Source organism: Lissotriton helveticus, chromosome 4_1 (genome assembly GCF_964261635.1).
Source record: "Lissotriton helveticus chromosome 4_1, aLisHel1.1, whole genome shotgun sequence".
Classification (NCBI taxonomy): Eukaryota; Metazoa; Chordata; class Amphibia; order Caudata; family Salamandridae; genus Lissotriton; species Lissotriton helveticus.
In genome coordinates, this window is record NC_136063.1 from 411,531,876 (window position 1) to 411,603,964 (window position 72,089).

Genomic DNA, 72,089 nt, shown 5'->3' on the forward strand with positions numbered 1-72,089 from the left:
GCCGACAATGCTTGCCCCCTGATTACTGTCTTAAATGCTTCCCAGAGAGTCATGGAAGAACCGACGACCCTTCATTTTCCTGAAAGTAGTGGTTGAGAGCTCTTGTGAGTGTGGTTGTAGCTGTGGGATTGTGGAGATACCAAGGGTTAAGGGGTGCTACACTACCCACTCTCTTGTTGCTCAGTGCCAAGTGTGTCCATATCGGGAAGTGATCCGAAATTCCTCTTGCCATGTGCCTTATTTCACGTACTGTCGTTGTCTTTGACTCAGGCATGAGCATGTAGTCTATTCTGGAGAAGGTGCGGTGTGATCCCGAGTAGAACATGTATTGCGTGCATTCTGGGTGTTGTGCTCTCTAGAGGCCTAATGCTTTTAGAAAGTTTGTGAGCCAGCTGCTCGCAGTGCCAATGTCTCGGGCGGATATTGGTCTAGGTGGCCTGAGACAACTAAATTTTGAAGTCCCCTCCCACCATCAAGTGGCGAGAGCATGAAAGTCCCCAGTTCCTTAAAGGTCTGGTTCTGTAGACCCAGTGGTACATATACTTCTATCACCGTAAGGGTGCGTCCCTCCCATTGCCCGAGACCGCCGAGAAATGCCCCAGTGCGTCAGCCCAAGTGTGTTGTATGCTGAGCTGGAAGGATTGCCTGAGGAGAATGCCAACCCCTCTAGATCCTGAAGTGAAACCAGAGTGTGCCACGAGTTTGTACCCCCATCTCTTCAAAGCCTTACAGGTGTTTCCAACTAGGTGTGTCTCTTGGAGTATCGCTATGTCTGGAGCATGCCATTTTATGTACTGGAGCACAATACTCCGCTTTACCTTGTCCCCTAGCCCATTGACATTCCAACTAAGGAGCTTAAGGCTCTTGTCCCAGTGCATACTCATTTGTAGGAAGGAGGTATGTGCTAAGCGCTCACGATGTGCAACTCAATCCTAACATTTGAAAGCGAGTGAGACGTGACCATTGATTACCATCCCAATAACCCCCTTCTAGAATCCCAATGAAAAAGAAACTAGAATCGTCAATGAAACTTCCCTGTAAAACATCCCCCTCCTCCCTGCTACCATTCTGCGTAGGTTTGAAACTACCTACATCCCCAACTAGCAGAGCGCCTGTCGCCCAGTGAACTAATCAACAATTACGGGAGGTGTAGGGTGACACTGCCTCTGGCCACCCGGGGCCCAACCCCAGCATGCATCAGGAGAGTGTCATTGTGATGCGCCAACAGTCCCGCAAAGCCAACCCCTTGCAGCGGATACTGTCCCCTTGTCACAGTACCAAACATTATGCGTTACTGATGTATCAGTGCATCAGTGCCATGAAGAATTAAATGCAGCCCTCTCCCACGACTGTACAAAAGCTAGCAATACCAGGAGTCCAGTGTCATTCATATACCAAGCCATGGAGAGGAGTTCAGTCCATCATTTCGTTGGGTGTCTCGCTTCACTCATGGGGCTCCTGGATCGGGAACCTCTGGATCTGGAGTTCGATCTCGCCCCTCCCTGGCGTTGGTCTGGGGATTCAAGATTGCGGTAAGGACTCCCATGCCAATTCGTCACCTCCCTCCGCTGATGGGCATGGGGAGGACCGCCGTCCAACCACTGTTTGACCTCTGCAGGCGAAATGAAGATCCAAGATTTGTCGCCCTCTATGACCTTGAGCTTCGCTGGGAAGAACATTATATACTTTCTCCCTTTCTCCCTGAGGGCCCATTTGACCCCATCGAATGTGCACCTCTCCTGTTGCACTTCCAAGGTGAAGTCCGGGAAGAACCGCACTGTTGCATTTTCGTATGGAAGGTAGCCCTTCACTCAGGCAGTTTGCAAAATGGCGTCCAGGTCACGAAAGTTCAGTATGTGCACAATAATCGTGCACGGGGGGTCCCCGGTTTCGGCTTTGGGATCGGGGCTCTGTGCACCCTTTCAACGGAGAACAGAGGGGACAACGTCTTTAGCTTGAGGTGATTCATGATGAGGTCTTCAGTGAAGAGGTCCATGCTGGGCCCCTCCGCTCCCTCGGGCACTCCCACCACACGGATGTTACTGCGGCGGGCCCTCCCTTCTTGGTCATCCAGCTGCAGAGCCATGAGTTTATATTGTTGGGTCAATTTCTGCACGCGTTCCTCCAGTTTGCGCATCGCAGATTGGAGCTCCCTGATGCTCTACTCGGTCGCTGTAACCCTTTCAGAGGTTTTACGCATATCCACCCTCATCAGGTTCATTTCTATTGTGACCTTATCAATTTTAGTTTCCAAGTTCGTGCCCACAGATTGGATCGCTGCCATAATGGAGCTAACTGAGGGTTCCACTCCGGTCAGTGCGTCTACGGGCGCCCCCTCCTCGGAATGCTGGTGCCGCGGGACAGTATATTTGTCCAATTTGTTCGATTGCAATACAGCCTAGGCCCGTTTTGGTTTCGTCATGGCGTCCCCTCCTGCAGACGTGGCCGGCACCCAGTCCCCAACACGGCACCACCCCTGTCCGGCTCTATCTGCCAGGGACCACGGGCCCAAAGACTGAGGTTGGGGTCCCTCACAAGCAGGCTGCAGCTCTCCCGGTCCAGGTGTCGCAGCGGGCGCACCAACTGAGTCCACCTACTCCGAACAGCCACTACAAGGAGCCAATACTGCTGTCTGGCCTATACAGGGTCTAAGGCGCCCCCATCAGGGAGTATCACGGCAAGTCTCTGGCAAGGCTGTAACTGGTATGGGGAATCACAGAGCATGCCTCCGCAGTCCAAGTCTACATTGGCCCCCCCGGTATCCATGCTATGGTCTGCCCTGGCAGCCATGTGTCGTTGATAGCGTGGTGCACATGCTTCACACCTCCAGGCAACAGCGTCCCAGGCCAGGTGGCCCGCAGCCACCTCCAGGCCGTACTCAAGAGCCCAGGGGCCCCCGCAGTTCAGGTCCAATGTCTAATATACAGGCCGGGTGAGACGGACCAGCAGCACCTGATCCCTCCACAGCAGTAGGGAGGGAGGGATGCCCGCAACCTTTGCCCCCTAGTACCTCACTGGACTGGCACCATCTGTCCGGTGACTTTGTCACAGGTCCACCAAAACCTTTGCGAGAGGGAGAGCCACTGCCTCCAGGCCTCCAAGCCTCCGAGGCGCATCGGGAACAGGATCTGGGCAGCGCCGCACCTTCGTCCCTCGGAGACCGCAGGCACAGGCCGCAGACACCGAAGCACGAGTCGCGTGGCTCCCAGGCACCGTGACCTGCGTGCCGGTCAGCAAACAACACGACGCCGCCCCCTATTCAGCCGAGGCACGTCGCTCGGATCGGGGAAAGTCCTGCTCCCTCATAGTCAGGATTCCTCACAAACGTGGGCACAAGACGCCTCCTCAGACTCCGGGGAGGCAGCGCCGGTCAAGTCCGCCCCACAACTGCAGGCTAATGGTTGGATATTGCGGGCTTTATCGCAGGCCCAGGTGGAGCAGCAAAGTTACGCCGCCATCACAGCCGATGCCAAGCCACGACCCCAATTTTTGGATTTTTGACCATTTTTTTCAAAATTCCTAATAGTCTTGTTAGGGCCTTGTGTTAACTACCTGTAGCCTTTTCCTATTTTTTTTGAAAAAGTAAAAGTCACTGACATTAGGGGGAAGTATCTAGAACTGTAGGTCTTCTAAAGAGCACCCCACTTTAGAAATATAATGAGCAACCCAGGGAATATGACTAAGGCGCTCGACCTCGCCCCTTACTCCAACCTACAGGTTAGAGAAATAAGGCTTTTCTGTAAGGCTAAACAAATAAGAACTGGGTCCATCCCTACCAGAATAAGACTCAAGGAGTTCCTGGCAGGGTATGCAAGGGACCACTTCACGGAGGAAGGTGAATACCTTCAGGAGAATGGGGAAAGTATTGAGGATGATGAAGTCTTAGACCAACCACCTCAACTATATAGGGAGGAAGGGAACTTTGTGTCCACCTGCCAGCCACACACGAGGTACAGGGTCTGGCTCCTACAGAGGTACAGCCAACTCCATACCAAACAGTGAGGACAACTTCACTGAGGAGGAACTCCTTTTAGCAAAGAAGACCAAAAGACTACACCTAGAGACTAGGCTCCTAGCTCTAGAGAAAAAAGAGCAGAGATGTGCCTAGGACCCATCAATGGGGGCAGCAATTTAAAAAGTCAAGAAAAGGAAGGATCCTATGATCCTAAAATCCCCAAGGTCGTGTCCCTAAATTTGAGGGTGGTGATGACATCACCAAGTGGTTCACAGCCTTTGAGAGGCCATGTGAGGCCAGAAAAGTGAGGAAGTCTCAGTGGGGGGGCACTCCTCTGGGAACTGTTCCCTGGTAAGTTCAGGGACAGACTTCTGACCCTTAGTGGTGCAGAAGCAGAGTCCTATGAACTCATGAAGGGCACCGTGATTGAGGGATTTGGACTCACTACTAAGGAGTTTAGAATTATATTCATGGGGGCTCGAGATCCCAGAGTCAGTCCTGCGTAGAATTTGTAGACTACTCAGTAAAGACACTAGGTGGCTGGTAAATTGGAAGTAAAGTGCAGAATTAAGAAGGACTTTATTTGTTTATGAAGGAACACATTTTGAGTAACTGAATCAATGAAAAGTTGCATCAGTATCTGGTAGACCTAGGTCGAATTTCTCCCCATGAATTGGGAAAGAAGGCGGACCACTGGGTCAAGACAACCACTGGGGTTGACCAAAAGAAAGGGGTCACAAAGGCTCCCCAGGGGAAAGAGGGTGAGAAACCCAAAGATAAAATACAAGAGTCTTCTAAAGGCCTCCAAAATCCTGGACAGGAGGGTAGGCCCAAGAACTCTTGTTATTGTTATTGATATTGATATTTCTAGAGCACGCTGTCACCCAACGGTGTCCTGTCGCTACCTGAAATCCAACAAAGGCCTAACACAGAAGGGGTAATGTTAAAGATACCCAGTAAAAAGCCAAGTTTTCAAGGCCTTCCTAAAGGCAAGTAGATTCATCGGGCATCTAAGATGCATCAGGGGGCCAATCCATGCCGGGGCTGCCCCAGCCACAAAACTTCTGCCATCCCAGTTTGCTTTCTTTACAAAGGGCACAGATACCAGTTTTGCTTCTGAGGAGCGCAGTGATCTTTTTGGTACATACCAATGGAATTGCCGTTTTAGGTAATTAGGCCCAGTCCCTTGAAGGGCTTTGTAAACCATGCACAGAGCTTTAAACTGGACACGTTTTTTAACAGGCAGGCAGTAAAACCTTCTAATCTCAGCTGAGATTGAGGCGTTTTTTGGTATGCCAGTAAGCAGTCTGGCGGCTGTATTCTGCAGAAGTTGAAGTTTGTACATGAGCCCTTCCTGGATATTGATATAAAGGCTATTACAATAGTCTAGTCTGGACATGGCTAATGCAATGATAACTATTTGTTGGGCAGGAATGGAAAAATTTTCTTGTGGGATGTCAAGATATATGATGCAGATGAGACCACCGCATTCACTTCTACCAGCCCACTAGTGAGTACAAGGGGAAAATTGATCCTGCAAAGTTGTGGTGTTTCCATTGTAACAAGCAGGGACACCAAACTGTAGATGCCGCCTGCCCCAACAAACCAGCCCCTAGTCCCTCGTCAGTTTCTACTGGTATGGCTGTTATGTGGCCCTTGGGGTCATTCTCAACATTGCTAAGTTAGCATGAGCTTTGCTGCCATGATGCTGCTTTTGCGCACGCTACTCCGTTACTTTATTGTGCAAGACTCAGTTTGTGTCTTTCACATGAGAACTGTCTGCTTTCTGCGTTCTCTGCTGTTCCTGTAGTTTAGTCTGAACACAATGTGCAAGGTCAAGTCTCTTGTTATTCTGTTCTGGTCAGTCCCTGTTACCTAGACAAAACATGCTTCACACAGCTGCACTGCTAGAGAGCTCGTGCTTTGATATTACGGAGTTGCAAGGTGTTTACACACACTTGGAGGGAATCCTTTCCTTGGAGAAGAGCTATGCTGTTCCTATGATGTAAAGCTACCATCTAGGCTCTAAGCTATGGGGTCTGCTGACAAAGCCCAGAGATCTTCCTTTATATAATAAACTTCAACTTACCAAGGGTGAGGGTGGTCAGGCCTTATAGTCCTTTTTCCACTGTCTATATATAATGACATTCCCCCTATATTCTACGGTATTGTACCAATGCTAACTGTGCTAGGTTTATGCATTTTGCTGCTGGTAGTGGCTTGTATACTGCATTATAGAGCACAATAGTTAAAATAAACATTTTGAACTATACAGTGACTGACTATCCTTAATGTGGACAAGTACGAGTGCGTGAGCGAAATAGTATGTCTTGCTAACGTGATTCCTGAGAGATTCGGGTATGTTGTGTTCTGAGTTGTCTAATCATTTGTAGCTTTGTGATTTTGTCGGAGAACAAATGAGACACTATAGCTAGTCGGTTCTGGTATTTTGGGCGCTAAGCTGGTAGGAAGGTAAAACCCCTAAACACCGAAGTCCTGTTTTCCTGCGCATATTTCTGTGTATGTGCAGAATCCCCAGACATGGTGCCGCCAATGTTTGGTCTGGTTCTTATCTGCGAGACTCTTGAGTAGTGCTTGTGCTTGTCCACAAACCCCTCCTTTCTGTTTCCAGAGACAGCTGTGATGTGTAAGCTCCTATATTGTTTTATTGGTTCTTTCAACCTTGAAGTTTTAAAAGGTTTCTTCTTTGTTTTAACCCATTATTGCGCTGCCACAGTTTAGGTTGTAGTTCATTATGTCAGTCGCAATTACTCCGCCTAATCGGGCTGCAGTCATGGCTTATTTGACTCAAAATGGAGTCCCTAATGCTGGTGTTGCGCTCATATTTGTAGTGGAGGCGGATGCAGCTTACCGCTTCAAAGAGTTTTATTCATGGGTTGCCTTTCCGGTGGTGGATGGAGCGGATAATTTGTTTAATGAATATATTGCCACTGCCCTTCCTCAAGCTTATCAGCCTTATAGGGCTCTTGAGGTTCCACTCACAGCTTGGCAACACCAAATTTGGTTTAATAGCACCCTTCCTCACCCAATAACGCTGGTCCGTGTAGGGCCTTTATCAATAGATGGCGCAAAGTGGCCCGTTTTGGCTGGGTATACCCCGCACCCGCGTTATCTAGCAACTGCAACGCTTGCAGAACTCCGCGTATTACATACTTCTTTGATACGCATTCATAGAGCTGTCATGCAGTTCATGTCGCGCAACTTTCAGGTGGGACCACCTGATGTTGATGCGCAACCTACGGGTCCTGGTGGTGTGACCATCTGTCCCCTTATGGTTAATTCAGTGATGGGCAAGTGTCCAGAGAATAAGGATGAGTTCCCTTATTGGCTTGCTAGTTGGACACCTAGAGGCTGTTTTTCCAAACACGCCTCCTGTGGAGAAACACGGTATCTTAACTATAAGTTTGCCTAAAGACTTAATTCCGGAAGTAGCTGATTGTGACACCTGGGGCAAAGTGTTTGCGGCAGTGTATTCGAAGCTTTTCGGCACTCCCTCCATGACCGTACTCCCCTCCGTGATAAAACGTGTTCAAGATGAACACCGAGCCGGAGCGGCTGTAGAGTTGGGAATGAAACTGGTGGGGGTGTTCGACGTGGTTGCTGACATGATCCTTGCTAATGTCAAGGGTGATGCTGTGAGCTTTCAAGTGGCAAGCCGCTTGGAGACTGCGCAGATGCAGACAAGCCAATCAAATTGTCAAAGATTATTGCCAAGGCTTATAAAACCATCGGCCACAATAGTCTGGGAGTTGAGCCTTTTACTCAAACGCAATCTCATCAGCTAAAGGCACAAGCTGATAAAGACAGTCGCCCATTCTTTAATAAAAAGAACTGGGAAAATAAGAAACAGAGGCAGCAACAACAGAAGCAAGGTTGGCGTGCTGGTTCACTGACACCCGAGTCTTCTAAGCATACTTATGACTTGCGCGACTGCGTGAAAATTAAGTCACCTGATAGATTTCAAGTTCCTGATCAGCGCTGTACTCTTTCTTTACAGGACACATCGGGCTGTTAAGCTGGTGGAGGAGAACGCCAAGATCGTGGCAAAGGTCCGACCACACAACAGGGATGAGGCCAACCTCAACAGTATGATGTTAAAACCAAACAAGAGGACCTGCCTCGCTTTTGACCACCGTATCAGAAGAAAAAGGTTGCCGCTTTAACAGCGAGATATGCTTCAGACGGTGAGAACGCTACTCCTTGACTGGACATGGGCAGTGACTCTGCTCGACAGTGCAGCAGAGGTTACCATAGTGCGGGAGGCACTGCGTTCCTGTCTGGAGGCGACAGCAACTGATACATTAATTACAGTACAGCAGATAACCGGGTTGCCCCCCGGATAGACTCTAAGAAATAGTCTTCCAAATTGAGGGTGATATAGAGCGTACAATCACAGCGTTTTTTGGGGGAGAATCTAACCTCTTCATACAACGTTTTGTTAGCAGAGGCAGATTGGCCACCACCTTTTGTGCTAGCTGCTCCCAAAGGGGAAGACGTGATACTTCTGAGTTTTTCGCGTCAAGTCCCTGAGGAACATGCACAGGCTTTCACAGCTGAGTGGGCTTTGGCCCTTGCTCTGGCGGTGTACCGTAATCAGGTGGGCTGGGATAGAGGTTCACCAGCACATAAGATCCCTTTACGATCTATGCCACAGACGCAATATCCAATCAAACGAGAAGCTAATGCTCCTGTTTGTGATAGTCTAACCCAGTTGGAGTATCAGGGTGTGATTGAATCCTGTGTATCCCCAATGAATAATCCTCTTTTTCCTGTGTCAAAACCTGACGGATTGTATCGCATTATCTTAGATTATCGAAATTTGAATAGTCACTGTCGTACATTTGCTGTGCAAAATACGCACAGCTCTGCGTTAGTGAACACACAAATCCATAAAAAATACAAAACCACACTGAATATATCAAATGGTTTCTATAGTCACAGCTTGGCTCCTGAGAGCCGTGACTGGACAGCCTTCACCGCTGTCAGAAATCTGAAAAAATGTACACGTTTGCCTCAGGGGTATAAGAATAGCCCTGTGGCGTTTGTAGCACGTGTTGTGTCTTTGCTACATAGAAAGACCCTGATGCATTCTCGTACTTTGATTACATTTATTTGACGGATGAGGAACTAATGCCACATCTTGTCCAAGTCGACCGCATTATTTTGTTGTCTGCCGACTATGGATACCAGTTCAATTTCACAAAATCACACATTGCACATTTTGCGGTTCTCTTTTTGTGCACAATAGCGACCACCTTCTACGCTGAAAAAACTTCAGTCTTTGCTGGGATTTTTTAATTTCAGGTGGACATACATTCCTGATTATGCCCAGTGTATCAAACCGCTATATGCATTGATACAACCTAAATTTTCTTTGGCCAGCTGGCTTCCGGAACATACCACAATTCTGCAGTCTTTGCAAACACACCTGCTTGCTACTAACTACTTGTTGACGCGTGACAATGCTACGAACCGGGTGATACGTAGCATACCGGGGACGGTGGGTTTCACATACTTGACGTTCAATGAGGGAGACACAGTACCTATGGCTTACAAATCACATTTCTACACATCGGCTGAAATGCGTTTTTTCCAATATTGAAAATGTTTTGACAGCGGTACAAATGATGATTCTGAAAGAACACTCTCTGGCGCAAGGTAAATGTATTCTTATGGTCAGGCTTCTCCCTGCTTTAGAAGCAATGACTAAGGCGAGTGTACCAAACTCTAAGGCTTTACTCCCTTGTTGGATACAATGAGCTGCATCTTTGACATCGGCTGATATCATGTTTATTTTGTATCCTTCTCTTCAGACACAGGAGTTCTTACAGTATGAACATGTTCATCCTCCTGTGCTGGAAACGTTTTGTTATCCTGAAATACCCTTCCTAGATCCTGTTCCAGCACCCTGTGCTGGAACAGGATCTAGGAAGGGTATTCCAGGATAACAATTGAGGACATTGTCCACCTGATTTTGGACCCTTGTAAACAAAAAAGTTTCCAGCACAGTCAAACAAGCAGGTCAGCAAGAAAAGAAGCTAATGGCCGCTTGTTTGTTTTTATGTTATCAGGACTGGTGCCCCATGAATTGAATGTTTAGAGGCATCTTCTCCTTCCCTTGTTTGTATATGGTGTTCCCATGCATGTTTTCATTTATGTCTTGCATTTATGTTTGTAAAATGTTTTTTGCGTAAGATGGTGTTTTATGTGAATTTTGCTATTTGAGTATCTTGATATTTGGACATATGCAAATGTTCTTCAACATTTTGCAAAAAAAGTAAAAATCACTAAATGACAAGTGTGCCCGCTTAAGACTCTTTGGTTAAGTGTGGTGTGAGTATATTTGAATAAACTAGCTGGCCATCTTTTTTTGTTGTTTAAAATTAGAGTGGTCTAGGCCAGGTAGTACATAGACCCAAGCCTGTTTTGATCCCATAGTGCATACACAGGCACTTGGGGACTGTACAGTACAATTGGCGGAGCTGCATGCTCTTGTTCTCGCTAATCTTGTGATTACTCTTATTGTTTGCGATTCTTACTACTGTGTCCAGTCTTTTAATGACAACTTGTTCTTAGGGTCACAAAATTACTATAGAGACTCTAAAGGCAGCACAATAAAGCATAAAGGGCCCGATGTAGGTAAAACGCATTTTCCGATTTTAAAATACCGATCCGTACCGAATCGGTATTTCAAAATCGGAAAATGATATGTAGGAAAAATTAGTCGGAAAAATACCGAATCGGTAGCAATCGGTATCGTGAGTCGGTACGTACCGATTCGACAAGTACCGATTCGGTATAGGCCGGATCGGACACGTCCGAATCGGTAAATAAAAATGCGGATCCTACCGAATCGGTAAACGCCGATTCGGAAATAGAAATACGCCCCATGGGCTGAAAGGCCAATAGGAACGCATAATACATTCCGAATCGGTATTTTCCGAACAAATTCGGTAAATTCCGAATCGGAAAATACCGATTCGGAGAATGCCGATTCGTCGAGCAGGTTAACTGACACTGAAGACATCAGCCAATGAGCTGGAAGCACCCTCCCCCACAGGGAGTGGCAGCCCAGGCAGGTGCAACTCATCAGAACTTTCTGGAAAGCTGCCTGAGCTGAGCAAACACAGTGAGCAGCAGTGTTAGCAGGATCCCTGTGAGACATGGCAACCAGCACTGAGAGCCAGAAGGCAGCGCGTAAGAGGAATCCAAAATTCAGCACCATGGAGCTGCAAACTTTGGTGGAGGAGGTGGTGAGGGTGCACACGCAGCTTTATGGAAGGCTGTCCTTCACTGTTCCGGAGAGCACCAAGAGGAGGCTGTGGATCGACATCGGGGAGAAAGTCAACGCTGTTGGTGTCACCCACAGGAGCCTAGACGACCTCAAGAAGAGGTTTTATGATATCCGTGGCGTGACAAAGCGAAAACTGGCTGACCTGCACAAGCAGGCTGGACTTACTGGAGGAGGAACAAACCGGGCGCCACCCCTCACTCAGCTGGAGGAACTAGTGCCGACCACCATCGAGAGGGCCAGTGTCGTAGGAATTGGGGACCTGGATAGCTCATTCCGAGCTACAGCTACAGGTAAGAAGCATGCGCAACTTGACACACCATACCAGACACCTCCCCTATAGACCCAATGCACAGCCAAACCCCAGGCCAGTACTGCTAGCAACAGACATGAGCAATGCATCTTGCTAAATGTAGTCAGCAAAAGTACCCAAAAATGCCACAGCAGAAGCATAAGAAAAATAACAGTAATACAGCATCAACGTGTTTGTAATGAGATGTGCAATGCTTTAATAGTAGTGACTGGAACACATTAGCACCCAGTTGACAAATGCTTCTTTATACCTAGGGGCACCATCAGGCGGGGGAGCAGCATCAGCTCCAGCACCAACAGCCAGTGCGGTGGCGGTGGCAAGCACCAGTGCAGCAGCACAGGAGGAGGACAACAGCTGTGCCCTGGGCAATGAGGAGGACTCTGGACATTCCCTCACACATCCACACTCCCCCCGACTGTCTCAGTCTCAGTCGCCCACATTGCTATTCTCCCCGGAGAACACACCACCACAGAGCCACCCTGCACCTGCCACATCCCCGGCCCGGAGGAGAATTGTTGCTCCATTAGTCATCATGGAGGGGGCAGCGGGTCAGGCTCCTGCACAAGACCCTGTGACACCAGCGTCACCCCAGCACACACAGCAGGGCAGCAGAAATCCACTGAGGCCACGTGCAACCAGCAGCCCAATACAAGCTCCGGGAGGCAGCGTCTTCGCAGGGCTGGAGACCAGTATGGTTACGATACAGAGGATGCAGGCAAAATCCATCCTGGCCTGCCATCGCCAGTTGCGCCTGCACAACCTGCAGATGGGTGAAATGACACAGGGCTTCAAGACCTTTGTTGACAGCAACAAGGAGATAGCTACATCTATTGGCCGAATGACCACTGCCATCACCCAGCTCTGCAACAGATTGGATGACCATGAGCTATGTCGTCGCAGGGATGCACGAATACAGAACAGGTCACTCAACCGCCTTGCAGCTGCGACTGCCCAGCTATGCCAACGTGGGGCAAACATGGAGGCCAGCCTCACACAGAACATGTCCGAGGTCACTAGGGGCATGGGCCGTATTACCACCGCCATGGAGACACTACTGATCTCCAACACCGTAGTGAATCCCGTCCTGGGCGAGGTTGGGGACAGCAGCAGCCGCAGCAGCCCGGCCAGCGCAGTGTCAGAGCCGCGCCGGAGCAGCAGGCGCTCAGCTGAGGCTGCAGGGCATTCAGAAGGGGGTGAGGCTCATCCTAGTGGGCCTGCTAAGCGCAGCAAAAAATAAGACTGCCAGTGCGGGTGAGGCAACCCGGACAATGGACATTTCTACCCCTTCTTGTTTAACTTTTCTTTTGTTGCACATCAGTGCAGTAACGTTGATGCAACATTATTAAATTTAATTTCTGAAAACATACATTGACCTGTTTGTGCATCTGTACTCACTCAGAAATAGTTGTCTGTTATCTCCTGACGCCTGTATCTGCCGTCAGTTGGTGCAGGGAGTCCAGCAGGTTGTGGTAGTGGCACAGCATTGTCATCATCAGGGTCCTCGTAGTCGGATAACTCAACCTCAGTGCCTTTCCTGACTGCAAGATTGTGCAACATTGCACAGACAGCAATAATCTTGCAGCAGGTGATGGGGGTATATTGCCTTGCACCTCCGCTCTTGTGCAGACATCTGAACCTGCTCTTCCAGATGCCAAAGGTCCTTTCCACCACATTCCTCGTGCTTTTGTGGGCACGGTTGTACCTCCTTTGGCTAGGTGTTGAGGGGTTGAGGTAGGGGGTGAGAATGAACGAGCGTAGGGCATATGCACTGTCGCCTACAAGGAAAAGGGGTAACATTACTCAAATGCATACATGTACTTCACAATGAAATTTTGGTTATGGGGGTCTGACACTGTGTCTTACCTAGGAGGTATCCTTCACCAAATTCCCCTGCCATCAGCCGTGCATAAATGCCGCTACTCTGGAAGATATAGGAGTCGTGGGTACTCCCCGGAAACTTTGCAACCAGGTCAGTGATGACACACTTAGCATTGCATATCACCTGCACATTTATGGTGTGCCGTGACTTCCGATTGCGGAATACGTATTCCGTGTCAGCAGGGGGGCAAATCGGAATGTGTGTGCCATCTATGCAGCCAATGATGTGGGGGAATCTTGCCATCTGATAGAATTCAGCTTTTGTCTGTGCCAGTTCTGCATGGGTGGAAGGGAAGGAAATGTAGTGGTCCATCCTCTGGATCATGGCATCAAGGAACTTGTGGAAGAACCTTGACAGGCTGCTCTGGGTCACCCCTCCTGCCACTGCAACTACACTTTGATAGCTGCCAGACGCCAGCAGGTGTAGGCAGCATAGCACCTGCACCTGCACAGGGATTGCGTGTGCCCTTGGGGTGGGGTGCTGCAACAGGGGTTGGAGGTCCCTAATGAGGTCTCTGATGGTCTCTGGGTCCAGCCTGTACCTCTGTAGGATCTCTGGATCTGTCAGCATGCACAGGGTGATCCGCTGTCTGTACACCTGCTCCTGTCTCAGCCATTCCCTCTCTCCTTCCTGCTGTAGCCGTAGCCGTCTTGCTATGACATAGAAAGCTGCCATGTTGCAAGTAGAACTGCATTTTGGGTCCTTTTTTATAGGTTGCACCTGGTTACCACCTGATTCCAATCCATGATAATTTCCGACTCTGAAATACCGAATTTGAAGCAAATTCGGTATTTCAGTGCTTACCTACATCTCAATCTTCAGCTTTTCGCATCGAATCGGATTTTCACCGATTCGCAATTTATACCAAATCGGCGATTTTATTGAATCGGAAAGTCACCGAGTCGGTAGAATTCCGATTCGGAAAAAAGTAGGAATCGGAAAAATCTCCGATTAGGTATTCTACCGAATCGGAGATTTTTCCGATTCCTACTTTTTTCCGAATCGGAATTCTACCGACTCGGTGACTTTCCGATTCGGTAAAATCGCCGATTTCGCCGGATTTCGGCCTCCTACATCCCGTTGTCTCTATTCCGATCGGTAACGGCCGAAAATACCGATTTTCGGCCGTTACCGACCGACCTACATCGGGCCCAAAGTGCTTTGGTTTCCAGTGGCGGAATTTAAAAATGGTCTCCCACTCACACTGGTTATCCATACCCTTGGCCATCAGAGTGTGGGAGCACATGCTGTTGGTAATTCTTTGGCTGTTGAGGCGGCCAAGTCTGCAGTAGCCACATGTTCTGTTGCAGCAGTTACAAGGTCCATGACTTAAATTGATAATGACATTTTGGCAGCTATTGCTGCTATGAAGGATGGAGCTCCTCCTCCGCAGGGCTTCCCTTCAAAGTATTCTGATCATTTATCTCCCGAACAAGTTCCTTATGCTACTGTTCTGAATGTTGGAGATCGGTTGATTCCGAACATGGACCGCAGACCTGCTTTGATTGTTTCCCCGAATGAGGGCATGGCTTCTGCACATGCTGGAGTGTCTGCGACAGTTTCTATTCTACAGCAACGTTACTGGTGGCGTGGTTTATATAAATAGATATCTAAATATGTACTTTTGTGTGACATTTGTCAACAAATTAAGCCTTCTACCGGCTCACGGCGACAACAAACACAGCTGTGTATATCCAATCAACCATTCATCTGTGTGTATCTTGATCACTTCGGTCCGTTCTCTTCTGATACCGCATATAAATACATTTTGGTTGCAGTTGATTCGTGCACTAGATTCCTTCTGGTTTGGCCATAACGCAGTGCTGACGCTTGAAATGTCACTAGAGATTTGCGCGTATTTGTCGGGATGTTTGCCTGTGGCACTTTCCACTCTGAACAAGGTCCAGCGTTCACCTCTAAGGCGTACAAGGACGCAATGATGTCATTGGGGGTGAAGGTACAGTTTTCATCTCCATATATGCCTGAGGGCAATTCCATAGTGGAGCGAATGAACCGTGACTTAAAGAAATATTTGACAGCTAGCGTCTTAGGTACTGTCAGGAACTGGCTCGCCCACTTGAATGGGATTCAACGTGCACTTAATCTCTTTAGAAGATCTTTGGGTGGGCGGACCCCATACAAATGCTCTTTGGCATTAGGATGTTTGTGCCAGACCTGGATGGTTTCAGACGTTGTGGCGGCTGCTGCAACCTTTGACGTAGATAATCATTCTCCTTTGTTACAGGACCTACAAAAGACCAGGGACAGCTACGCAACTGAACATTTGCCCTCTTCCAATGATGCAGCACTGCTGATTCCGTTAGGCGGCTGGCTTCCAAAGATTAGAGATCTGGTATGAGAAAAGCTGGAGAACAAAAAAGATAGTTCTCCCTCTTATCATGCACTGGTTCCAGTGCTTGGACTAAAGGGTACTTATACAGTCATTTTACCACCTTTACCTGGTCGCAAAGACAACAGATACATCTCAGTGGACAATGTCAAGTTACACCACATGGCCAATTCTGAATAGTGTCACGCTTGCTGTTTCGTGCAACGCAATTTCATTGAATCCGCTGACTTTATCCTCTTCCACTAATGCTCATGTGGGTGAGGACGTTATGGACACTGTTATTGACCTTTCATAGGATAGAGGATTGCCTCTATCCTCCAATACAGACATCGAGTATACATATCCTACCAATGAGTACACTAGTGAGGTGCCGGTCGGTCCTTCACAACATCACGCTGACCCAGCACTGCCATCCTTAATTAACAGAACTGCAAGCGGTTACTTTGGAGATCATGCCAACTTCTCTCCTGACTCATCCTCATCGTCTTCCAATCTGACCGTTCCACCGACAAAGTTGTGCATTTCTATCTCTTGGTTCAAAAAGACTTACCTGTTCCCACCCTGGACCTACATATGGTTGGTGCTTATCCTGATTTTCCTCTTCATGCCGATTGGATTTGTGACTGTGTTTTTCTTACTGGTCAATGGTCATTATTTGCCAGAACGCTCTGCTGTGAACTTGGTCGACGGAGTTCTTCCAACTCATACATCACCCCTGTGAGAAAGTGCCCTCTTTCTTGCATGGTATGCCCCCACTTTTTGCGGAATTGCTGATGTTCTTTGACAACCGATCTAGATATTTACATGAATTACTGAAACCCAAAATTACTGATGCCAAACAGACAAACAAAGGTATGAGAAAATGCCACAATTGTGGCAAGTGCACCAACATGATTCCAGGTGATGTGTTTATGCATCCGCACACTGGCAAGCAAATGAAATTAAAACACACGTCTGATTGCAATACGGAGACAGTTATCTATGCCATTACATGCCCCTGCGGCTTGGTTTATGTAGGGAGGACGAGCAGCAAAATTAAAACACGGATAATAGAACATAAAAGCCGAATTCGCAATCAAAACACGACCTCTCCCCTTGCTTCACATTGGTTACAAGCTTCACACACCATACCACAATTACGATTTACCATCCTTGAACAAATCAAGATCAATTCAGGCACAGACATTAACACAGCTCTAGCCCGCAGAGAAACATATTGGATCAAAACGCCTGGAACTGTGACCCCAGGTGGGCTTAATGATCACTATGAAATGTTATGTTTTCTGTAAATATAAACTGTTACACAATCTTTGAATTTGTAAAGAATTTGCACTCTTCTTTCCTTCTCTCTCCTATTATTGTGCACCATCTCAGTGTAAACTCCATTAGACACATTTATCACATTGTAGGTCTGTGGGTACATTGGAGTATTACTCTCTGCTATAACATGCCAGATACATGTTACTCTGAATCGGTTACTTTTTAGTGTTTACCCACGTTTTTTCAGGTCCATGCTCCTTTCATTTTGGAGGTGCAGACTTCTGTATACAAGTTTAGTCCTATTATGTGGAGGTACTCGCATTGCCTTTAATACTCATTGGAGCCTTTATACGAGTGTTACACGCTGGTATAAGTATATTGGCGGTCTCATTGTGTTCATCGACAATGGGATTTTCTTTTTAATTGAATAGGCATGATTAGTGGAAAATTATTTTTACACAACCTAGTCTGGATGTTATTTTTGATTTCAGCGCGACTAATAAAGTTAAAGACATCGCATCACGTGGATGCATTGCTAGTAGCGTTTCAGTATGGTGGGCCCTTTAAATTTGCACAGCATGACCGGTAATGTGTGCGAACTCTGGGAAGTAGCATTCAGCCGGAGGCAGTTTGAAACAAGGTGGCATTTTTAGATTTTGGCTCCACACGGTGAGAACCCACGAGTCAGCAGTTCTCTGTGTCGTCTCCTTCAGAGTCTCAAGCGTTTTCATAACGCGGCGTTTCCATTACTTTTACTTTGCAGAACACGGACCAACTCGTAATTGCATAGACGTTCGGTGGCAACTTCGGATTGGGTTGTGATACATCATATGTTCACGGTGAGGATCTTGCCTTCATCGATTTACAAAACAAACGTTTATTACAACTGATATTCTTCATAGTTGGCTATTATATACATTTCTGCATGCAGGATAAACGGCACGTCAATAGCAGCTTAAGGCACAATATAGAAGCAGTCTTTTGGCTTCTCAGCAACGGGTAAGAGATACATCGACTCTTATTCTTATCTAACTCAGCACGCAATGGCAGTTAGGGATTCAGGTTTTCATATTATTTGTTTACAGTGTCATACCTGACATTTCGGTGAGGTGTCTATTTTCATTTGTCATTTTTTTCACGTTTTGCACATCCGGGAGGTTTCGGTGGTTCACAAAGCCCCAGTGGATGCTTTCCAGGGATTTTACAAATATATAATATAGGGGCGAGCTTGCGGCTTTGCAGTTTCACACTGTGGTTATCAATCTCATGTTTGAAACTCATTTTCACACATTGGCGCTCCACCCTCTGGCACAAATTTCTCCACACTTGCCTGCACACTTTCTTATTTTTTAGAGTGCAAATTCTACTACATTGAATTGTAAACAGCGTTATGCTCGTGACATTGATACTTATTGTATTGTAGGTTTCCTGCGGAATACGCAGTTGTACTACACATGCTACAACGGGCCTATCATATCTATCCCCTGATGAAGGGTTCATATTCGAACCCGAAATGCATTGGGAGTGTTTTTCTATAATCTGTTGAATATATTCAATTATTCATGTGGAGTTGATGCTGAATATGAAATTATTTTGTAAAGTTTAAATATGCATTGCAATTAAGTGCACATCTTCAGAAAATGTTGATTTATTGTGAATGTTAAAATATGATTGTTCATGGCATAATACAAAAATATATGCCTTAGAGCACAAGGGTCTTTCTGATTAATCTTGTTAGCTTACTGGGACAACTATTGTCTGTTGCTGTGCTCCACTCAGGCTGTGGGTATTCCACAGCCCTCCTTGGCTTTGACAGAGTGTGCCCTGGTCTCCGGCTAATCAGGTACCCAGGGCCTATGTTCCTTCCCTAAAACTGCATTGAAGCCTAAACCCAAATGGCATCTCTGGCCACATGTCAGCCCCTGGTAAATGGTACCACAGGTACCCAGGGCACTGTGACCAGAGAAGGCCTCTTAGGGCTGCTGCACTTATTGTGCCACCCTTAGAGGCCCTGTACTCTGACACTCACACACTGCCATTCCAGGCTGCGTGTTTTGGTGCAGAACAAAGCGAAGAGTCGCCATGGCACACATCCCTGTGTGCCATGCCCACAAACCACTGCCCTGGCATACATCAGCCATCCCTCTAGCTGTGTGCCCTATGCCAGTGGTGAGGGTACTGGTGCATGAGCCCTGTACCCTACAGTGCCCAAGTCCATTCCTGGGCACTGTAAGTGCAATGCTGCTATTAAAAGTATATGGTGCAGGGAGTTTGTCATTACGAACTCCACAACACCATAATGGTTACACTGAAGACTGGGAAGTTTGGTATCAAACTTCTCAGCACATTAAACTCACACTGATGCCAGTGTGGGATTTAATGTAAAATGCACAACAGAGCACCCCTGAAACTCAACCAACTTCTAGTGACCTGACTGAGTGGCTGCCTAAGGCTGTCACCACCAGACACGTTTCTGGACCCCTGGGTCGAGAGCTGCTGCACTCGGGGGCCTGAAACAATGCACATCCTGGGACGAGGTGCCAAGCTTCCTCCTCCAGGATGGGCAGGGTTCACAAAGGAGAAGCTTCAAAGACATGCCGCCTTTGTGAGCCTCTCCAGACCATTTGCTGCTTTCAGCAACTGGCACCCACTGGTTCTACCCCCCCACTTTGGGCGGGAGAACCGGCGTGAAAATCAAGTTAGGAAGAGAGGTGTGTCCACCTCTGCCAACTCCTTCCCTAATGTGGGGGAGGCGAGGTGAAGCACAACCTTGAGTCCCCGTCATATTCAGGATGGGGGGGGCCCAGCCAACCAGGGACAGGCTCCTGCCCCCTCCCACTGGAGATTGGCAGAATAGGGATGTACCCACCCCAGGGAAGGGACCCATTGGTCCATGCCCCTTACCTACCTGTAACACCCCTAAATTTAGTGTTTAGGGGGCACCCTGAACCTTCCTTAGTCAGATCCAGAAACCACAAGGAAAGAAGATAAGAAGAAAAGCCGTACAGAGCTAACAAGAGGACGACGCCCACTGACTGGCCCCAGCCCTATAGGCCTGTCTCCCCTCGAACCTACTCCTGTGAAATCCCGGTGTATCCTGCAGCCAGCAACCTCAAAAACCCCAGAGGACCTGCCTGCTTTCACTTCAAAGACTGAATCTCCCATGAACACAGGACTTGTTCGAACTGCAGCTTCTGGTGCCAGCCAGAAACTGCAAATCCAGCCCACTCTGCACCTGCTGAACCGGGCTCGAGCTCGAGTGGAAAAATACCACAAGGAGGTCCCCCCGGCGATCCTGACCCGAGATCCGGTGACCCCTGACCTGACTCAAGCCTCCAGACGATGCCTTCAGCCTCAATCCAGAGGACCCCCCTACTGTGACCAGAGTGGGTAAGAAAATCCGACTTCCCAAGGCACCCCTGCACTTGACGCCCCTTGGCCTTGTGTGCCCAAACCAACGGTGCCTAACCAACCTTCAACATCCTAACTTACCCCTCAAAGTGGTGGCCGCACCTGGAAGATCCTCGTCCCGAGTCTGCAGTGTTTCTTTGTCCCCGAGGTTCTCCATTGGAAACAACAGGGCACCCGACCTCAAAACAGCACCCTGCATCCAGCCACCCTAGTGCCACTGAGGGTGCACCTTTGGTGCTACTTTGGTCCCCAACTTGCCCTGAGCTAAACACTAGGAGCTTTGCTCCCACAACTTCGTGGCCTGCTTGCCAGCAGCCACCAACCGCAGACCCCCTATCCTCCTTAGGATAACATTGGGCCTCAACACTCTGCATCTGGCCATCGTAGTGCCACTGAGGGTGCAATTCGAGTGCATCACTGACCCTGGGAGACCCTGAGTCTAACCCCAGAACCTTGACTCCCACAGTCGTTTACTTACCTGCAAACCGATAACCTGTTTTTCCTCCATAGGATAACATTGACAATTTTCCCTCCAAAAAACGACTAAGTGTGGAGTTTTAAAAACTAAAGATATTCTTTAAAAATCGTACAAATAACCAAAAGGTGTTTTCTCACCTGTTTGCAGGACATGTCCCAGTGCTGAATCTAGGCATCCAGCCCTGATTTAGAAAAAGTAACGTAAAAGTAACTTACCTTTAATTTGTTGAAAACGCCTATTCATTCCAATGTACTGTATTTGCTAAGTGTTGCATACTACTGCTCCCCTGTAAATCAAACAAAGTACAATTCCTATTGCATTTTCAAACTTCTATATCCAGTAACTTATTACTGAAAAGTATTTAATGCTTACCTGTACCAGGCTTGCTTGGTTCTAAAAATAAACAACAGTATATTTTTTATACAAAAAACAATTGGCCTAGAGTTCAGTTCTTGAGTGTGTGAATTCATTAGCTGACCGAGTGTGTACATCAAATTCTTAACACTGTCCTCTGATACTGCCTTACTGCTCAACCAAGCTACCACTATTAGAGAGTAAGGTTCTATCTAACTTTAACCTCTGCCTACCTCTGGGGACACTTGGACTCTATACACACTATAACTCCTTTTGGTGTAGTATATATAGAGCCAGTTTCTTACATTGGTGGAACAGCTGTGGGATACACAACTTGCATTTGTTGGACTACATGGTTACCACCTGATCACACGACAGAACTCTTAAATTGCCTTTAGAATTCCTATTTTTACAAATTGGCAATTTTCTTTTCTCCAAACTACTGAAAGTCTTGTTAGGGCCTTGCTTAAGTCCCTTTAGAATTTTAGAAAATAGAAAGTCACTATAGTCCAGGGTAGAGGGGTTAGAACCTTTTTGTTAGAATGTCTCAAAAACAGAACCCAACTATTAGTGAAGATAACAATGATAACATACAGGACATGGTTGAGGAGGTCGACCTCGCCCCTTACCTTCACCTGTCTTTTCAGGAATTAAGGTCCTTATGTAAAATTAAAAACATAGTCATGGGCCCACATCCAACCAAACAAAAGCTCCAGAAGCTGTTGGCTGAGTATGCTAAGGCCCACCCTTCTGAGAACGGCAATGACCATGCAGAAGAGGAAGGATGGGAGGAGGATAGAGATAGGTACTCACCTCCATCACTTCCTAGGGAAGAAAGGGTCCCTGTACCCTTGACTCCAAGAGTTAACTTCTGGGGACCTAGAGGCCACAGAGGTGGTCCAGGTTCTGGTGAGGGCATTGAGGACAGCCTCAATAAGGAGGACAGCCTTTTAGCAAGGCTGGGCAAAAGATTAGATCTAGAGTCCAGACTCCTGCCTCTAGAAAAAGAAAGAAAGGGGATGGGTTTAGTACCCATCAATGGTGGCAGCAATCCAAATAATAAGGACAAAGAGCAATCTTATGATCCTAAAATCCCCAAAGGGATTGTCCCTAAATTGATTCACAGCCTTTGAGAGGGCTTGTGACACGAGAAAGGTGAAGAATCCTCTCTGGGGGGGACTCCTGTGGGGACTGTTCTCTGGTAACTGCAGAGTCAGACTCCTGACCCTCTATGGGCAGATGCTGGGTCTTATGACCTCATGAAGAGAACTCTGATTGAGGGATTTGGACTCACAACTGAGGAGCACCGAATTTGATTTAGGGGGAGGGGCTCCCAAAATCAATCCTAGATTGATTTCGTAGACTACTTAGTAAATACACTAGATGGTTGATTAACTGGACACAATGTGCATGACTTAACTGGACTTTACAATTTGTTTTTGAAGGAACATGTTTTAAGTAATTGCACAAATGAAAAGTTACATCAGCATTTGGTGGACCTAGGTCTAATTTCTCCCCAAGAATTGGGAAAGAAGGCAGACCACTGGGTCAAGACTAGCATGACTAAGACAACCACTGGGGGTGACCAAAAGAAAGGGGTTATAAAACCTCCCTAGGGGAAAGGTGGTGAGAATCCCCAAGATAAAAAGTCTGAGTCTTCAAAAGAGCCCCAAAAACCTGCACAGGGGAGTGGGGCCCAAACTACTCCCTATATTCCACAGCCCTATAGGGGGAAGAACTTTGATCCTGAAAAGGCCTGGTGTAACAACTGTAAGAAGTTGGGACACTTAACTGGAGACAAGAAATGTCCTAACAAGAAGGCCCCTAGTCCTACAGCTACAGCTACTCCTGGTGTAGCCAGTCTCCAGATGGGATCAACAGTGTGGCCAGAGCAAATCAGGTTGCACAATGAAGCAGTTCTAGTGTCAGAGGGGGAAGTTGAGTTAGCCACTTTAGCTGTGTTGCCACCCAACTTAAAGAAATACTTACAGTACCCTTGAATCAATGGAATTAGGATAGAGTCTCTGAGGGATACAGGTGCCAGTATCACTAAGGTGAGAGACACACTGGTTTTCCCTGAGCAATATTTGATTGGGCGTACTTACCCAGTCACCAATGATGACAGTGTTACCACTAATCATGCAATGGCGATGGTGATATTAGACTGGGGGGGGTTTACTGGCCTGAAATAGGTAGTGGTCTCCAAAGCTACCAGCTGCATGTCTGCTTGGCAATGACCTGTAAACCTCAGGCTGGGCTGAGGTTGAACTAAAAACCCATGCAGCATTGCTGGATATCCCTAAATTGGTGTGTGTAAAAACAAGAGCACAGAGCAAAAGTCAGGGTAAAAAACTAGTGTTGGAGCCTGGAAGTATGGCCGGACCTACCAAGAGAAAAGGTAAGAAGACTGGGAAACCAGCTTCTGTTCAGCAAAAGGATCAGGACCCCTCTCCTCAGAGAGAAGACTTGGACACCCCAGAGGGAACTGAGCCCATGGAGCTTGAACCCTTACCGTACCAGGTTGAACTCTTGGGGGCCCAGGGGTCCCTCTAGGGAATGGCTTTGCCAGGGTCAGCAAGACTGTCCCACTCTTGAAAGCATGAGGCAGCAAGCTGTTTCAGAAGCAAAGGGAGATGTCAGTGGTACCCACAGAGTTTATTGGGAAGAGGGATTACTGTACGCTGAGGCAAGGGACCCCAATCCTGGAGCCACCAGGAGAGTGGTAGTGCCACAGGAGTACAGGGAGTTCCTCCTAACTTTAGCTCATGACATCCCCCTAGCTGGACATCTGGGCCAACCAAGACTTGGGAAAGGCTAGTTAGCCACTTTTACTGGCCCCAAATGCACCAAAAGGTGAAGGAGTTTGTCAGCTCCTGTGTTACCTGTCAGGCCAGTTGCAAAAAACACAGTTGATGGACAGAATGTAGAACAATGTCTTATATTCACCCCAGTACAAAGATCTGGGCCTAAATCCATCGTTTTTTTGCACTCCACACCACCCTAGGTCAGACAAGGGCTATATGCAAATCAGCCTTGACCCTGTGCCTCATGGGAACAGTCCAGCCCGAACTACCAAGCCATGTCTTTCCTAGACCGGAATCAAGCATCCAAGTACCGGTTTCTGTCCATCAACTGTGTTTTTTGCAATTTTCACCCCGAGTGGGCTGGGTATGCTCAGACGTGAGTCCCAGGCTCTCCACACCACTGGAGTCAAGCTATCCAGGCTGATGAAGGCTGATAGCCAGAAACCGGTCCTTGGATGCTTGATTCCGGTCTGGGAAAGACATGGCTTGGTAGTTCGGACTGGACTGTTCCCATGAGGCACAGGGTCAGAGCTGATTTGCATATAGCCAGTGTCTAACCCAGGGTGGTGTGGAGTGCAAAAAAACGATGGATTTAGGCCCAGATCCTTGTACTGGGGTGAATGTATGACATTGTTCTACATTCTATCCATCAACTGTGTTTTTTGCAATTTTCACCCGAGTGGGCTGGGTATGCTCAGACGTGAGTCCCAGGCTCTCCACACCACTGGAGTCAAGCTATCCAGGCTGATGAAGGCTGATAGCCAGAAACCGGTCCTTGGATGCTTGATTCCGGTCTGGGAAAGACATGGCTTGGTAGTTCGGACTGGACTGTTCCCATGAGGCACAAGGTCAGAGCTGATTTGCATATAGCCAGTGTCTAACCCAGGGTGGTGTGGAGTGCAAAAAAACGATGGATTTAGGCCCAGATCCTTGTACTGGGGTGAATGTATGACATTGTTCTACATTCTGTCCATCAACTGTGTTTTTTGCAATTTTCACCCCGAGTGGGCTGGGTATGCTCAGACGTGAGTCCCAGGCTCTCCACACCACTGGAGTCAAGCTATCCAGGCTGATGAAGGCTGATAGCCAGAAACCGGTCCTTGGATGCTTGATTCCGGTCTGGGAAAGACATGGCTTGGTAGCTCGGACTGGACTGTTCCCATGAGGCACAGGGTCAGAGCTGATTTGCATATAGCCAGTGTCTAACCCAGGGTGGTGTGGAGTGCAAAAAAACAATGGATTTAGGCCCAGATCCTTGTACTGGGGTGAATGTAGGACATTGTTCTACATTCTGTCCATCAACTGTGTTTTTTGCAATTTTCACCCCGAGTGGGCTGGGTATGCTCAGACGTGAGTCCCAGGCTCTCCACACCACTGGAGTCAAGCTATCCAGGCTGATGAAGGCTGATAGCCAGAAACCGGTCCTTGGATGCTTGATTCCGGTCTGGGAAAGACTGTAGTGTAGTTCCTATATTCCCAATAGGCTCTGCGCATTGGAATAATATATTCAGCAGTGTAGACGTAGGACTGAGGTCGACTAGGTCTCCACTGACTATATTAGACTTAAGTTTTTGCCAGCTAGCTCAGAGGTCACTAGAAACTTTCTTGAATAAACGAGGAGGAGTTTTACCTCCCTGGATAGATAAGAAGGGATTAGCTTCTGACAACCATATAACATGACAACTTTGCTCTCTCAGAATAAGAGTGTATCTCTAGAGTCGTGTGAAAACAATAGACAGCTATTTCACTCAGTCAAGTGTGCATACTTAGTTTCACCAGGGTGCAGAGAAAAGAGAGACGGGCGTTTTCAATAAAAGGTGTAATTTATTGAGCAGTCTTCTTCCTCATACAAGAGAAATGAATTGCCACAATTGCAATACTCATAGTAAAGTAAAGTGGGTACAGTAAAAGGAGGATTAAGAAATAATACTGTAAAAGCATTGATATGGTTTCTTAGCCATAAGATACTTTAAAATAGATAAAATATATACATACTCATATATATTGACTAACGTACTCAACTGGTGCTTCTAAATACGCCTACCCCGGTGTACCTGACCTAAGCCTACTACGTGGGAAGGAGTAAGTAAGTAGCAGTTTAAGTTAAGTTGGGTTTGCCAAGAATCTGACTCAAGAATTCTCTTAAAGGGTTTAGTCAGCTCCGTACCTGGGTATTAGAAAGCAAGAGGTCTGGTATCTCTCTCTCAGGACTCGATATCCCAGTAACCCGCGAGGGTATCTGGAAACACCGGAGCTGGATTTCTCGGCAGGAGAAAAGACAGCGTCTCTCTCAGTGCGTCAAAGAGGAGGGGCAGCGTCCGTGGGCTCTCGCATCAGCTGGGCTCCCGGGCAAGTAGATAGCTGCTCTGCTCCAAAACCACCACCGTGTCTTTGCTTAAGACAACGTTGGTATATTTATACCTGAAAGGTGCCGGGTTTGACGTAAGGTTGGACATAAGACGTCAATAAAGATGTCATTAAGAACTGGCCGTTCTTACAGTGCTTTACAGGAGTTCTAGGATGAAATCAAAACAAAAGCAAGGGGGATTTCCCAGGTTGCTGGAGGTTTGGATTGTTTAGAGAACTCGTTGTGCTTTCTAGGGGGCCGGGGAAGTAGCCTTGCTTAATGTGACAGCATGTGCTACGACTAAATATGGATATGATTATTATGCCGTTGTATGGATATTATTGATTATAACCGGACAAGGGCATAAAATAGGAATATCGGTTTAGGCTCCTGGATAAAAACACAATACCCACTCCACGATCTAATGTCCATCATTACTAAAACTAAGCAATAGTAAACATTTATAGGTGCATGTGTATTCCAACCCACCCCAAAATACATTTTTTGCATTTGAAATGGTGTATGCGAAATACATGAAAATGATATTGGTACTGTACGCTTTTCAAGCAGTGTAATCATTCAGTTAAAACGATGCATATATATATGATTAGCTGAACGATTTGCGAAATTTACACATGAAATGGCTCTTAATACAGAAAAGAAGGTCGAGACCATTCCATCACATATAAATACAGAAGCTGTAAATGTGCTAGAGGCTGAGGTAATATATTGTCTCTAGAGTTCCTATAAATAGAAGCTCTGTTCTTTAAGAATAGTTCTACTTTAAGCAGAGTACAAGTGCCAGAAAAAGGTAAATATTTTGGAATCGAAGAAAAAATAATTTTGCTTTCAGTTGGAAAAAATAGTTCCAAATATTTTCAGTAGCTTTTGTTTATCAAAGCTGAAGGCCGAATTCAGAGTTCAGGGAACGATGTGTGCTCGTTTGCTTAAAAGTTATTCTTTTTGTTCAGGGGAGAACATAATTTCAGACAGACTCGCAAAAAAGTGATCTACCGCTCCAGGTGAAAGTTCGACCAAGTTGGAAAATGCCGCAACTGTGCAGTCTCGAGCATGATTGCTATCGTCGATGTCAGGATCAGCAATGCTCACAGAAGGTCGTACCTGGGTGATGTTGCTCTCATCTCGTACTTCACTACCCCCTAATCGTAGTGGTGAAGTCTCAACGAATGCCGTCATCAGAATGGGTAGCCGCTGGGGACAACACGATGCATGAGCCGTTACAGGACTTAGCAAAGTATCTGTATCCAATGGTACTGCTGATGGTAGTATAAGACAGACTTCTGTAGTAGGGGATCTCTGTGTATAGTCATAATCTAGTGAATAGTCCCGCCCATGTGCGAGGACCCCGGCAATCAAAAATAATCTCTTAAGTTGTCAAAAAATTGCAGAACTGCAAAGACACTTAAGAGAAAATTTAAAGACAAATAATGCAGCCTATATTCACAGGCTACACTGTCCAGTACTTCAACTAGAAATTCCACCAAAAATCCACAAACAGCAAAGCCTGTCCAGATTTCCCTTGCTTTTACTGCAAAACCCCTCAGAATGATAGAGAGGAAGGCCTGGACAGACAAGCCCCATAGGCTGCCATTATGTGGTTTAAATAGGATACTGTGCCTTTAAGAGAATCTTCCAGAACTTTCTCCCAGTATCCCAGAATGCATAGCAGGTCCAACTTACTTTCAGTTCTTTTTTCCGGCTCCTGCTTACAGGACCCTGTGCATTGAGCTCCCCCTTTTTCAAGGGTTTATTGGATTTTTTTGACACTTTTTGGTTTTAAAAGTGTTCTCATTTGATTCTTGGTGTTGCCTTTCACTTCTGTGTGTGTTTGTTCAGGCTTTTAGGGATCTAAAATGCCTGCTTTGTTCAACAAGTGCCCAGCATGTGGAAGGAAGAAGGCCAAGACTGACCCACACGACGTCTGCATTATTTGCCTCCCTGATGAACATGTCCCTGAAGATTGTGACATCTGCCAGGCCTTTTCTACAAGGACCCTGAGGGAAAGACAGAAGATTAGGCTCCAAGGCCTAGAAGAGAGGCGTCTGCAGGCTGCAGGTGGGTCTGGGCAGGCTGGGAAGGCTCCCTCTGCCCCTGCTGAGGCCTGGAAGACCAGCAAAAGGTCCCGGTCTCCGTCGAGGTCGATAGCATCGACGACGACGTCGAGAGGGATGACGACGGTGTGTTCCCCTTCTCCCCGGGGCTCCGGGTCGAGACAGCGTGGAAGATCGACGTCGAGAGGCCTGGCCAGGCCGCCGTCGAAGTCACCGCCGACGGCTTCGTCGACGTCGTCGACGTCGAGGCATCGCCGTCGACGCAGACACCGGCGCTTGCCGTCGAGGTGACACCGCCGGTCGCCGTCGACCAGTTCGACGTCGAGGGGCTCCTCGGCGTCGAGGACCGCGAGGAAACGGTCATCGAAGAAGAAGGGCCACGCTTGCCGTCGAGGTCTGACCGCTCGTCGTCGAGGGGGCGACGATCGACGTCGAGGAAGAAACACTCGACGTCGAGGAGACGGCGTTCGACGCCAGAGTCAAGGGATCGCCGTTCCACGCCTGAAAAATGACGCTCGACGTCGAGCAGGAAGAGATCGGCGTCGCCTAGGATCTCAACTTCCTCTAAGAGGCGCAGGAGGGATTCTGGCGCCAAAAGTCACGCTGGATCTGATGGAGGACGTAAGAGGCGTCGTTCACGCTCTGGAGGGTCTGGATCAAAGGCCCCTTCCTCCAAGAAGTCATCGGGCACGGGGTACTCGGTGGAATATACGCCTACCAGGCCTGTGACCCCTCCTCCTCCACCGAAGGAGGCTCCTCCGGCTAAGCCGCCGCTCCCCTCCATGCCTCCGCCTTCTCCTGCGGGGCAGCCTCTGCCGCCGATCCCTCCTCATAGACCACCGAGGTCGGTGTCCCTGCCTCTGCTTCCGACACCTCCTAAGGGTACGCCTACCCCGAAACCCCAGGAGAGGCCGCGGAAGACTCCTCCGCAGAAACCGGTGGAGCGCCCACGCGATGGGAGATCGCGCTCCCGCTCCGGGAGAAGGAACCGTTCGCGTCACAGGTCTTCGACTCGATCTAGACGGCGCCACAGGAGACTCAGGTCTCGGTCACGGACCAGGTCATCTGGGACCAGGGACTACTCCCCAACCTTGTCGGATTCACCGGACACGAGGGTTTCACCGGTCGACGATCTGGTGTCCTTCCAGGACGTGCTGCTACGGGGTGCGGCGAAATTGGGCATTACTCTGACGGTGCCCACTCCGAAGACTTCGGTCATCTTCGAGACGCTCCACCAGAAGCATTTGTCTCGGCCGTTACTACCACTGGTGCCGGGCCTGGAAGAACCGGCCCTGGACCTCTTCCTCACGCCTGCGGTGACTAAGGCAGCACCTTCCAGGCTGCAGAAGAAATACCGGGCTCCTGACTCGGACCCGGCCTTTCTGAGGCTGGAGCCTCCTCCAGACTCGGTGATTGTGACAGCGGCGCGCAAACAACATGCCACCACGCCTTCCTCCACGGTTCCGCCAGACAAGGAATCAAGGTGGTTGGATTCCTCTGGTAGAAGAGTTTGTGGGACCTCAGCGACCTCAATGAAGGCAGCTAGTGCCACTGCCTTGTTGGGTCGGTATGACAGAGCCCTCTGGGAATCACTTCAACAATTTGTGGAACTTCTTCCGCGGGACAAGCGGGAAGACTTCCAGGAGGTGCTTAACGAAGGGATGTTGGTGTCGAACCAAATCATCAGCGCTGCAGCTGACTCTTCTCTTCTGGCTGCGCATGGTTTCTGCCACGGAATAAACCAGCGACGACATGCATGGCTCCGCCTTACATCTTTGAAACCGGACGCTCAGCAGAGGGTTGCTAATCTGCCATTCTCTGGCGAAACCCTGTTCGGGAAGCACGTGGACGATGAGATGGCCCGCATGAAGGCGGAAGCTGAAACGCTCACGGCGGTGGGTTTAGAGAAGCCCAAGGAGACCAAGAAGACGTACCGCCCGTTCCAACGGCGGTTCGGTGGTCAAGGCAGAGGGCGTGGCCAATCTTCTGGACAACAGCAGCAACAACAACAGCAGCAGTTCAGAAGACCATTCCAGAAACGCCAGAGGGGCAGAGGAGGCCATCAGTCGGCACCAGCGACTAAGGGCCAGGCCGGGTCTAGGCCCTGAGCACTTACTTCCCCGTCAACTGTTACCCGCTCCGGTGGGGGGAAGCATTCAATCTTTTCTGGCAGAGTGGAGAAAAATTACTCAGGACAAGTGGGTGCTGAATATTGTTTGCAATGGATACAGTCTTCGGTTCATCAGCCCTACCCCATCGATTCCTCCGGCCGGCTCACAGTATCAGCTGCGAGAGCTCCAGGCGGAGGCCGATATCCTGTTAAGGAAAAGGGCGATCGAAGTCGTACCTCTGTCTCAAAGAGGAAGAGGTCTGTACTCCCGGTTCTTTCTGGTTCGAAAAAAGGACAAGAACGAGTTCAGGCCCATTCTGGATTTGCGACAAGCAAACAAGTGGATTCGCAGAGAAAAGTTTTGCATGCTGTCGTTGCATCAGATTTATCCTCAGCTGCAACGGGGAGACTGGCTGTGTGCCATCGACCTCCAGGATGCTTACTTCCATGTGCCCATTGCACACAAACACAGGAAGTTCCTGCGGTTCCACGTCGGCGCCAATCACTATCAATACACAGTACTGCCATTCGGACTGAAGTCTGCGCCGAGAACATTCTCAAAGTGCATGGCTGTGGTAGCAGCACACCTAAGGAAGAACAAGGTGTTTGTCTACCCGTACCTGGACGACTGGTTGATCAAGGCCTCCTCCTTCACGGAAGCGCAAGCACACTTCCAGAAGACGTGCGTTCTATTGAACAGGCTGGGGTTGCACATCAACATGACCAAGTCGGTTCCGACTCCAGTCCAGTGCATTCAGTACTTGGGAGCCTCCATCGATACGCTGTCAGCAAGCGTGTCTCCTTCGGAGGAGCGACGATTATCACTGCTTCGGAAGGCTCAGGCTCTCATGGCCGCTCCATCCACGACAGTGAGGACGGTGTCTTCTCTACTGGGATCGATGGCCTCCTGTATCTTCCTGACGCCACAGGCACGGCTGTACATGAGACCGTTGCAAGAGTGCTTGGAGGATCAGTGGGATCAGAGGAGAGGATCTTGGGACGACAAGATACATCTATCTCTGCATGCTCTTCAGTCCCTGAAGTGGTGGTGCTCAGCGGAGAATCTCCTCAGAGGGGTTCCCTTCCACAAGGACATTCCCACTCAGGTTATCGTGACGGATGCTTCTCTCCAGGGCTGGGGAGCGCATTCCGGAGACCTACAGATTCAAGGGACGTGGTCACCGATGGAGTCCACGTACCACATCAATTTCCTGGAACTCAGAGCTGTTCACTTGGCACTGAAGGCCTTTCACCCGTCCTTCCGGACCGACTCTCTACTTGTGCAAACGGACAATACGACCACAATGTATTACCTCAACAAGCAGGGAGGATCGAGGTCACGCACCCTGTCGCAGGAGGCACAGGCGATCTGGCGCTGGCTTCTGGCTCGAGGACTGACGATAACGACTACCAATCTGCCAGGTGTGCAGAATGTTCAGGCAGACGCACTGAGCAGACTGATTCAGGAAAACCACGAATGGGTCATAAACGACGAAGTACTAGGAGAAGTCTTCGCAAGGTGGGGAACTCCAGACGTAGATCTGTTCGCCACCGCCGAAAACAGCAAATGCCGAGACTTCGCCTCCAGGTACTACCAGCCAGGGACGCTGGGGAACGCGTTATGGATCGACTGGTCGAACAGCTTTCTGTACGCTTTTCCACCCATTCCCCTGATTCCGACGGTTCTCATCAAGTTGTCCCAGTCCAGGGCTCGGATGATACTGATTGCCCCGGAATGGCCCAGACAGTGGTGGTTCACGGACCTGCTTCACCGGTCTCTACTTCCTCATATTCGGCTGCCGTGCAGGCCGGACCTTCTCACGAAGTTCGGGGGGCTGATGTTGCACCCCAACCTCTCGTCGTTGAGTTTGGCAGCATGGCTCCTGAGTTAGTACAGTATGGTCATCTGAATCTTCCTGCAGATTGTATGGACATACTGAAGGAGTCTAAGAGACCTTCCACTAGGACTTCCTATGCTTACAAGTGGAAGAGATTTTGTATCTGGTGTCAGTCTAAGAACTATGATCCGACGACTTGTAAGGAAGATGTCATCCTTCCTTATCTTCTACAGTTGGCGCAGTCTGGCCTTAATGTCCACTCTATTAAGGTTCATCTTGCTGCTTTGACTGCCTACAGGAAATGCCCTTCACAGACTTCCTTTTTCCAGATCCCTGTGATCAAAGATTTTTTGGAAGGCTTGAAGAAAGTGTTCCCTCCTGTCAGGCTTCCTTCGCCTTCATGGGAATTGAACGTGGTGCTGTCCAGATTGATGAAGGAGCCTTTTGAACCTATTCATAAGGCTTCGTTGCAGCACCTGTCCTGGAAGGCGGCGTTCCTCGTGGCCATTACATCGGCCCGCAGGGTGAGTGAAATTCAGGCGCTGTGTTGCCAAGAACCTTATACTGTATTTCATGCTGCTAAGGTTGTTATGCGTACTCACCCTAAATTTCTTCCCAAGGTTATTTCTGATTTTCATGTTAACCAGACCATAACTTTGCCTACGTTTTTTCAGAATCCTTCATCTCCAGCGGAAAGGTCCTTACATTCCCTGGATGTTAGGAGGGTGTTGAAATTTTATCTTGATAAGACCAAAGATATTCGTAGGTCTGACCAATTGTTTGTCAATTATGGATCAGTCAGGACGGGTCTTGCTACCTCTAAGCAGTCTATCTCTAGGTGGATTGTGTCCTGCATACAGCTATGTTACCAAAAAGCTAATAAGACCTTAGGGGGTAAGCCTAAGGCTCATTCCACCAGGGGCAAAGCTGCCACGACAGCCTTGCTCCGTAATGTTCCGATTGCAGAAATATGCAAGGCGGCCACTTGGAAGTCGGTTCATACCTTTGCTAAGCATTACTGTCTGGACACTGATGCCAGGGCAGATGCTCAAGTTGGACAGGCTTCGCTGCGAAATCTGTTCGCACAATAGTGGTGTTAATTCTCTCTTATCCACCGCCGCTTTGGTGTGGGGATGGGCTTGCCATTCTATTCACTAGATTATGACTATACACAGAGATCCCCTACTACAGAAGGAGTAGTTTCTGTCCTGTATCTCCAGTTCTGTAGTAGGGGTATCTCTGTTATAGTCATAAGCGCCCTCCCGCCTCCCCGGTGGAGAGAGAGAGAAAATGTTCCTTTACGGAATGCCACAGGTCTGGGCGTGTTACGCCTTCAAAAAGAACTGAAAGTAAGTTGGACCTGCTATGCATTCTGGGATACTGGGAGAAAGTTCTGGAAGATTCTCTTAAAGGCACAGTATCCTATTTAAACCACATAATGGCAGCCTATGGGGCTTGTCTGTCCAGGCCTTCCTCTCTATCATTCTGAGGGGTTTTGCAGTAAAAGCAAGGGAAATCTGGACAGGCTTTGCTGTTTGTGGATTTTTGGTGGAATTTCTAGTTGAAGTACTGGACAGTTCTGCAATTTTTTGACAACTTAAGAGATTATTTTTGATTGCCGGGGTCCTCGCACATGGGCGGGACTATTCACTAGATTATGACTATAACAGAGATACCCCTACTACAGAACTGGAGTTACAGGACAGAAACTACTCCATCCAACACGCATTCTTCTCCGCATAGCATACATCGAAGCACAGGTAAGATGCAATTCTGCCAGATGGGTCTGAATGAAAGAAACCAGGTCATATTAAGATCTCTTAGCCGGGCTAATCCAAGGACTTTAATTATGCGGTCCCGATAGCGTATAGCTAGGATCGTTTCTTCCATCGTTGCTGGAGTCTTGTCTGTGACTTGGCTTGCCATATCGAAGCAGAAGTAGCAAAATTAAAATGCCTGCTACGAGTCCCAACAGAAGTGGTAGGCCGCCAAAGACAGAATGGACAAAATTAGGAAAAATGCCCAGAACTGTTTCGAAGGGTGTTAACAGTCCCGAAAAAATTGTCTTAAATATATGTGGGATACCACTGGTATCAGACATATTTAGGATTTGTCTTAGCATTTCTGCGAAATGCACTGGGCAATTTGATGATAAAAGGGTATGTATCTCCGCCGTTGTCCTTGCAACTTGCAGATCATACGTTTCTTTTGATGACGTCAAGGACACAGTTGTCTGTAAAAGAACAGACTTCATTCTGCTTGAAGTATCAATTCGAATAGAAGAGATATTCAAAAAAGGCCAAATTTTCGCCTCCGTGTCTGGAGTGCTGTTTGGATACAATACTTGCATACAGCAAGTGACCATGGAACTAACGCTCACAAGATAAGCTTTTCCTGGCACCATGCCACAACAGCTGTGGTCCACTATTAGAATATAACTCCCGTTAGAAAGCCGTCTAAAGAATGGCTCTATTTGTGTTGCAGGTGTGCCATGCTGGTGACATGAAAGGTTATTTGAATTCCCCTCACAGGCCCCATGCAGGTTAATACCATGACACAGAAGTATACCGCTTAGTGATTGTTTACAATTGTTACCACTAAGAAATACATTCTGTTTCTTTTCACTATAACATGTGTGTGTGTAAGGCAATTTCCATGATGACTTAATGTACCCTTTACCCAACCTTTCATACTGGCCCGCTGGTATATACTCTTGACAGTATTTAAATTGGAAAGTTGTTATCGGAATTGTTATTATTCCATGTATTATCCATTCAATGACAGGTCTTTCTGACATTGTCAACGGTAATCTCTCAAGTTTTTCAATGCTCAGAATTGTATACTCTGCTCCTTTCTGTGCCAAACTGATTTGTGTATCAGTAAGGTTAAAGATAGAGAATAATGACGTTGTGTTGATTAAACGCCAGGGCACGTAGCCTGAACGCAGATTTTGCAACGTCCAGCCAAGCTGTACAATAGAACGTAATTGGGACTGACCGTGTTGTAACATTAGTAAGTCCTGCTCTATTATATCAATAGCAGATGATACAATACTGTCCAGTGAATATATTCTGGAGGACAGAGTCATTAACCCATTGTCCACAGCAGAAAGTGATTTTTCCAAATTAACACGGTCAATTTCCCGTATTTTTTCTGTTGTTTCAATTTGCGTTTCTTTCCAAGCTTCATTGTAAGCTGCGTATATACCGGCCGCTATGAAACGTTTTTGACGCTGTTTGCGTGGTCCCATTATGAAATCGCGCAAGTCAGCACCGTCTTTAGGTAAAGTCAAGTGTTGCTTAATTTCTGTCAGTGTGGATTTCTGTAGCCATTCGAGGCAGAGTTTTCCTACACTGTATGTTGTAACTATCCCTGGGTGTTGTCTCCGGGAGTATCTAGGGTCTGGCCTGGTCATTTTGAACCCCTGTATTTTGTTCAGGAATCTATCTTGACAGTTATTTGTGTCTGTGGGCCAGATCAACCATTTTTTCCAATCAGGATGTGTTCTATTTTGGTTAAAAATATGGGATACGTCTATCTCAACATCTGTAGTGCTATTACTGTCAGCTGTTGGCTTTGGAATAGACGGCTTGTTTAAGTCTTTAATTTTGGCTAAGCCAAGACAGGTTGTCTGTTGAATTGTGTCATTCAAGAATATAATTTGTTATGGGATCATGCAGGCTCCAAATAATGCTTCTAGACCTTGGACCTGCCAATCTTTGGTACCCCAGATGGTTTTTGTTTCAATGTTGTTTTTCCAAAAATCAAAACCAAATGTACTCATTTTTTCATAAAATGTTTCTGAATAGATTAATTTAGTGTTTGTCAGCATTGTTTTCATTCCTGTCTTATTTAACATTTTAAAGTAAAACGTTTCTGCGTCACTTGTATTAAACCCTGAGAAGTATGGGAATTTCTCATAAAATGTTTTCGAACTGCCCTTTGGTGGAGTTGCACAATGTTCCCATTGATTATAATTAAAAACATTTCTAGGTTGAGCAGATTTATGCAAGTAATGATGTGCAAAGTGGTTGTAGCAGTACATTTCTTCATAATTTGATGAACCCTGTAAATAATCATGTTCTGTAAATTTTGCTGACATTACTATATCTGACCTCATATCATTAATACTTTCAAAGTCCCAATCATCAGAGAATGTACTCGGTTTTACAAAGTCACTTAATGAAACCTTAAATTGGTGTGGATATTTCAAGAGCTCGACCGGGCCATAGATTTCGTAATCCGTTTTGTCCCATGCTACCCCACCGGGTATTGGATTGGCTGTGACATTCACTGATGATAGTTCTTTTTTCTCGATGGGAGATGACTTGTGAGGCTTTAGGACCAAGTTGATGTTCTGACTTGCTGTGTCCATTTTACTGTATATTACTTCAATAAAATTTCCCAAACAAAGAACCATGATGAGGCAAAGCAGGAGGAAAAGTACACCTAACACAATCCAAAATTCAATCCATGGAGAAATCAGATAGGTTTCTTTGAGTTGATGAAAGAGTTCTGTTACTTTGTCTTTAAAAGTTTTTGTTGTTGGCTGTTCTTCAGGCTCGCTTGGATCCTCAGAAAAGTCATCGAAATTGATGAAGTAGCCGGATGCAGTTCTGTCAATTGTTGGAATCACTTCAGGATATTTATTTGCTTTTGCATCTTTTGTTTCATTAGCATAGTCTGAGGCTACATCGTTGTAGACTGGTGTTTCGTGACGAACTGTTGTAATTTGGGTTTCAAGAGGCACAAGTTCCATGGCATTGTTGCATAGTCCTTTTTTTATTCACTGCAGGTTTATCAAATGTGATTAGTCTCTCAGTTTGAACCTCTTGTATTGTAGCAAGTTTTGGTGTTCTGCCACATCTTGGGAGTCCACTGGGCCTACTACTTATTATTGGCCACATGATTGTGGTTTTACCAGGTCGATGGATACAACTCGGTTCTCCTTTTTACCAGCAAGGGGCGGTAGTACAACTGATCTTGTTCCGCTGACAGCTAAGACAGGTACTGCTTTTCTGTAAGAATGCCCAAATTCCTTTTTCACCGCAATCTTCTCTCTGACCAGATCCCCAATTTTTGGAATCCAGACAGGCCTTGCTGGGGCAGGTGGTTTATCTTCAGTGGCTGTTGGCTGTTGTTTTAACTTTACGTTGCTCAGGCCTTTTCTTGTTTCATTTAAGTGCTGTAAAATAGCCAAACGATCTTTGATATCAAAGCATTTTTCTTCTACCACTGAAGTCTGACTATCTAAGTCCTGAATATGCATTCTAGTCCCGAACAATAGTTCATAAGGGCTGAAACCTTTCAGAGAATTTCTTGGCAGATTGTTAAGACTACGTTGGACACTTGTTAAATGTTGGACCCACCCATCCCCCGAACCTAATACCCTCGCCGTTATAGATTGCTTTATGTCTCGGTTTTTTCTTTCCACAATCCCATTTCCCTCAGGATGGAAGGGACAAGAGTACCGCAATGCAATGCCCATGCTGGTCATGGCCTCCTTATAAGCTCGAGAGCTGAAAGCAGGACCCTGGTCAGAATGTAGCATGCCAATTGCGTATGTGCCGATATAGACTCGCAAATCTTTTATAACAGTTCTGGCGTCAGCCGAGCGCTGGGGCCACATTTTAAGTGAATTTAGTCTTAAATAATATACAATGGGACACATTTTTCCTGTTTGATTATGCGTATAGATCGCCTTATGCTCTCTAATTGGGGTCCTGGCACTACTCCAGCCGGTTCGCCACTGCGATCTCTGTTGCAGTTTTGACAGCTCATTACAAATTTGTAATGTTGCAGGCTCATCCCCGGCCACCAGTATTCTGATTGTAATTCTTTCAGAGATTCCTTGATCTCTCGGTGCCCTAGACCCTCACCCATGTTTGCGTCTGCTATTAACAAGACTCTCCTGTTCGTGTTTGGAATTACTCTGTACCCCACTCCAGGGATTCGAGCAAAAGGAACGGAGTTTGCATCTATTATGTATGTATAATTGAGTGGATAGTTCACGGGTAGTGCTGCACAGTCGCCTTTTGAAGACGTTTTTACCGCCAGCATCGTTTCCCCGTCTATGTATTTATCCGAACGCTTTTTTCTGGCTACGGAAGCCGGTTGAGTTGCTTCCGCTGTGGCTTTGTGAGCCAATGAATTCCCTGCAGCGTGAACGCCATCACGCTGATGCTCAGTGTATGTATCACATGAGTCTTTTGTAGTTCTTTTCGTAAAAGAACTATTTGTTCCCAAAGCCTTTTGTGGCACCTGTGTCATCTTTGTAACCGTTTTGAACCCAGTTCTGCAAGTCATTATTGTAAGACTTGACGCAGGAATGCAAATCGCACACTATTAGTGTCGGGAATTCGCGATCGGCAATATCGAGCGCCATTTTTAAAGCTATTAATTCAGTTTGTTGACATGACTTGTCTTTTACAGATTGAGACATTGTTACCAGTGGTCTCAATTCACCTTCGTGCCACCGGAATTTAACAACCTCGCACGTAGCATTGTAAGCTTGTTTTCCCCAAACTGAGGGTTCTGCATATCCGTCTGTATATATTACACAGGCGTACTGTTGTAGGGGCAGAATTTCGATTGACAGAGGATATTCTTTTTCATATGTTAGATCTTTCATTTTTTTCATGTTCGGGTCAAAATAGTATTTCACTTTTTCTGTAGCAAGAGAATTTTCCCATTGTATCCATTTTGGATCTAATGCCACGGTAGTTAAATTGCGTGGGCTTGTTAATGACTCAAAGGCTGATTCTGCTGTTAAAACAGTTATCCTTTTGCCTTCGGCTTGGGCTTTTTCTTTTGCAACAGCTGTTTGAACCGCATTTACAATATTTTCCGCAAGACTGAATGATTTTTCAGCTTGTGTGTACAAATGTGATTTGTAAGCTATTGGTACCGTTTCTCCCTCATTAGAGGTCAGGTACGTGAATCCGCATCTTCCTGGAATGACTCGGATTACAAGGTTGCGTGTGTTATCGCGAGTTTGCAATTTTGTTTTAGCTAACATGTCTGTAATGATCTAAGAATTTCTGTGTGTTTTTGAGTCCAATTGATTGGTTTAAAATCTGGTTTTATTAATTCATAGAGAGGTTTAACCCTCTCTGCATAATTTAGAATGTAAGTTCTTCCGAAATTCAGGAAACCTAGTATTGATTGTGAGTTCTTCAGCGTTTTTGGTGCTTGGAGTACTGCGCATTTCTCTAAGAAATTGTCTGCTAGGCGTTTGCCTTCACTTGATAATTCATAACCTAAAAATAGGACAGTTAGATGGGCAATTCGTGACATTTTAAAGTTGAATTTGTAACCCTCTGCTGCGAACCCAAGTATTATGGTGTTCACTCTTTTCAAGTGAGTATCCAAGTTATCATCTGTCAGATAGATGTCATCGACATATGATAATGCCTCGTCATCATATATTTGTAGTAACTCTGTTACCCTTGCTGAGAATAATCCTGGGCTATTCTTGAATCCCTGTGGGAGTCGACAGAAATTTTCTGCGACCCCATTATTGAGAAAGCGGTCAAATACCTGCTTTCAGGTGCAATGTTTTGACAAAAGAATCCATTAGAGATGTCTAATGTTGTTTTGTATTTTTTGCGCACGATGTTATTCATTAGTGCTGCGTGTGTGAGTTTTGTACTGCAAATGTTTTGCAACATGAGTTAAGGTGTCTGTAGTCCAAAACTAGACGATATGAATCGTCTGGCTTGGAGACAGGAAACAAAGGATTGTTCATTTGAGAGGTGCATGTTTCAATCACCCCTTGGTATTCAAGTTGATCTAAGATCTCCCTGACTTGCTTTTTAGCTTCTTGTTTTATTGGGTACTGCCTTTGTGCAGTTGGTTGACATTTTAACTGGATTTTGTGAGGAGGAGAGTCCTCATCCCATCCTACATGATTTTTGTATAATGCAGGAGCTTGGGCTACTGCCCATTTTCTTGCATATGTATATTTTCTATGAATTGGAATATGATTTGAGAAGGCAGGCATATTCATTTCTTCGCCATGAGGGCACTCCCTGACAAACTCTAGTGGCCAGTCTTTCTCAGCTAAAAGGATGTCATAGCCTTTGGAGAGGTTATCCCAAAATAGACCTCTTACCTTCCTAGTCTTATCTCCCTCTATACGTAATGTTATTTCGTATGTTTTATGAGGTTTTCTAACTCTGGTATCTGCAGTTTCCACCTGAATGTATTCATTCGTGTCCACTGTCTCCAGATGATTCATCAGGATCTTGCGAGCTATGGTCACTTCTGCTGCGCTGTCTAGCATTGTCTGGGCCCACTCTCCGTTTTTCAGTTGTGTCCTCAGTATCCTCGGCATGTTTGATTATTTTAATACTGGCTACCTTCTTTCTTGGAAATTGTAATTTTTTACTTTGATGAGCAGGTTCCTTGTCTTTGGACTTGACGTGCTCTTCCCTGTGTTCTGACTGTCCTCTTCTTTCTGATTTCTGCGAGAGGGACGTGTATCAATATCTTGATATCTATCAGGTTTCTTTAGATTATCCCTATTTCTAAGGTTGTATCTTTTCTCAGAGGGCTCCCTCTGGGGAGACTTGTGTCCTTGGCCCGGAGATCTTTCTCTCCGCCGAGGAGACCTTCCTCTGGACTGGAATCTTATTTCTTTGGGAGTGGATTGTTTATTTCCATCCCAGCTCTTTTTTGGAGTGTTTAGATTATTTTTAATAAATATCTTTTCTGGATTTTCAATTAGTTGGGGTTTTACTGGTTTCCCACCCAAACTATCTCTACCTAGTTCTTCATAAGATTTTTCTATGATTCTGGCCAGTTCAATTGGTTGGTCTGCTATATCTGTTTCTTTCAATTTCTGGCGGATCGCCACAGATGCTGCTTCTCCTTTTATGTTGGCTAGTAATATAGCCGAGACCTGCTTGAAGTCTTTCAGTAGTTTCATACCCAGAGTTAAAGCAGGTTCTGGACCGTATTCATTTTGAATCTGTCTTAGTACATCTGGTATTACCGCCATGGACGGAAGACCATGTGTTGTTGTGTAAATGGAAGCAAAGACTGTGCCCCAAGTGTCACAGTCCTCCACATGTCGTGCGATCTCTATAGGAAGACAGATAGTCAGAATTCTGTGTTTCTCAGTAGGGGTAGTATTCGGAAATACTGCCTCTATTTGAGTGATTTTTTGTGCTAACCAGAATGGAATTTGTTCCCGTTTTGCGGGTACTTTACCCAGACATGATTGTATGTTCTGTGGTGTAATTTTGTTTGTGTTCCCCTGATGAGGGGTCAGCTGTGGAATGTTAATAGCTGGTTGGACTGTTGAAGTCCGCATTACATATTGGACTAATTGTCTATGTATTTTAATCAGTTGTTTTAGCTGTGCTAAAAGTTCTGGTACTGACATTTTTTCGATGTCGGGATGTGGTGTGTAGCTGGCTAGAACCGGCCACGTTGCTCCTGGTCTACCTAGTGGACCGAGCCTGATGATGTGATTATTATGTTTTAGGGCGCCTTTAAACCAGAGCAGGTGCTCTTGGTATTTTAATGGGATTTCAACCTCCTCGAAAGGAGTATATTCATCCGAAGGTTCCTCTATTTTGTAATAGTGGAAGTCGTGTGTGACAGCGTTTGCTGCTGGAAAGTTTATCCATGAATAGAATACCTCTGTCTGCCGATATTCATGGGCCTCAATTATGAATACGACTATTCCACCTCTTGGTGTTAGTCCATTTTCTATAAGTTTAAGAGTTATAGTTCTTATGTTGACCGGAATGAGTATAGCATTCGGGTCATTCTGTTGGAGAGCTGTGTCTTCCAACAACAGTTGAGACGCTGTACCATCTCTTTCTTCGTCTCCGTCAGGCATTTTGCTGACAGAAGGTTTTTTGGTTGCAGATCAGGTTTCAAGGAAACAAAGATTAGGTGCATAATATTTTGGAACACTGTATCCTTCAACGTTGACTATACCAAAAACTATACATAGAAATCTCTTTCTACTAAGTTCCGGCGGATTTTAGCCTTTTACCCACTCCAGACGTCTTTTGGAGTATTTACGGGAAAAAAGGGTCTGTGTGAAAAAGCACGACTGAGTTACTCTAACGTCTTGCGTTAGATTTATCGCCTTACCAAACGTTGGGCGCCATGTAGTGTAGTTCCTATATTCCCAATAGGCTCTGCGCATTGGAATAATATATTCAGCAGTGTAGACGTAGGACTGAGGTCGACTAGGTCTCTACTGACTATATTAGACTTAAGTTTTTGCCAGCTAGCTCAGAGGTCACTAGAAACTTTCTCGAATAAACGAAGAGGAGTTTAACCTCCCTGGATAGACAAGAAGGGATTAGCTTCTGACAACCATATAACATGACAACTTTGCTCTCTCGGAATAAGAGTGTATCTCTAGAGTCTTGTGAAAACAATAGACAGCTATTTCACTCAGTCAAGTGTGCATACTTAGTTTCACCAGAGTGCAGAGAAAAGAGAGACGGGCGTTTTCAATAAAAGGTGTAATTTATTGAGCAGTCTTCTTCCTCATACAAGAGAAATGAATAGCCACAATTGCAATACTCATAGTAAAGTAAAGTGCGTACAGTAAAAGGAGGATTACGAAATAATACTGTAAAAGCATTGATATGGTTTCTTAGCCATAAGATACTTTAAAATAGATAAAATATATACATACTTATATACATTGACTAACGTACTCAACTGGTGCTGCTAAATACGCCTACCCCGGTGTACCTGACCTAAGCCTAATACGTGGGAAGGAGTAAGTAAGTAGCAGTTTAAGTTAAGTTGGGTTTGCCAAGAATCTGACTCAAGAATTCTCTTAAAGGGTTTAGTCAGCTCCGTACCTGGGTATTAGAAAGCAGGAGGTCTGGTATCTCTCTCTCAGGACTCGATATCCCAGTAACCCGCGAGGGTATCTGGAAACACTGGAGCTGGATTTCTCGGCAGGAGAAAAGGCAGCGTCTCTCTCAGTGCGTCAAAGAGGAGGGGGCAGCGTCCGTGGGCTCTCGCATCAGCTGGGCTCTCGGGCAAGTAGATAGCTGCTCTGCTCCAAAACCACCACCGTGTCTTTGCTTAAGGCAACGTTGGTATATTTATACCTGAAAGGTGCCGTTTTTGGCGTAAGGTTGGACATAAGATGTCAATAAAGATGTCACTAAGAACTGGCCGTTCTTACAGTGCTTTACAGGAGTTCTAGGATGAAATCAAAACAAAAGCAAGGGGGATTTCCCAGGTTGCTGGAGGTTTGGATTGTTTAGAGAACTCGTTGTGCTTTGTAGGGGGCCGGGGAAGTAGCCTTGCTTAATGTGACAGCATGTGCTACGACTAAATATGGATATGATTATTATGCCGTTGTATGGATATTATTGATTATAACCGGACAAGGGCATAAAATAGGAGTATCGGTTAAGGCTCCCGGATAAAAACACAATAAGACATGGCTTGGTCGTTCGGACTGGACTGTTCCCATGAGGCACAGGGTCAGAGCTGATTTGCATATAGCCAGTGTCTAACCCAGGGTGGATTTGGAGTGCAAAAAAAACGATGGATTTAGGCCCAGATCCTTGTACTGGGGTGAATGTATGACATTGTTCTACATTCTGTCCATCAACTGTGTTTTTTGCAATTTTCACCCCGAGTGGGCTGGGTATGCTCAGACGTGAGTCCCAGGCTCTCCACACCACTGGAGTCAAGCTATCCAGGCTGATGAAGGCTGATAGCCAGAAACCGGTCCTTAGATGCTTGATTCCGGTCTGGGAAAGACATGGTTCGGTAGTTCGGACTGGACTGTTCCCATGAGGCACAGGGTCAGAGCTGATTTGCATATAGCCAGTGTCTAACCCAGGGTGGTGTGGAGTGCAAAAAAACGATGGATTTAGGCCCAGATCCTTGTACTGGGGTGAATGTATGACATTGTTCTACATTCTGTCCATCAACTGTGTTTTTTGCAATTTTCACCCCGAGTGGGCTGGGTATGCTCAGACGTGAGTCCCAGGCTCTCCACACCACTGGAGTCAAGCTATCCAGGCTGATGAAGGCTGATAGCCAGAAACCGGTCCTTATATGCTTGTTCCGGTCTGGGAAAGACATGGCTTGGTAGTTCGGACTGGACTGTTCCCATGAGGCACAGGATCAGAGCTGATTTGCATATAGCCAGTGTCTAACCCAGGGTGGTGTGGAGTGGAAAAAAACGATGGATGTAGGCCCAGATCCTTGTACTGGGGTGAATGTATGACATTGTTCTACATTCTGTCCATCAACTGTGTTTTTTGCACCTGTCAGGCCAGTGGCAAGACTGGTGGCCACCTGAAGACCCCTGATATCACTGCTTGTGGTGGGGGTTCCCTTTGAAAGGGTAGCAGTGGACATAGTGGGTCCACTTTAACCTCCCACAGCCTCAGGGAACAAATTCTTTCTAGTGGTAGTGGATCATGCCACTAGGTACCCTGAAGCAATTTCACTTAGGACTACAACAGCTTCTGCAGTAGCCAAGGCACTCATTGGTATCTTCACCAGGGTAGGGTTTCCTAAGGAGGTGGTTTCAGACAGAGGCGCCAACTTCATGTCTGCTTACCTCAAACACATGTGGAAAGAGTGGGGAGTGCAGTACAAGTTCACTACACCCTATCACCTACAAACCAATGGTCTTGATGAGAGATTCAACAAGACATTGAAAGATATGATTATGGGGCTCCCTTGGAAACTCAAAAGGAGATGGGATTTCCTCTTGCCATGCCTGCTTTTTGCTTACAGAGAAGTGCCACAGAAGGGAGTAGGGTTTTCTCCCTTTGAACTTCTGTTTGTCCATCCTGTGAGGGGACCACTCTGGCTTGTAAAAGAGGGTTGGGAGAGGCCTCTCCAAGAACCCAAACAAGATATTGTGGACTTTGTGCTTGGCCTAAGGTCCAAAATGGCTGAGTACATGAACAAGGCATCCAAACATCTTGAGGCAAGCCAGGAGCTTGAGAAGCACTGGTATGACCAAAAAGCTGCACTGGTTGAATTACAACCTGGGCAAAAGGAGTGGGTTTTGGAGCCAGTGGCACCAAGGGCACTCCAGAACAGATGGAGGGGCCCTTACCCTATCCTAGAGACAAAGAGTGAGGTCACCTACTTAGTTGACCCGGGCACATGCAGGACACCCAAAAGGGTTATCCATGTGAACCACCTAAAGCTCTACAATGACAGAGCTGACATCACCATGCTGATTGTGACTGATGAGGAACAGGAAGCAGAGAGTGAACCTAACCTCTCCCTGATCTCCTCTCCTACAACCAAAAAGATGGGTCAGTAGATGGAGTTGTCTTTTCAGACACCCTCTTTGCCAAACAGCAGGCTGACTGCAAGTCTTGCAGCAGTATGCCAAGTTATTTTCCCTGACCCTTGGTCTGACAAACTGGCAGACCAATGATGTGGGCACTGGTGACAGTGCACCTGTCAAAAACAAAATCTATCGACAGTCAGACCAAGTCAAGGAAAGCATCAAAGCTGAAGTCTGCAAGATGCTGGAGTTAGGGGTTATTGAACCCTCTGAGAGCCCTTGGGCCAGCCCAGTGGTTCTAGTCCCCAAACCTCATACATAGGATGGAAATAGAGAAATGGGGTTCTGTGTGGACTATAGAGGGCTCACCTCTGTCACCAAGACATATGCTCACCCTATCTGAAGAGCAGATGAGTTGATAGACAAATTGGGGGCAGCCAAATTTCTAAGTACCTTTGACTTAACTGCAGGGTACTGGCAGATTGGCATGGTCCCAGGAGCAAAAGAGAAAACAGCATTCTCCATACCTGATGGGCACTATCAGTTCACTGTTATGCCCTTTGGTTTAAAGAATGCCCCGCCACCTTCCTGAAGTTGGTGAATCAAGTCCTTGCTGGGTTGGAGTCCTTTAGTGCAGCTTAGCTTGATGATATTGCTGTCTTTAGTTCCACCTGGCGGGATCACCTGATCCAACTTGGGAAGGTTTTAAAAGCCCTGCAAACTGCAGGCCTAACTATCAAGGCATAGAAATGTCAGATGGGGCAGAGCACTGTGGTGTACTTGGGCCACCTTGTTGGTGGAGGCCAGATACAGCCCTTACAGCCCAAGATCCAGGCCGCCCTGGAGTGGGCAGCTCCAACCACCCAGATCCAAGTCAGGGCATTCCTTGGCTTGACTGGGTACTACAGGAGGTTTGTGAAGGGATATGGGTCCATTGTGACTCCCCTCACCTCCAAGAAAATGCCCAAAAAGGTTAACTGGACAGTTAGTTGCCAAAAGGCTTTTGACACCCTGAAAGAAGAAATGTACTCAGCACCAATTCTGAAGGCTCCAGATTATGCCAAGCAGTTCATAGTGCAGACTGATGCCTCTGAGCTAGGGATAGGAGCGGTCCTATACCAGACCAATGATGAAGGCCAAGATCAACGTGTTGCTTTTATAAGCAGAAGGCTTATCCCCAGGGAGTAGCGTTGGAGTACCATTGAATGGGAGGCCTTTGCTGTGGTTTGGTCCCTGAAGAAGTTGAGACCATACTTGTTTGGTGCTGACTTCCTAGTTCAATCTGATCACAGACCTCTCAGATGGCTAATGCAAATGAAAGGAGAAAATCCTAAACTGTTGAGGTGGTCCATCTCCCTACAGGTAATGGACTTTGAAGTGGAACACAGACGTGGGACTGCCCATGCCAATGGAGATGGACTTTCCAGGTTCTTCCACTTAAACAATGAAGACTCTCTAGGGCAAGGTTAGTGTCATCATCTTTGGTTGGGGGCGGGGTTGTGTGAGAAAGTGAACTCTTTCTTGCATGGTATGACCCCACTTTTTGCTGAATTGCTGATGTTCTTTGACTGAGTGTGCCCTGGGTTCCTGCTAAACAGGTACTAAGAGCCTATATTCCTTCCCTAAAACTGCATTGAAACCTAAACCCAATTGGCATCTCTGGCTACATGTCAGCCCCTGGTAAATGGTACCACAGGTACCCAGGGCACTGTGACCAGAGAAGGCCTGTAAAGGCTGAAGCACTTATTGTGCCACTCTTAGAGGCCCTGTACCCTGATACTCACACACTGCCTTTGCAGGCTGCGTGTGTTGGTGCAGAACAAAGTGAAGAGTCGACATGGCACACATCCCTGTGTGCCATGTCCACAAACCACTGCCCTGGCATACATCAGTCACCCCTATAGCTGGGTTCCCTATGCCAGTGTTGAGGGTACAGGTGCATGAGCCCTGTACCCCTACAGTGCCCAAGTCCATTCCTGGGCACTGTAAGTGCAGTGCTGCCATTAAGAGTATATGGTGCTGGGAGTTTGTCATTACGAACTCCACAACACCATAATGGCTACACTCAAGACTGGGAAGGTTGGTATCAAACTTCTCAGCACATTAAACCCACACTGATGCCAGTGTGGGATTTAATGTAAAATGCACAACAGAGGGCATCTTAGAGATGCCCCCTGAAACTCAACCGACTTCTAGTGACCTGACAGAGTGGCTGCCTAGGCTGCCACCACCAGACACGTTTAGGGACCCCTGGGTCGAGAGCTGCTGCTCTCGGGGGCCTGAAACAATCCAGATCATGGGACGAGGTGCCAAACCTCCTCCCCCAGGATGGGCAGGGTTCACAAAGGAGAAGCTTCAAAGGCATGCCCCCTTTGTGAGCCTCTCCAGACTATTTGCTACTTTCAGCAACTGGTCCCCACTGGTTCTACCCCCCACTTTTGGGGGGAGAACCGGCGGGAAAAACAAGTGAGGAAGAGAGGGTGCCCACCTCTGCCAACTCCACCCCTAAGGTGGGGGAGGCGAGGTGAAGCACAACCTTGAGTCCCCACCATCTTGAGGAAGGGCGGACCCAGCCAACCAGGGACAGGCTCCTGTCCCCCTTCCTACTGGAGAATGGCAGAATAGGGGTGTAGCCACCCCAAGGAAGGGTCCCATTGGTCCCTGCCCGTTACCTACCTGTCATGCCCCTACATTTAGTATTTAGGGGGCACCCTGAACCTTCCTTCGTCAGATCCAGAAACCACAAGATAAGAACATAAGAAGAAGGACGAAAAGCTGTTCAAAGCTAACAAGAGGACGACGCCCCCTGACTTGGCCCCAGCCATACAGGCCTGTCTCCCCCCGAACCTGCTCCTGCAAAATCCCAGTGTGTTCTGCAGCCAGCAACCTCAAAAACCCCAGAGGACCTGCCTGCCTTCACTTCAAAGACTGAACCTCCCTTGAACACTGGACTTGTTCAAACTGCAGCTTCTGGTACCAGCCAGAAACGGCAAATCCAGCCCACTCTGCACACGCCGAACCCGGCCCGAGCCCGAGTGGAAAAATACCAGGAGGCGGTCCCCCTGCGATTCTGACCCAACATCCTGCAACCCCTGACCTGCATCAAGCCTCCAGAGGACGTCTGCAGCCTCAATCCAGAGGACCCCCCCTACTGTGACCAGAGCGGGTAAGAAAATCCGACGTCCCAAGGCACCCCTGCACTTGACGCCCCATGGCCTTGTGTGCCCAAACCAACGGTGCCTAACCAACCTTCAACATCCTAACTTACCCCTCAAAGTGGTGGTCGCACCTGGAAGATCCTCGTCCCGAGCCTGCAGTGTTTCTTTGTCCCCAAGGTTCTCCATTGGAAACAACAGGGCACCCGACCTCAAAACAGCACCCTGCACCCAGCCGCCCTAGTGCCACTGAGGGTGCACCTTTGGTGCTACTTTGGTCCCCAACTTGCCCTGAGCTAAACACTAGGAGCTTTGCTCCCACAACTTCATGGCCTGCTTGCCAGCAGCCACCAACCGGAGACCCCCTATCCTCCTTAGGATAACATTGGGCCTCAACACTCTGCATCCGGCCATCGTAGTGCCACTGAGTGTGCAATTCCAGTTCATCACTGACCCTGGGAGACCCCTGAGTCTAACCCCAGAACCTTGACTCCCACAGTCGTTTACTTACCTGCAAACCGATAACCTATTTTTCCTCCATAAGATAACATTGACAATTTTCCCTCCAAAAACGACTGTGTGTAGTTCAGAAAACTGAAGATATTCTTTAAAAATCGTATGTGAGAAGTTGGCCTGGCATATGCTGTCCACTATTCTAGTGGGCACCTTGCACCAGTCCAAACGACCCTTATTGATGGTAGGTTTAAAGACAACCTATATAGAAAGCTATCCTAGTGGTAGCTGTGGAGAGCAGCTTTCAGGCTAAGTCTTGAAGGAATGTAAAGCAGCTTGTTTTACCAGTCTATAATCTCGTGAATGACAAATGAAAGGAGAACCACACCAGGTATATATATAAAATATATGTATTTAATCTAAACACATCCCTCTAGTCTCTTTATGAGGCTAGAGGCAAAAGTAAACAGTAAACTTATTCAGCACACAGCAAATTAGCACAGTATACGTTTTGCCCTAGGGGCCTCACAAGCCATATACTAAAAAAATGGTAGAAGTACCACTACAGTCATAGAGACAAGGCCTAGGGCCTGTAGAACCACTGTGGCAAGCAGGAACAACCCATGGTAGGGACGCAGGAGACCCACGGGGGACGCGTGCAGTGTCTAAACACTGCCACAAATCACTATTGACTACTATGGAGAAAGTTGCGGCTAGAAATTTAAAGATTAGGGACACTTAGGAGTGGACTAGGAGCAAACCCCTTGAGAACTGGACAGTTCGAGAGTCAAGACCCACTTGAGCACCGAAGTACTTGTGTTACCTCACCCAGGGAAGCCGGGTACATAGGTGTCTTTTAGTGTTTGGTTTCATCATCGTTTCCTATGTAGAGCTGCAAAAAAGTGCTGCAGTTGACCAGATGAAAAGTGTCCTGATGGATCCAAGGGTGGATCAGAGATCTGAAGAACCTGAAAGCAGAGGGGACAGAGTCTGGGTCACTTGCCAGTGACCAGGGAGGCAGTAAGAAGATGCTTACCAATGTCGGGTGATTTCAGGTACAGAAGGTGAATCTTGACTCTTCAGCCACGAGGACCAGGAGGCGTCAACAACAGCTAGGAGCTGGATTTGAGATGTCCTATGTCGGATGTCGAGTGCTGCGGTGTCGGTATCCGGATTGGACCCTACAAGCCTTGGCAACAGCAACCCATGCAGAATGCAAAGATTGGCTTCGGAGTAGACCAGCAAGGTCTGAGGGACTCACCCTTTGAAGGGGAGTCAGGGCACGTCTGGAGCAACCAAAGAAGCCCAATAAACAAAAGAGTTACCTTCATGGGGACCCACCAGTTGACGGACCAGGGATCGCAAAGGGGCATCGAGCAGAAATGCTAGAAGCGGGCCCACGGAACACTCGTGGAGTGTAGGCCCACAATCTTCAGTGCAGATGGTACTCAGGGCTGGGACTACGAGTAGCCCAATGCACAACCTCGGGAAAGCTCAGGAAGTAGGTGCACTAGCAAATGTGCACAGTGTCCAGGAGTTCCGGTCCCACGTCTCTCGTGATGGCTACGGGTATCAGCTTTGCTGTGATCTTGTGTCGGCCTCAGAGATGTTTGGAAGTCCATGTCCTGTATCGCAAATCCCTCGGGATCCGGTGGGAGCTTTGGAAATGCAGACCGGCAAGATGCTTCTTTGGTGCCTTTCTGAACAGGGGAGTCACTCTTTGACCCCAAGGGAGATCATTCCATCTTCTAGTCGAAATAGAATGTCGAAGTTCCAGGATATATGTTGCAGAGTTTCGTCAAGGGTAATCTGAAGTCCTAAGGACTGGGTTCCTATACTTATACTAAGTTTAGTGGTTGGACTTACTCTAAGGTCCCACCTATGGGAGGACCTGGGGAGGGGATGGTTACACCCCTTCCCCTTTGTCCAGCAAACGGTTTGAACTGGGATATGCACAGGGATACCAGGTGTGCCCCGAGCACTCTCTGAAAAGCATTCACTGAATGCACCCGCCCAGCCCCAATACACTAAAGTCTGTCTGGGGAGGTGGTAACACCTCCCTGTGACTGGAAACCTATTGTCCAGTCCTCCCTTGCCAGAGTTTCGTCCAGCAGCAGGAGGTCAGACTCATGTCTGTGGCAGCAGCATCCATTTTGTGATGCTGGGGCTCTTTAAAACTATTACCGGTCAGGTAAGTGTGTACATGTCTTCTCCCTTTAGAAGGGTGGAATTCTACCACCGCCGCCAGGACTGGTGGGGAGGTAGGATTCCAAAGTGTTTGACACCAAGCACGACATGTTTTGATGCAGCCATTCCAAAGTTAGCATTTACCGCGAGGTTATAATGCACTTAAGAGTATATGGTATGGCTGTATCAAAGAACAGCTACAGAGAAGTGATTCCGAAATCTGTAGAGGGGCTCTGCTCATGCTTGGGCACCTTCTCACACAAAACCAAGCACTCTGCCTTCAGGATTGTCAAGGCTTGCCATAGGAGTGACTTATAGGTTTATATGTGTCTGTATTTAAAGATAGATATAGGTAGCCTATATCTTAGTAAGGGGTGCAAGCACCACCTTACCCAGGCTGCAGTAGCTGACCTGTGGTGCCGTTTTGGAAGGCTTCCCAGGGGTGGCATAATACATGCTTCAGCCCCTGATAGGCCTCTGGGGTACCTATGCCCTTGGTACCTAAGGTACCATATACTAGGGATTCACAAGGGTAACCCAGTAACCAATCTGGAGTGTACCTAAAGTGCATGCAATCAATTTAGAGAGGAACCAGCTAGGCTGGGGCCCTGGTTAGCAGGGCCCTAGCCAGACTAAAGTCGACAAATCAGTGAAACACAAGCAAAAAGTGGGGGTAACCATAGTAAGCAGATCCTAAAGTCCTACATCGTACAAATAACCAGAACCAGTTTTCTCACCTGTTTACAGGACATGTCCCAGTGCTGAATCTAGGCATCCAGCACTGAGTTAGAAAAAGTAACTTAAAAGTAACATACCTGCAATTTGTTCAAAAAGCCTATTCATTCCAATGTACTGTATTTGCTAAGTGTTGCATATGTATTTGCTAAGTGTTGCATACTACTGCTCCCCTGTAAATCAAACATAGTACAATTCCTATTGCATTTTCAAACTGTTCTTTATCCAGAAACGTATTACTGAAAAGTATTTAATGCTTACCTGTACCAGGCTTGCTTGGCTATAAAAATATACAATAGTATATTTTTTATACAAAAGCAATTGGCCAAGAGTTCAGTTCTTTTTTTTTTTTTAAACCTTTATTGTACAAAAATGCTCACAAATACGGGCCTACAACCCAGCGGGCCGGCCACCACATAGCAAAAGCAAAATTAGCAGTACAAAAGTATCCACAGGATATGACGACAAGAACACAGGAGATATACCAAAAGCCATAGAGCAATCAGCATGGACAGGATATGTGAAGGTTGATTTTTTTTTTTTATGGGAACGGGGAGCACAGGATCATGACGGGCAGTGAGTCAAACAGAAAGGGAGGGGCCGTGGTGAGCCGCGATCCGGCGATCATGGAAATTACAGGATAAATCCAACAAGAACTAAACATATCGGTAAATACAGTCCCAACAGAAGTACCGCAAGGAGAGGCAATGGCGCTCGCCGTCCCGCGCCCACCCACCACAGCTACAGCTCGACTTAATAAACAAATGTAAATAGATCCCATCGTATAAAATAATACGGTACACACCCCAATAAAAGGAAGGAAATCCCCCACGAAAGAGGGAGGGGAAGGAAGAAAGAAAGAAAAAGGAAAAGGGAAGGGACTCCTCCTCAATCACGCGCCCCCCGGCGACGAAGCAGGAAAACATAAACCGGTACACGGCATCCATTAAAAATCGGTGACAGAACACGCAGTGAGCCATAATCACAATAAGACCGGAAGGTCAGTGCATCAGAAACACCCCAGGGGGACACATGACGAGAAGGAGCCCCGAAAAAGAGAATACGTAAGAGCCATAGAACAAAAAGGGGAGAAAAAAGGGGGGGAAAAAGACCCCCCAAAGTGACAGACCCCCCCACCCACCCCGCAAGCCCACCCTGCACCCCTGCAGAAGGCTATGGCCTACCCCCCAGCAGCGTGCCTGTCGCCCTAATTAGAACCCGAAATATAGAAGAGCAAAGGCAAGACGGAAACAAAGACAAAAAAGGGGGGGGGGAGGGAAAAAGGGGAGAAAACGCACGGGAGAGGGCCGAGGAACAGAATTATCTGCACCCACCCACCCGCCTGAGAAAAAAGGCAGAGCCCTCGGGAAGTCAAAAAGTATCAGGATACACTCCAGGAGCACCACAAATTCACACATAGTCATACCGTTACATGCCGATCATCCAACCAGTACAAGACTACCGCACACAAAGGCAAGTTCGTCTCAGCCCTGTCCTTGTTTGTCCAAAGTTGTATCCGTCCGATTCACTAAGAACCAGACCGCGAAGAACAGAAGGCAAAGAACAGGGAGATCAAACGGCAGTCCAGATAAGACACGCGGAGTAGAACCCAGATGATCCAGAGAAGTCAGAGAACATCGCTCACAATGCAGGCACAGTGTCAGGGACAGTTCCAGAAGGGCCGACCCAGCCGGGCCGGCACCGGAGCCAAGGTCGGTCAGTCGAGGCGAGAAGAGGCAGAAAGAGTCATCGAGTCCAGTCCAGATGGGATCCGGTCCCCGGACCAGCGGCGGAGGAGACAGCACAGGACAATGAAGGGCAACGGAACCCCGCACATTCACAGACGCGGCAGCCACCGGGCCCACGCTTCCCAGGATAGTTCCAGCCGCACCCTGCAACGGCGAGGCCGCACCCAGTTTAGGGGGCCCGAACGGCCAGAAGAGAGGATTCACCTCCAGGGTGACAACGGGTGCGGCCAGAGAAGCTCGCCAGGAGCGTAGGGCGTCCAGGATGTCCTCAAGTGTAGGAAAACCTTTACAGTATCCGGCACCCGGGCCATGCGGCGGGCCTCCAGCGCTCGTCCAGGCCCGGCTGATACAGTCAGGGTCGGCCGCCATCTTGGAAGCCCGGCGGGGCCGCGGCGGCCGTCAACCCCCGTCCGGGCAGCAGCGAGGCAAATGAAGACCAGCCGACCGGCAGCAGGGCACTCCAGGGCAGGAAGGGGGGCCACCAGAAGATGGGGAATCGCCGGCTCCCCAGTGCCGCCGGTCCCGTTCTCCGAGTCCGGGCGGAGAAAATCAAAATGGCCGGACCGGAGAACAAAGGGGGAGCAAGCCGAGTGTACGGTCAGCCCCGTCAACGGAAGGCAGCGCCTCCACCCAAGGCCACCGGCCCACCGGAGCCGGCCAGCAAGCCACAGCCGGCCTCTACGCACAACGGCCTCTACGACCACGTCCACTGCGCCATCAAGGGCCGCTCATCGCGTTCCGCCCCGTCCGGGCGCCGCCGAGAAGATCCAGGCCAGCCCGCTCCGGAGGCCCCGAAGCGAGCGGGAGCGCCGAGCAGGATCCACGGCACCCAAGGACCACCGGAGCAAAAGGTGAGTGCCTGCAAGGTGTCTTAGCGCTACAGCACAGCAAAGAGGACTTCCCGGGGCAGGATAACAGCAGGATAGACGATAAAAACAGGCAGGCGAACGGAGCCGAGCTAAAACGCGGCCATCTCGGACGCGAGCTTGGCTCCTCAAGAGTTCAGTTCTTGAGTGTGTGAATTCATTTGCTGACTGAGTGTGTACATTAAATGCTTAACACTGTCCTCTGATACTGCCTTACTGCTCTACCAAGCTACCACTATTAGAGAGTAAGGTTCTATCTAACTTTAACCTCTGCCTACCTCTGGGGACACTTGGCCTCTATACACACTATACCTCATTTTGGTGTTGTATATAAAGAGCAAGTTTCTTACAGTCCCATATCATGAGACGTGATCACGCTCTTGTTAACATTTTGGCTTTCCCAGTTGCAGATGGCATTGTGTGGGATAAAGTAGATTTTGAAGTACATGGTCCGACGGAAGTGCTTAAGATACCATACGGGTTTTGCGTCTCCTTAGGAGATGTGGTAGCACAGGACCTACATTCTGATGATTGGGATATGCAAGCTGTACATTCATTATTTTTGGATTTGAAATATTATGCTGCATTTTATGCTGAAGATTTGTATTTAAATTCTGCCAACTATGCCGATTTGTTCTGTTATCAACATTCTGGGCATCATTACTTGCACAAAACAAGCACATTACAACGGTTTTTTAATTACACTCAATGGGAATATTGTCAGACTCCCATCCAGGGGAGTTCTAAAACACTTCGGAATAAGTTTGCTTATTTTACTAATTACAACATGTCTAATCCAGAATAATATATTTTTTTTAATTACATTTAACATCGCAGCCTAAAATTATTCTTACTCTTACTAAATTGATCTATTCCACTTCCTTTAGAGCTGAATTGGCGAAACAACATTATGATCACTGGAAAGATACCATTGATTTAAAATCAATTTGGGGTACTAAAGCTTGGCAGGTTCAGGGCACTGAGGCTCTGCCTCATGCATGCCTGATTCTGACTCAAATTTTATTTTTAAATGATACAGTACACCAGACCACTTGTTTTGGCTTGGGACTGCTAAAAATTTGAACATTCCATCAATTCCCTCCTTAGCGGAATATGACAATTGGAGCACACAGACTAATTATACCATTGATATATTACAAGCCTTATTTCGCAATGACACTTTTAATAGGTCTGAAATTGACCAATCAAGTTGGTTGGTCTGGGCCACAAGTTCCAACAAATGCCAACTGCGTTTTTATAATGTAACTCCTGGTTTCACATAAGCTAGACCGTACTCTCATTTTCCCAATTCAAACACAGTCACCAAATATTCTGTGGGTAAATTATGCCAACAATGGTTGGAACATTCCACTTTGTCGTCAGTAAAACAACATTTATCACTCTTGTCAAGCGACATTAATTTGGCTGATTTCATCCTGGGTCCTCGAGCCCCGAGAAATAAAAGATTTCCATATGCAGCTTACAATGAAATTTGGAAACTTTCGCAGGCAGAAGCAGCTTTTCATCTGCGTCAAATAGATCAGGCAAATTTAGAAACATTTCTTTCTGTATTCGACAATAGCATCAGTACTCTGTCTCACGCATGTTCACCTTGGATAATATTGTGTCATCTGGTATTGATATTGTTCAGAATGATGTATCTGTGTTGTATCATGGTCAAAATCAATTAAGATCAGTAATGCAGTTTGCATGGACGTTACAAACAAGATGGGAAAAGTCCCTTGGGATTACTTGAATGCTACTGCCTTGTTTTCACCTTTTAATTGAACTGATAACCAGCAATTTATGTCCATAAAAGATGCTACATACTCGCTATTACATATTGAGCTGAGTCAGTTTCCGCCATTCTCTCTGGCGGAAACTGACTCAGCTGTTTGGTTAATTCATGGGGTAATATCTCTCCCTTTTTCATTGTTTCAATTTAAATCATGTATGCAACATTTTCCTATAGGTTGCTTTGAGCCCCGTGGGTAGTTCATTTATCCATGAAGTATAGCCCCTTCCATTCATTTACAGATGTCAACAGGACAATAAGGAAGTTTTCCTAACAGGGGAGGACTGCGATATTACAGTAGGACATTCCCTAGTTTGTAAACACGTTAAGTTGCACGGCGCTTGTAATGTATCGGCACATAATCTTGCTTTTTTTTTTTTATGAACTCCCATCCCATCAATAATTCCCGCTTTTACATTGCTTACAAACAGCAGTTATCTCATTCTGAATAGCCATGACTGCTGTGGTTTACGGGCAGGAATCCCGTATTTGGTAACAGTTTCACAAGGTGTCACTTGTTGTAGCAATGTGCTTTTTCCACCCCCATATCAGAAAGTAGATAGTTCGATTTGGCCTTCTATTCCTACTTTGAAAACAGATATCAATAAGTTGAGCAGGCTAAAAGCGCTTTTATTCAAACAGGAGGTGGCCCTCACTTCAGCTCGAGAGACCTTCGAGTTGCAGGTGGCTTGGACATCTAGCGAGATTCAGTCACTTCTGAATACTAACCCCCCACTTCACTTTGGGGAGCTTATACACCAAATATTTAATGCGTCTGACCCCAAAGGCCTTGCACCTTTTTTTAAGCATATGGGATATGGCCTTGTAACTTCTTTTCAGATGATATTTGGCGTAATACCAGCTTTTATTCATTCTATCTTTTCTGGCATCTTCGGAGGGTTTGCTTTGCTACTGCGCGCTTGCAGGTGGAATACTGATCCTTCTGCTTCAACTACGCAATGGCTGCTCATCATGAGGTAATGCACAGACCAGGCAAATTGCAACTGTACCGTGACCGAATGCAACAACTTTCTGAATGCTTGCCATTAGCGATGCTTAGCGTGAGTTATAGATTGACTTTTCCCTTTGCCTACTTCACTTGCGTGCAACCTATGTTCTACTGTAAGCGATGCCCTTTCTATTGGGCTTTGGATTTATGCAACATGTACAGTCCCGGATTTTCACCAGTTAATGGGTCCCTTAGAGGCCAATGAGCAGGCTTGATCTGGGAATGGAAACATGGCGCGTGCGGCTGCACTTGGCATCTTGGCTGAATGGGATATCTGCGCAGCTGCGCAGAATATCCTACGAAGAAGTTTCATTGAATATGACGCAAGTTGTCCGGATATGCTCTTTGAAGCTTCACACTACGAGGAGCATGTCTGTTCCTTCGACATACTTAATTGGATGGCATCCCTTTTTTCTACTAACTGAAGAGAAGGCCTTTTGGAACAAATTGCATTCTTAGGTTCACGTACATTTATGTATTTACCACCTCCTTCTTAATTCCGTTTTTCATGAAATGACAACTCTTAATCACCAAAAACGTTTTTATTTTGTACAAATTCATTTTCCTCACACTCAGTTTTATTTTTAAGCGCTTCTTGACTCTGCTTAACTTTGAACTCTGTCTTAGTCTTTTGCCTAGGCACTATGACCTTGCCAGGGGAGGGGTAGTACGTGGCCCTTGGGGTCATTCTCGACATTGCTAAGTTATCATGAGCTTTGCTGCCATGATTCTGCTTATGCGCACGTTACTACATGACTTTATTTTGCAAGACTCTGTGTCGTTCACTTGAGAACGGTCTGCTTTCTACGTTCTCTGCTGTTCCTGGAGTTTAGTCTGAACAGGATGTGCAAGGTCAAAAAACATGCCCCTTGTTATTCTGTTCTGGTCAGTCCCTATTACCTAGACAAAACATGCTGCACACAGCTGCACTGCTAGAGAGCTCGTGCTTTGAAATTGCGGAGTTGCTTGGTGTTCACGCACACTTGGAGGGAATCCTTTCCTTGTAGAAGAGCTATGCTGTTCGTATGATGTAAAGCTGCAATCTATGCTCTAAGGTATGGGCTCTGCTGACAAAGCACAGAGATCTTCCTTTATATAATATACTTCAACTTACCAAGGGGAGGGTGGTCAGACCTTATAGTCCTTTTCCACTGTCTATTAAATGATGTAGCATTTATAAAGCGCATGGTTACCCGGAGGCATCCCAGCGCTGGGGCGGAACCACAATAAACTGTAGCAATCAGTGTGGAAAAAGCCAGGTCTTAAGCTTCTTACCGAAAATGGAATGATCTGATTCTTTACGCAGCTGCAGCGGCAAGGAATTCCAAAGTTTGGAGGCATTATGGGAAAATAAGCCGGCCGACGCTTCTGGACCTCCTAATTCTGTGAACAGATGCCAAATGAAGGTCATTTGAACGTAGCTGTCTGTGGGCTTTGTAGGGTCGGACAGAAGATGAAATGATATCCGGTCCCTTACCTCCAAGCATCTCATGGGTGGTGCAAGGGCTTTAAAATAAACCCTTTCCTGGATAGGAAGCCAATGTAAGGATCTGAGGGCGGGTTTAGCTGATTGATGGCTAGGGACACCCTCAAGAATCCGTGCGGCACAATTTTGCATGGTTTGGAGTTTTGTAAAGACCGCACCAGAAGCACCAAGATAAAGAGCGTTACCATAGTCCAGGCGTGATAAAATAAGAGCCTGAACTACGAGCTTCCTTGCTAAAGGCGGTAGCAGAGGCAGCACTTTGCACAACAATTTTATGATGACAAAGCAGGCAGCAACCGCTTTCCTAGCTTGGGTTTTAAGGTTAAGCTCAGAATCGAGCCAGAAACCCAGACTCTTTATTTCAAGTTTAGGGGCTGGCGGAGGACCCATACATGCTGGCCAGATGGAGACAACCTCAAGGAGGGAAGGATTACCGAGCAACATAAGCTCGGTCTTGTCACCGTTCAATTTAAAATGGTGATGGCACATCGATCTCATCACCTCCTCGAGGCAAGGGCCCAGGCAGGTTGGAGAGCTGCTTTTATGATTGAATGCCACCACCAATTGGGGTATCATAGGCATACGTGATTATAGGCACCCCAAATGGTGAAACAGTCTCTGCAAGGGGGGCCATATGCACATTAAAAAGAGTAGGGCTCAAGGATGACCCCGGATGCACTCCACAATACAGAGGTCTAGAACTTGATATGGTCTCACCCCCAAAAACCTGGTAAGATCTATCCTCCAGGAAGGAACACAACCAATCCAGGGCTGTTCCTGTTACACCCAACACCTGAAGTTGGTGAATTAAAATACGGTGATTCACCATATCAAATGCAGCGCTGAGGTCTAACAGTATCACGGCTACAGAGCTCCCTGCATCGAGGTTTCTTCTTGAGTCCTCTACGACCACCAATAGAGCTGTCTCAGTCCCTTGCGAGGAAAGAAACCCGGTTTGGGATGGGTGTAGGAGTTTACCCACTTCCAGGTGCTGAGAGAGAGCCATTTTGACAAACTTCTCAGCAATTTTGCTGACCCAAGGTAAGAGCGATATGGGGGATAGTTTGCAAGACAGTCGGGGTCTGACTTCTTCAACAAGGCCTTTACCAACTCCTTCTTCCATGAGGAAGGGACCCTTCCAGAAGACAATGAGGAATTGATCATATCTGTGAGGAATAGACCCACCGAGCCGGCTACGGATCTCAGAATTTCAGGGGGGACAGGATCTCAAGGGGATCCACTCTTAACCAGGCCAGAGATGGTAAGGAATGTTTCTTTGTGCAGGGGAGGAAATGCTTCCAGTAGGCGAGTCTCCCTCCTGACAGTAGTTACTTCGGAAAAGGAGTTTAAGTCAGCTTCTGTGAACAGAATTCAAATAGATTTAATTTTGTTATGGAAGTGATCCGCGAGCTTGTTAAAAAGTTCATCAGTTTGCTCGGTGACGTCAGGGGCAGCTATGCCTTGTGTGAGTTCCTTAACAATATGGAAGGTTTCACGGGATGAGTTGGCTGCACAAGAGATTTTTTTCGCTATAATAGCAAGCTTGGACTTTTTTACTTTTAGTTTTGTAAGCTTTGACAGTGTCTCTATATTCTATTTTCCTAGAGGGGGAGAAGTCGTTCCTCCACGCTCTCTCTGCTTTTTTACAAATCTGTTTTAATTTATGTAACAAAGGAGTGTAACAGGCAGCTTTATTGGGGCCTACATTCACATTATACGTTTTTTTTGGGAGAACTGGATTTAAAGTGTCTTCCATCCAGTGATTAAATTGGTCATTGGCTACTTCTGGATCTGGGTACATTAAAGGTACACTACCATCTAAGGAGAGGACCTATTCTTCTAGCTGCAGTTTTCGCCAGCAACGGGTAATTTTCTTTACAGGCAGAGCAGAAGGAATAGCCACCTTGGGGGGCCAACAGAGTGAGATCAAATAATGATCAGACCAGGGGATAAGTGTGGGTTTCAAGCAGTGCAGCTCCTGCAGATTTGAAAAGACAGGATCAAGGAAGTGTCCTTTCACATGAGTAGCGTAAGGTACTCTCTGCAAGAGTTGGAGGGCTGCGAGATCGGCGGAGAAATCTACGGCACTTTTAGATGTCAAGTCATGAAAGTGGATATTCAAATCCCCTAGGATAACGAACTTGGAGGCCGTACTGGCTAGATTGGTGATTGCTTTGAGTAAGGAAGATAGGAACTAGGCCGATGGTCCAGGGTGGGTGGTATATGAGGAGGCCTAAGAGAGAGAGCAGAGGGGTGAAACCAACAGGGAAATGGAGGTTCTCACACTCAGTCAAAGGACTTCCAAAAGTTCAACAGGTCAAAACGTTTTTATAATTAATGGCTACTCCACCTCCTACCCCTGTCAGCCTGTCCAACCTTTGTATGAGATAGTCCGGAGAAATAGTTTGAATGATGTCAGGGTCAGAGTTGGAATTAGTCCAGGTTTCAGTGAGAAAAAAAATATCTGAATTTTCAGTAGTCGATAATATGTGCTGCTCAGTGGAATGCTTTGATAGGGATCTACAATTAAGTAAAAGAATCTTGAATGTTTTTACGGGCGATTCCACAAAGGTTGGAGGGGAAAGACTTCCGTAGTCCTAATGGACAAGGCTGGCAAGTCGAGATCGAGCTGTAGGGATCAAGAGAGTGAAGTCAGTTCAACTCAGGGATAACGTTAAAGAGAGATAATTGAGCTGGGCTGTACCTTACTGGGGCAGAGGGACCAGGGGTCGTGGCCCCTGGACCCGGACGGGCGTAGACGGGCACAGACGGGCACAGACGGGCACAGCCTTTGGCTCACCAGTGGAACGCCCGCCGCACACGGCTGCTGCGCGGTCCCTTCATTGGTGTAGTTATCCTTTAGGCCGGGTTTGAGCGACTCAAAATGGCCGCCAAAGCGGGACCGACTGTGCATTAAAGACCCTCCACGAGCATTGAACACAGCTCGGTACACAGAACACAGAGGGTGAGTGCAATAAGAATATGTGCCAGAGAAATTTAAAAACACAATTATAAGCGCATTCAATTTTAAAAACAAAAACAGAGGCCAACTTACAGTTTTAAAATAAAGGTAAACGCTATATTAAATTTGGGGGAAGAATCAAGAGTTTCTCCACTAGCAGGCTAAGCGATATCAGAACCCGCTGCGTGGTCGCTTCGTTGGTCTATTAATCCCTTAGGTCGGGTTTCAGCGACTAGAATGCTGACCCAAGATGGCCACCAAAGCGGGACCGACTGTGCGTTGAAGACCCCCCACGAGCATTGAACCCAGCTAGGTACACAGAACACAGAGGGTGAGTGCAGCAAGAATATGTGCCAGAGAAATTTAAAACCACAATTATAAACATATTCAATTTTAAAAACAAAAACATAGGCCAACTAACAGTTTTAAACTAAAGGTAAACGCTATATTAAATTTGGGGAAGAATCAAGAGTTTCTCCGCTAGCAGGCTAAGCGATATCAGAACCCGCTGCGCGGTCGCTTTGTTGGTCTATTGATCCCTTAGGTCGGGTTTCAGCGACTAGAACTCTGACCCAAAATGAACGCCAAAGCGGGACCGGCTGTGCGTTAAAGACCCCCCACAAGCATTGAACACAGCTCGGTACACAGAACACAGAGGGTGAGTGCAATAAGAATATATGTGCCAGAGAAATTTAAAACCACAATTATAAGCGCATTCAATTTTAAAAACAAAAACAGAGGCCAACTAACAGTTTAAAAATAAAGGTAAATGCTATATTAAATTTGGGGGAATAATCAAGAGTTCCTCCGCTAGCAGGCTAAGCGATATCAGAACCCGCTGCGCGGTCGCTTTGTTGGTCTATTTATCCCTTAGGTCGGGTTTAAGCGACTAGAATGCTGACCCAAAATGAACCCCAAAGCGGGACCGACTGTGCTGAATGCAAAGCGGGACCGACTGTGCGTTAAAGACCCCCCACGAGCATTAAACACAGCTCGGTACACAGAACACAGAGGGTGAGTGCAATAAGAATATATGTGCCAGAGAAATTTAAAACCACAATTATAAGTGCATTCAATTTTAAAAACAAAAACAGAGGCCAACTAACAGTTTTAAAATAAAGGTAAACGCTATATAAAATTTGGGGGAACAATCAAGAGTTCCTCCGCTAGCAGGATAAGCGGTATCAGAACCCCTATATATAATGACATCCCCCTTCATATTTTACGGTATTGTAACAATGCTAACTGTGCTAGGTTTATGCATTTTGCTGCTGGTAGTGGCTCATATACTGCATTATAGAGCACGATAGTTAAAATAAACATTTTGAACTATACAGTGACTCTGACTAACCTTATTGTGGACAAGTACGAGTGAGTGGGCGAAAGGGTATGTCTTGCTACCGCGATGCCTGAGAGTCAGGAGTGTTGTGTTCTGGGTTGTCTAATCATTTGTATCTTTGTGATTTTGCCAGAAAGCGAATGAGACACTATAGCTAGTCGGTTCTGGGATTTTGAGCGATAAGGTGGTAGGAAGGTACAACCCCTATTCACCGACGTCCTGTTTTCCTGCGCATAGTTCTATCTATGTGCAGGATCTCCGCAACATTGCAAATCTCCAGATGGGATCAATAGTGTGCCCAGAGCAAATCAGGGTTCACAATGAGGTGGTTTTAGTCTCTGAAGTGGAGGGTTGGTTAGCTACTCTGGCTGTCTGGCCTCCAAATTTAAAGAAATACCTGCAGTACCCCGTAGTGAATGGGGCTATGATAGAAGTCATAGGGGTACAGGTGCCAGTGTCACCTGTCAGGCTGGGTGCTGATGTTGCCTTGTAGTCCAACACCTGGTTCCTGACCCACACATCCTTTTTCCATTTACTTACAGTACAACCTGAACCCCCCCGACGAAGAGGACATTCCTCGACATGCATTGGGGATTTCAACCATGTACATAATGTGAATTTTGGAATTTCAGAATACCTTGGATATAATCAAGTTGTGAATATCGATCTGTGTGGCAAATATAATGATTTGAAATTATAAAAGTGGAAACACACATGGATCAATAAGCGAAAATACAAAGTGAATAAAACTTTGAACTATTCAACTATACTTGGCTTTATTAGCACAGAGGAGTGATCAGGTTATCCACCTTGTGCCTACAAGGTTTCACAGTGTGATTTACTCTTTCGCCCTTTCTGGACAGTAAGGGCAGCATCCTGATCACCCTAAGAGACCTGACTTTCCCCAAATACCCAGTTAACTACTTTTGTTGTACCCCGGAGTGCAGCGGACACCCTTCTTTTCTTCTGTTGCCTTGGAAGTACCACGGAGGTGATGCCCAGTCCACAACTCCCCCTTACCGGTTCACCCTATGTCAGAAGGTATATACTGGAAACAAAGGGTGATGCCCGCAAGGGGAAAGAAAACAAGGTAAGGAGGGGAAACACAGGGTCCTCTGGCACAGTGGAGATAGCTGTCAGTCCTGGGAGCAAGCGTACCTCTGTCAACCGTCTCCTATAAAGACAAAGAACAGATATTATTATGTTCCCCCTTGAATCCTGTATGACTGTATGAAAAGGTAATTGTATGAATGTACCTGTTCTCTATCTACCGGATGAATGTATGGTAGGTAACGAGTGCTTCTGTACAGGAATATAGTGATAGAGCAGGCCCTGCAAGATAGTATGTATCTCTATTACCCCCTATTACTTTACAATGAAATCAAAACAGGCATAGGAGGGCTATGTATTACCTGTGTGGAGGTTTGGGTAGGAAGTGAATACAAATCAGGGTCACTAAAATCTCATTGACCCGAAATAAAGAATAAAATGACGCTTCTTACACACCAAGTATAAATCACATAAACAAGGGAGAAAGCAACAGGAGGCAGGTAGCCAAACCACTACCTTGCAGATCCCTTTAGTGACAGGAAGCCGCGAAACAAAAAGCTGAAGTGGATTCAAATCATCCACACACTCGGACTGATAAACAAAGGAATGAACACTGCCAACAAACGCAGCGATAACAAACAAGGATCTCACAAAGTCTAAACTGGTTCGGAATACTTTAGCTCTGTGGAAAATGGAAAATGGTGCACGCCGAATGAGAGGACCGCCGCCAGCCGCAACCCGACGATACCCGCAGAACACCACCACCGTGACACGGACGCCAAACTAAACCCCGGAACCGGAAAGGAACGCGAAGCGTTTTCGGGATTGCATTGCAAAGCGAAAATAAATATCGTCACCATCTCTTACACGCATGCGCTACTCTTCACGCATGCATGTTACTCCTCGTGGCCATCTTGCCAACCAACTGTACCTGGGGTATTTGCCATCCACGGCTTGCTGCAGGCATGACATCACCATGGTGAGAGATACACTGGTTTCCCCAGAGCAATACCTAACTGGAAAAACCTATCCAGTTACCAAGGCTGACAGTGTCATCACTAACCATGCCATGGCTATAGTGATATTAGACAGGGGGTTGCCGGACGTAAACAGGTTGTGGTCTCTCTAAAAGCCACATCCGCCAGTCTGCTTGGAAATGATCTGGAGACCTAAGCATGGGCTGAGGTGGAAAGAAAGACTCATGCAGCCATGTTGCAAATCCCGAGATAGTTTGTGTAAAAACCAGAGCACAATGTCTAACACAGGGTGAGAAAAGAGAGTTTGAGCCTGAAATGATGGCCCAGCCTCCCAGGAGAAAAGGCAGGAAGACTGATGAAACCGCGTCCCCTCGTCTCAGGGAAAGGATTTGTCAGTCCCAGAGGTAACTGAGCCCATGGAGCGTGAACCTAACGAGTTGGAGCTCTTGTGACCAGGAGGACCCTCTAGGGAACAGTTATGCCTTGGACAGCAGGTCTGCCTCACTCTTGAAGGCCCGAGGCAACAAGATGCTGCACAGGAGCAGGGAGATGTCAGTAGCTCCCACAAGGTCATTTGGGAGGAAGGGCTCATGGACACAGAGGCCAGAGACCCCAAACCTGGTGCCACTAGGAGAGTGGTAGTGCCTCATTTGTATAGGGAGTTTCTATTCACTCTAGCTCATGACATCCCCTTAGCAGGGCATCTGGGCCAGACTAAAACTTAGGAAAGATTGGTGATCCACTTCTATTGGTCCCAGATGTCCCAAAAAGTGAATTAGTTTGTCAGCTCCTGTTATCTGTCAAGCCAGTAGCAAGATAGGAGGGCACCCAAAGGGCCCCTTAACATCACTACCAGTGGTTGGGGTACCATTTGAAAGGGTAGAAGTGGATATAGTGTGTCCACTTGAACCTCCCAAAGCCTTAGAAAACAAGGTCATACTGGTAGTAGTGGATCATACAACTAGGTATCCTGAATCCATTACCCTGAGGAGTACTACAGCCCCTGTGGTACCCAAGGCCTTCATTGTTGTCCACCAGGGTAGGTTTCCTAAGGAGGTAGTATCAGACCGAGGTACCAACATGTCTGTATACTTAAAACACATGTAGGATGAGTTTGGAGTGATCTACAAGTTCACAACTCCTTACCACCCACATACCAATGACTTTTTTGAAAGATTCAACAAGACATTGAAAGGCATGATAATGGGACTCACTGAAAAACTCCAAAGGAGTTTGGATGGTCTGTTGCCCTGCCTGCTTTTTGTGTTCAGAGAGGTGCCTCAGGAGGGAGTAGAGATCCTACATTTGAACTTCTGTTTGACCACCCTGTAAAAGAACCACTCTCACTTGAGAGGAAAGGATGGGAAACCCCCCATTATGTCCCAAAACAAGATGTGGTGGATTATGCACTATGCCTTTGTTTCAGGATGGCAGGTTCCTGCAGAAAGCATCAAAGAATCTCGAAGCCAGCCAGGAGCTCCAGAAGCTCTAGTATGACCAAAAATCTGCACTGGTAGAATCTCAACAAGTGCAACAGGTGTGGGGTTTGGAACAAAAGGCCCTCCGAGACAAATGGAGGGGCCCTTACCCTATCCTGGAGTCACCTACTTGGTAGACTTGGGCACTAACGGTCCCCCAAAAGGGTGATACATGTGAACCACCTCAAACTCTATTGTGATAGGGCTCATGTAACCATGCTGATGGTTACTGATGAGGATCAGAAAACAGAGAGTGAACCTCTCCCTGACCTCCTCTCCTACAGCCCCCAAGATGGGTCAGTAGATGGAGTTGTCTATTCAGACACCCTCTCTGCCCAACAGCAGGATGATTGCAGACAGGTTCTGCAGCAATATGCACAGCTCTTTACCTTAACCCTTGGTCAGACTCCCTGGTGTTCCTATGATGTGGACACTGGAGGCAGCTTGCCTGTCAAAACCAAAATCTGTTGCCAGTCTGATCAAGTTAATGAAAGCATCAAAGCTGAGGTCAGCAAGATGCTAGAGTTGGGGGCATTCAGCCTTTTGAGAGTCCCTGGACCAGCCCAGTGGCCCTAGTCCCCAAACCTCATCCACAGGGTAGAAAGAGAGAAATTAAGTTTGGTGTGGACTACAGAGGCCTCAATGCTGTCACCAAGACTGATGCACACCTCATCCCCAAGACAGATGCACACCCCATCCCCAGAGCTGATGAACTGATAGATAAGTTAGGGGTTGCCAAATACTTAAGTACCTTTGACTTAACTGTAGGGTACTGGCAGATTGGCATGGCCCTGGAGCAAAAGAAAAGACTGCATTCTCCACAACTGATGGGCACTTCCAGTTCACTGTGATGCCTTTTGGTCTAACGAATGCCCCTACAACCTTCCAAAGGTTGGTGAATCAAGTCCTTGCTGGTTTGTAAGGCTTTAGTGCAGCTTATTGAGATTATATTGCTGTGTTTAGCTCTTCCTGGCAGGATCACATGGGGAAGGTTTTACAGGCCCTGAAAGCTGCAGGCCTAACTACCAAGGCATCCAAATGCCAGATAGGTCAGGTAACTTGTGTACTTGGGCCACCTTGTAGGTGGGGGCCAAGTCCAACCACTACAACCCAAAATCGAGATCATTCTGATTTGGGAAGCTCCCAAAACCCAGACCCAAGTCAGGGCATTCCCTGGCTTGGCTGGGTACTATAGGAGGTTTGTGAAGGGATATGGGTCCATTGTTACCCCGCTTACAGAAGTCCCCTCCAATAAGAAGCCCATGAAAGCGAACTGGACAGTTGGCTGCCAAAAGGCTTGTGACACCCTAAAAGAGGCAATGTGCTCATCTCCTATCCTAGACAAATGATGATGGACAAGAACAACGTGTTGCATTCATAAGCCCAAGGCTGCTCCCCAGGGAACAGCGTTGGAGCCATCGAGCGGGAGGCCTTTCCTGTGGTTTGGTCACTGAAGAAGTTGAGACCATACCTTTTTGGTACTCACTTCCTTGTTCAAACTGACCACAGACCTCTCAGCTGCCTAATGCAGATGAAAGGAGAGAACCCAAAACATTTGAGGTGGTCCATCTCTCTACAGCGATTGGACGTTACAGTGGAACATAGACCTGGGACTGCCCATGCCAATGCAAATGGCCTTTCCAGATTTTTCCACTTGAACAATGAAGAGTCTCTTGGGAAAAGTTAGTCTCATCCTCTTTCGTTTTGGGGGGGGGGGAAGTTGTGTAGGAAAGTTTCCCTTTTTGCATGGTTACCCCCCACTTTTTGCCTGACCTCTGATGCCGGACGACCTAATGTGCTTTTGGTCCGTGCCCATCAGCTTCCCAGGGCCTGTGTTCTTTCCCTGTAACTGTACCTTTGTACCCACAATTGTCACATCTCTGGCCACAGGTAAGACCCATGTAAAAGGTACCAAGGGTACTGTGACTAGAGAAGGCCTGTAAGGGCTGCAGCACGTATTGTGCTATCCTTAGAGGCCCTGTACCTTGACATCCACACACTGACATTACAGTCTGGGCGTCTTGGTGCAGAGAAAAGTGAAGCGTCGACATGGCACACATCCCTATGTGCCATGGCTACAACCCACTGCCTGAGGCTTAGGCCAGCCACCCCTTTAGCACAGTGCACTAGCCCTCAGGTGAGGGTACAGTGTTATGAGCCCTGTACCACTACAGTGTCAAAGTCCATTCTTAGACATTGTAAGTGTAGTAGAGCCTTAAAGAGTATATGGCCTGGGAGTTGGTAATTACAAACTCAACAGCTCCATACTGGGTTTACTAAAACCTGGGAAGTTTGATAGCAAACTTCTCAGCACTTTAAACCCAAACTAATGCCAGTGTAGGGTTTAATGTAAAATGCACGCAGAGGGCATCTTAGTGATGCCCCCTGAAAAATTACCCGCCCTGGTGTGGTTCCTGAATGGCTGCCTATCATTTGTCGCCACCAGACAGGTTTCTGAACCTCTAGGTAGAGAGCCTCTGCTCTCTGGGTCCAGAAACAAAGCCCATCTTGGGCAGAGATGTCATGCCTTCTCCCTAAAGATGGTCTGAGTCCACAAAGGGGCAGCTTCAAAGGCCTGCTGCATTTGGAAGCTGTCCCTGCATTTTGCTGCCCCCAGCAACTGGCTCCCACTGGTTCTGCCCCCCCACTTTGGGCAGGAGAATCGGCAGGAAAACCAAGCTAGGAAGAGAGGTGTGCTCACCTTTGCCAACCCCACCTCTCAGGTGGGGTAGACAAGGTGAAGCACCCATCTCAGTCCCATCCATTTTGAAGGTGATGGGACTCAGCCAATTAGGTAGAGGCTCGGACGTGGTTCGGTGCGAGGTAGAATGGCTGCCTCTTGAGGGAGCTCTGCAAGCCAGATTCACCATCCGATTAATACCACGCATCATAGACGCCTGTGCAGTTTAAGAAACACATGGGGTGGTGATTAAGAACTTCGGAAGGCGAAGCGGGGAAGTTTGCATCCCTGGAGCTGCTACGAAATTGCCTGTATAGACGATCGTGCGCTGACTCGATCGGAAAGAAAATGGCGCCTGCCCGTGTCTCGGCTGCCGATGAGCGCGTCTGAGAGGAACTGAGGGCGGTGTGCGAGTCCTCGTAAACCTAACTCCTGTAAGAAGGGCTGCCTACACAAAAAGGAAAGAGAGCTGTGGACAGTGGACGCTCGCTGCACTTCAGCCGCACCCAGCACGGTAGACATGGTGGCTGGACCAGTGGGAGCCTTGTGAACCCAAAGCCGCTGCAGTGGGGCGTGTAGAACCGGGCGGAGAGTGGCGGACAGACCCATCCAGCGCAGAGCCTGGTGTGACCGGAGATCGAAAGGAGGCACAGTGAGTGGGGTGTGAGTCGCGGGCTGGGCCTAGGGTTGGTCAGGCTGTAGGCCCCGTTTGGATGCCCCGGTGTAACTGCACATGGCGGTGTCTGGCGGGGTCGGGGCTGTCTGACTCTCCGGGGCGCAGGGGTGCAGCACTCCCACGGCTGATATCAGGTTTATGCGCGGGCCTGACGCTCTGCCGCACGGGAGTTCTGGTCGGAGCGTTCTTGTGCAGAAGCTGGCCTGTGCTTACAGACTGGCGGACACGGGGCGCTGCAGGGGCTCCTGGGCTGCTGGGGGAAAGGTTGTGGGGACGCCTAATGGGCGCGAGGAGATCCTGGTGTGCCCAATAAGCCTCCTGAGGGTTTGAAAACTCGTCGGTGCTGGGCACTTTGTATGGTGGAAGTGTGCATATTAACACATGGCAGAAGTGATGCCCCACGGCACGGAACACTAGACTACAACAAGAAGTGATCCTTGCTAAGTGGTAACCAGTTACATAACAGGGCGCTCAACAATATCAGGTAAAGTACAATTTGTTAAGTCTTCAGTGGTGCTCCATAGGAAAAAGGGGTTGGTTACCATACAGTCCCACCTAAATCCACAAAAGTAGATAGCAAAATTTCAAAAATGTTCTCCCTGAGCACTGAAATATAAAATAAATAGGTAGATGTCCATAGATAAGTAGTCTTTTTCAACAAAGTCTTCCTCACTTGGCACAGTCAATTGTGTTACTTCTTATTCTGTATCCATATGAATTCAGCTCTCAAAATCCATGTATTCCAAATTAGTATTTATTGTTCCAAATTCGTATCCAAAGAAAAAGCAGCCAACACGTGTTTCGTCGTGCTACTATTTAGCACTATGACTTCTTCAGGCCTGTAACCCAAAATAACAGTATGCAAGCACATTACTAATACATCAAATTCTACATGTTTAGATATTAGGTACACTAAAAAAAAGTACCAACGCAACCATCACCCAGTGCTCACAAAGAAGAAAAGAACAGAACCAAATTCCAATATAGTCTCACCCAAAGGTAGTGTCAAGTGTTGGTAGCTCATACACCTACAAATAACAACCAGAAAGGAGACCAATCTCAAATTTGTAAAGTCACCTGACATGCAATTAAGCTCCAACCATCAACTCATTGATTAGCCACAATGTTTCTCAAGAACCATATTTTCCTAAAATCATATATATCAGATCTTTCAGTAATTGGTACATCTGGTGCCCCAGCAACAGTTCAATCAATCATCATTTATTCTAACCTATCAAAATTCATTTCAGAATAATCCCAGACCACACAATTGAAATACGCTATCACAGTTTCCTAGATGAGTCCTATTTCTAAATTCTTTTGACCAGATTCTAAATTAGATTTCACAAAAAAGTACTGTTATGAAATGTCCACAGTCGTATGGTAATTGCCCCAGTCACTTAGTCATTCGATTGCTGCCAGTATATCCTGTAATCAAAATCGTACCCAGTGTTCACTTATGTATACACATAGGATAGTCAAAATACTAACGTAACATATATCCACTGATGAACTCACCCCATTAATTCAAGTATCAATTCCACTAAATCCTCGTCCTTCCTTCAATTCAAAGTAAATGAGCCTCTCACGAGTACGTGATCCAAGGCTAAAGAAGCAAAAGACAGAAGGATACGTCCGTTTTAGAGTCAAGTCATCTTCATCACAATGTATACAGATATTACGTGGTTCTCATGTGGTAAAACACCACGGAGTAGGTCTTACATACTCACCCCGTATCTTGTAAACACCACGTAT